The sequence below is a fragment of the Raphanus sativus genome, chromosome 6 (genome assembly GCF_000801105.2).
Source record: "Raphanus sativus cultivar WK10039 chromosome 6, ASM80110v3, whole genome shotgun sequence".
Taxonomy (NCBI): Eukaryota; Viridiplantae; Streptophyta; class Magnoliopsida; order Brassicales; family Brassicaceae; genus Raphanus; species Raphanus sativus.
This window is the reverse complement of record NC_079516.1, coordinates 72,781-142,037: the sequence shown is the minus strand read 5'-3', so window position 1 is coordinate 142,037 and position 69,257 is coordinate 72,781. Positions and strand designations below refer to the sequence as shown.

General features: G+C 34.4%; 12 protein-coding genes, 2 non-coding genes and 1 pseudogene across 16 annotated transcripts; 9 read left to right on the top strand and 6 right to left on the bottom strand.

The window, feature by feature from the left end:
* Window positions 1-18,567: 18,567 nt before the first annotated feature.
* On the top strand, window positions 18,568-22,494 carry LOC108813346 (protein indeterminate-domain 11-like). 3 transcript variants are annotated; one of them, XM_018585881.2, is made up of 6 exons: window positions 18,568-18,730; window positions 18,871-18,991; window positions 19,127-19,367; window positions 19,807-20,206; window positions 20,646-21,523; window positions 22,234-22,494. In XM_018585881.2, the coding sequence occupies exons 3-6, from the start codon at window positions 19,136-19,138 to the stop codon at window positions 22,260-22,262; spliced, it is 1,539 nt and encodes a 512-aa protein (XP_018441383.1). In that variant the 5' UTR covers window positions 18,568-18,730; window positions 18,871-18,991; window positions 19,127-19,135; the 3' UTR covers window positions 22,263-22,494. The 3 variants fall into 3 exon arrangements, with proteins under 3 accessions (XP_018441383.1, XP_018441381.1, XP_018441379.1); XM_018585879.2 differs by lacking the exon at window positions 18,871-18,991 and having other exon boundaries at window positions 18,569-18,730; XM_018585877.2 differs by lacking the exons at window positions 18,568-18,730; window positions 18,871-18,991 and having other exon boundaries at window positions 18,998-19,367.
* Window positions 22,495-23,501: 1,007 nt separating this feature from the next.
* Window positions 23,502-23,573, bottom strand: TRNAW-CCA (transfer RNA tryptophan (anticodon CCA)). The gene has a single exon. It is a non-coding gene; the product is annotated as a tRNA-Trp (tRNA).
* A 7,640-nt stretch (window positions 23,574-31,213) lies between these two features.
* Window positions 31,214-32,454, top strand: LOC108807604 (F-box/kelch-repeat protein At3g13680-like). Its single transcript, XM_018579872.2, has one exon. The coding sequence runs from the start codon at window positions 31,332-31,334 to the stop codon at window positions 32,361-32,363; it is 1,032 nt and encodes a 343-aa protein (XP_018435374.2). The 5' UTR covers window positions 31,214-31,331; the 3' UTR covers window positions 32,364-32,454.
* A 4,780-nt stretch (window positions 32,455-37,234) lies between these two features.
* LOC108807605 (F-box/kelch-repeat protein At3g13680-like) lies at window positions 37,235-38,577 on the top strand. The gene has a single exon (XM_018579873.2). The coding sequence runs from the start codon at window positions 37,241-37,243 to the stop codon at window positions 38,423-38,425; it is 1,185 nt and encodes a 394-aa protein (XP_018435375.2). The 5' UTR covers window positions 37,235-37,240; the 3' UTR covers window positions 38,426-38,577.
* Window positions 38,578-38,930: 353 nt separating this feature from the next.
* LOC130496753 (putative F-box protein At3g13624) lies at window positions 38,931-40,017 on the top strand (annotated as a pseudogene).
* A 558-nt stretch (window positions 40,018-40,575) lies between these two features.
* Window positions 40,576-41,650, top strand: LOC108810861 (LOB domain-containing protein 22-like). Its single transcript, XM_018582937.2, has one exon. The coding sequence runs from the start codon at window positions 40,620-40,622 to the stop codon at window positions 41,403-41,405; it is 786 nt and encodes a 261-aa protein (XP_018438439.1). The 5' UTR covers window positions 40,576-40,619; the 3' UTR covers window positions 41,406-41,650.
* A 1,453-nt stretch (window positions 41,651-43,103) lies between these two features.
* LOC108807606 (polyubiquitin-like) lies at window positions 43,104-44,883 on the top strand. The gene is made up of 2 exons (XM_056989774.1): window positions 43,104-43,189; window positions 43,344-44,883. The coding sequence occupies exon 2, from the start codon at window positions 43,344-43,346 to the stop codon at window positions 44,748-44,750; it is 1,407 nt and encodes a 468-aa protein (XP_056845754.1). The 5' UTR covers window positions 43,104-43,189; the 3' UTR covers window positions 44,751-44,883.
* A 667-nt stretch (window positions 44,884-45,550) lies between these two features.
* Window positions 45,551-48,052, top strand: LOC108807061 (pentatricopeptide repeat-containing protein At3g13880). Its single transcript, XM_018579299.2, has one exon. The coding sequence runs from the start codon at window positions 45,791-45,793 to the stop codon at window positions 48,032-48,034; it is 2,244 nt and encodes a 747-aa protein (XP_018434801.1). The 5' UTR covers window positions 45,551-45,790; the 3' UTR covers window positions 48,035-48,052.
* A 392-nt stretch (window positions 48,053-48,444) lies between these two features.
* On the top strand, window positions 48,445-49,506 carry LOC130495941 (uncharacterized). The gene is made up of 2 exons (XM_056987587.1): window positions 48,445-48,805; window positions 49,188-49,506. The coding sequence occupies exons 1-2, from the start codon at window positions 48,585-48,587 to the stop codon at window positions 49,258-49,260; spliced, it is 294 nt and encodes a 97-aa protein (XP_056843567.1). The 5' UTR covers window positions 48,445-48,584; the 3' UTR covers window positions 49,261-49,506.
* Window positions 49,507-49,602: 96 nt separating this feature from the next.
* On the bottom strand, window positions 49,603-51,464 carry LOC108807062 (transcription factor MYB26-like). The gene is made up of 3 exons (XM_018579300.2): window positions 51,273-51,464; window positions 51,048-51,177; window positions 49,603-50,931 (listed from the first exon to the last, which is right to left on the bottom strand). Exons 1-3 carry the CDS (start codon window positions 51,403-51,405, stop codon window positions 50,130-50,132), a joined length of 1,065 nt encoding a protein of 354 aa, XP_018434802.1. The 5' UTR covers window positions 51,406-51,464; the 3' UTR covers window positions 49,603-50,129.
* Window positions 51,465-60,578: 9,114 nt separating this feature from the next.
* On the top strand, window positions 60,579-61,386 carry LOC108810804 (EPIDERMAL PATTERNING FACTOR-like protein 3). Its single transcript, XM_018582883.2, has 2 exons — window positions 60,579-60,710; window positions 61,145-61,386. Exons 1-2 carry the CDS (start codon window positions 60,593-60,595, stop codon window positions 61,384-61,386), a joined length of 360 nt encoding a protein of 119 aa, XP_018438385.1. The 5' UTR covers window positions 60,579-60,592.
* On the bottom strand, window positions 61,266-62,231 carry LOC108807610 (uncharacterized). Its single transcript, XM_056987919.1, has 2 exons — window positions 61,912-62,231; window positions 61,266-61,403 (listed from the first exon to the last, which is right to left on the bottom strand). Exons 1-2 carry the CDS (start codon window positions 62,225-62,227, stop codon window positions 61,387-61,389), a joined length of 333 nt encoding a protein of 110 aa, XP_056843899.1. The 5' UTR covers window positions 62,228-62,231; the 3' UTR covers window positions 61,266-61,386.
* Window positions 62,232-62,994: 763 nt separating this feature from the next.
* Window positions 62,995-65,562, bottom strand: LOC108812978 (eukaryotic initiation factor 4A-1). The gene is given in 6 exon segments (XM_018585388.2): window positions 62,995-63,773; window positions 63,776-63,812; window positions 64,175-64,605; window positions 64,692-64,795; window positions 64,883-64,952; window positions 65,364-65,562. Coding segments are annotated over 5 exon segments (1,236 nt in total). The 5' UTR covers window positions 64,951-64,952; window positions 65,364-65,562; the 3' UTR covers window positions 62,995-63,177.
* Window positions 65,029-65,140, bottom strand: LOC130497276 (small nucleolar RNA snoR98). The gene has a single exon (XR_008936279.1). It is a non-coding gene; the product is annotated as a small nucleolar RNA snoR98 (small nucleolar RNA).
* Window positions 65,563-66,277: 715 nt separating the features above from the next.
* LOC130496303 (DNA-directed RNA polymerase I subunit rpa49-like) lies at window positions 66,278-68,368 on the bottom strand. The gene is made up of 4 exons (XM_056988280.1): window positions 67,844-68,368; window positions 67,640-67,765; window positions 66,922-67,245; window positions 66,278-66,850 (listed from the first exon to the last, which is right to left on the bottom strand). Exons 1-4 carry the CDS (start codon window positions 68,282-68,284, stop codon window positions 66,431-66,433), a joined length of 1,311 nt encoding a protein of 436 aa, XP_056844260.1. The 5' UTR covers window positions 68,285-68,368; the 3' UTR covers window positions 66,278-66,430.
* Window positions 68,369-69,257: the final 889 nt, after the last annotated feature.

Genomic DNA, 69,257 nt, shown 5'->3' with positions numbered 1-69,257 from the left:
GAAAACCCAATCTAACCCTTGATTTATCACTTCCCAATTTAAATCATTTTTATATATCAAAAACATTAATTAAAAACAAAAATAATTAAAACAAAATCAAAAGAAAGAGATTGATTTCATTTTTATTGTAGATAAAATCGCATAAACACGTTTAGGGAATTTAAAAAATATTTTCAAATATTTTTAGAATAAATCGTAACTGAACTTGCCATATTTTCAAAAATATGGTTATTCTTATATTTAAAAACTCATTTTATAAAAAAATAGAAATTAAAAATAAACTAATTAAATCAAAATCTAAAGAACAAGAGATTAGTTTTATTTCTTTTTGTAAAAAAAAATCGCAAACACGTTTACATGAATTAAGATTTCCAAATATTTATATTGAACTTGCCATATTTTAGAAAATATAGTTATTCTTATCTGTAGAATGTAGTTTCTATCTTATGTAGACTTTTGAGTTGTCTTTAGATTTTGTATTCACAGAATTTTAGATTTACGTATAAAAGTAGAAAATGCTTTCAGAAGAAATGTAGCTATCTTTAAATTAAGTATATTTTGAATTCCCTAGTATTTAGATTTCTATATAAAGTTAAATTATTTATTCAACTTAAAGTACAATAACTTTTTAAACCTGAAATTCATTTTTCACCATGTCATTTTTCGTAGAAAATGATATATTTTTCCGTAGAACATAATTAGAAATTTTACAACCCCAAAAATTCGGTATGTGTATATGAGTATTTCTTCAATTGTTTATAGTTCTTATAATTCTTTTGATTCATAAAATATTTATTTGATTAAGTTTGATAAATGAAATAGGGGTAATTAAAATAAAATAGGTCAAAATGGTTTTATACTAAGGGGAAATATGCTGATGTTAATTTTTGAAAACTTCTCTTTTTTCTTTTATTAACATTTCTATTTATCAAAATTAATAAAATAATAGTATTAAGACTAAATTTATGAAAATAGAAATTAATACAAGAAATACTCATATCAATATTATCAATGTATTGGTATTTTTTTGTTGTAAAACTTGTTAAATAAAAAATTTAATTTTTGCTACATTTAGTAGATTTTATATTATACAAAAATGGCGTAGTGGAAATTGAATTTCATGTTTCGTTAGGAATCTACTTAATTTAGAATAATAAGTCTACATATTTCAAAGTTTTTGTTTTGAATTCATATTTTATCTATTTCCTTCCGGTCTAGAATTATGAATAAAAATGTACAAACAACTCATTGTTCTAAGATTTGTAAAACTTGATTTGGAACACCACCTTGTCTTATCCCCTAAACATTATTTGACAAGTGAATTTTTCAAATTTGTTTAGGTGTCTTCACCATATTAATTTGAAAGAAAAAATGACATTGCTTGGTTAATTAGATGGCATGGCTTGGTGAAAAAGATGACATGTACACTTTTAATGGTAAATATTATTTTATGGTAAAATTCCTAAAATAAGATATAGCTTAAGTTGGAGGCTCTGGACGGAGGCACAAATATAACCTACACCGGTGAAAAATCGACAAGATCTGACTCCACCGTCCATTCCGGGACGCTGGTGTTTTCTAAATGGATCTTGGAACAATAATGAGATGTTTTCAAAACAAGGATGGTATAGTACCCTCAAAGGTATTCCATGTCTATTGGAGCAAGGAATTTAAGGGTTTTTCTATCCTTTCTTCACTCTCAGGTGGAAACATTACTTTGAGCAATGGAATGTATGAAAAATTTACGCTACTTTCAGGTCACGTTTGCAACAGATTGTCCTCAATCGGTTAAGATGGTGTCACAACCAAAAGAATGGTATGCTTTTGCAACTTATTTAGCAGAGATAAAGAACTTGAAATAAAAATTTTACAGCTCAGAGATCGTTCATATCCCTCGCACGCAGAATTTGAAGGCCGATAGCTTAGCACACTGTGATAGGAAAAAAACGTCATTTGTTGCACATGGATGCAGAGCTTCCGGTCTGGTTTACATTGTCTACATGAGTCTTTACAAGTCGATGACAAAAAGAGATATAGCTTAATTTGGTTACATAACAAAATTCAAATCAAAATATAGATTACTATTAAAATACTAATATGGTTACCCGTATTAAAAATTCCATTTTAACTTACGATAAAAATTAACAAATTTCTATAGTTATATATATATATATATATATATATATATATATATATATATTCAAAATAATTATAAGTGTATTTTTTAAAACAAATTAATATATAATATAAGAAAATATACTTAAAAATATTATAAGAATCTACCTATAAATTTTTATGTATTATAATTTGAAATATAGATAAATACATTTTAACTAAAGAAAGGGTAAAAAGATGGATCAACGCATATCAAAATAGTTACCCTCAACTAAAATAATATTTTAAGATATAAAATTTCAGGGTTAATTAAATATTTTAACTACCAAATTAATACATGACAATACACTTAACAAATATTATAAGTATTTAAATATAAATTTTTGTGAATTATAATTTGAGATACAGATGAATACATATTAACTAAAGAAAAGGCAAAAATGGCTCAAAAGTCACCAGTAACACCATAGCAAAATGGTTACTTTCAACTAACGGAAGTAACACCATAGAAAATGCATATTTATAACCCATCCAATAACAAAAAAGAAAAATACATATTTAGATATATATTAGAATATCCACTATTAAGATTCTTTTAAAATTTATAATAGATTTTATTATTTGTATACATATTCATAAATCATCGTAGATACACAACTATTGAAATTTATAAATTTCAATTTATATGAATTTAAAAGCGATGCAGTACATTAGTTTTTGATTATCAACTGGTTTATTGGATTAAATAAATTGTAAATTTAATATATTTTGACCAAAATAAAATTATAAAAGAAGGTGTATTTATTAAATATATATTAAGTAAATCAATTCATTAAATATAAATAAGAATATAAGCTACATAAAATATTTATTTATATCTTGATTTTTTATAAAGTTAAGTAATCAGAAAGTAAGCTAAATTTTATTCACCAAACATGAATAAATTAAATAGTTAATGATTATATGGTAATATTAGATTAATTTTTTAACCTGTGAATCAAAATTTAAAATATTTCTTTTTATTGATATATATTTAAAATATTTATTTTCATTTATAAATAATTCAATTTAAAAACTTTATTTGTGCGCGTGCGCAAGAAACCACTTAGTTTCTACATAGTGTAGAAATATAATCTACTGATAATCAAGACCAAATTTTTTAAAAATGGAAAATACAATTATGAAAATATAACATAATTATATTCTGAGATGAATGGGATCAATGAGACTATCATTCCTAAGCAGACATAACAGTTGGAGAACTTGAAGCAAATGATGTAACACAAGCTTTTGAAGATGAAACAATTACACTCAAAGACAGTTTCTAGTTTTTAATAACAAGTTGAGGCAGTTTATGATAATAAGGTAGTTTTTCTTAACTAAACTCATTTTTCATCTAAAAATCTAACTAAATGAAGTTACAACTAAAAAAGCAAAACTATATATATAATATAAAAATCTTTTTTTTGGTGGGATTTAACCACAACCATTCATTTTTCAGATTTAATGGCCAAAATTCAGAAGAGATAAGGTGGGTCCCTCTATCTTCTTCTTCTTCGTTTTCTTCTTCCCAAATTCTCCATTTTCTAAAAAATTCAAATCTGTCTTTTTAGTTATTTTTTTCACAGAAACTTTTATCAAATCATTATCTATGTTTCTCTATCTATCTTTCAAGATATGTCAAGATATATTTCTGATGATGGTGTAATATTCACATATATATAACGACATCAACAACAGATACATCGTCAACTTTGGCGTAACAAAGACGGAGACATAGACCACATTGGAGCAGTTTCCCCGGCATTCAGAAGATCCATCACCCACCATAGACTAGACTATGAAAATCTAGAAGTTCGTCCACCAGGAACACCACTGCGCCTTCACATGAGCACCGTCAAGAGATTAGATTTCCTACAATATTATGTACACGCTTGCAGCCCCGAGAAAATGTCCATGTGTACATAAAAATATTGTACACCATCAGTATATGTTTCCTACAACATTATGTACACTAAACTATTTTCACTATTCATTACAACATTATGTACACTAAACTGCATGTAGAGCAACATTATATACATAAAAATATTGTACACCATCAGTATATGTTTCCTACAATATTATGTACACTAAACTCCATGTAGAGCAAGATCGTGTACATGTGCACAGTCAAATCATGTACACATAAATGTTAATAAATGTTACTATTTATTCCAACTCCAAAACATTACTCACCTTTGTTTGTACACTAGTTCTTAGTGTCAATCTTTAACATTTATGTACACCAAAACCTATTATTGTCCATTCGATAAAATGGAAGTCTTTTGACACAAAAAAATCATTAATGTCCATTCTTTAAATGATTTTTGAGCCACCAAATATGTGAGTTTTCATGAAACATTGTACATGTGGACAACAAATATATGTGTACACATTGACGATATAGATCGTACAAATATTTAATCTTGCAAATGTATGTAAAAATGTATGCAGGATACATCGAATAAGTGTACATGTGAATCATTTTCCATGTCGAACTTATTCTAGTCTTCAGCTAGACATATATGTACGTAATCATAAAATATGTTTTACTAATATATTGATGTACACAAGTGAAAATGTGCACATATGCACATATAAACATGTACACATGTACGCATACAAGATGTAAAACATTATGTACACATGTACACATACTAGGTGTACACATGTACACATATAAGATGTACAACCTTATGTACGAGTTAATCAATGTACATGTATTTTTCTGTAAAACATTGTACATGTGGACAGTGAAATTTGTTGTGTCCACGTTGACGATATTTTACCGTTCAAATGTTAAAACTTGCAAACGTGTTAACACATATCGTTCAAATATTGAAACTTGCCACATATGTAACACATCTATCAGGTATACATGTGAATCATTGTACATTTACATTGTTTTAGTAATACACATATGTACATATGTGAACATGTACACATGTACACAAATAATCATTGTACATATAATTTTAATAAGTGGCATTTTCGTAATTTTATCATCTTCCTCCTAAATTAATTAGGGTTTTCTGCAATTTCTTTCTACAGCCGCCAGCCATTATTGTCACCTTATTCATCCGTTTTTTTTTTTCATTTTCCATGTTTATTATATCTTCAAGGTTGAAGAAGTTTAGTTAAAACCATATTTTAAATTTATAAACTCAGAAAATTTTCTTTTTTTTACTTTCCCGACTCAATTGATGAATTGAACCAAAACACCACAGTCAGCGGACGCCACGAAGGTGAAAACAAGCGCAATGGAGTGATCCGAAGGTGATTTCGTCGATGACAACTGAGGCAGCAACAAGGAAACCTCGAGTTTAATTTCTGGGTCTCAATTTTTTTTTACTATGGCTTCACATGAGACTTTGACCAAGAACATAGAGTGTGATGGTTTGGTGCTTACGGACAGATTCTAATTGACTATTAAAAAAAATGCTAAACAAAATTGAAAAGAAATTATGAGAAGAAAAGAAAGTGAGTCCTCCTAATTGATACTCTAGTTACATTTTGGTTAAAAGAGAACCGAATGAGTTAAAGAAAGTGTCTTAGGAGTACAAACTGTTTTATTATGTAATAAAAACTTGGAAACTGTCCTATAGTGTAAAAAACTCAATTGTTTTTTTATCGAAAGTGACAAGTCAAATATTCTCTTTCCATTCCCGATTTTAAAACTCAAATCTACTTTTCTTTTCCTAAATTCCTAACCCTAATTTCGAATCTCTCTTATTCTTCCTTGAACCCAGATTTTTAAATTAATGTTTTGTTTACGTGATTCCTTCTCTGCTTCCCAATTTCGATTTCAAAATCACTTTTCCAATTTTGTAAACTCTAATTGCGATGATTGACTGTCATCTTCTTTCTTCCGTTGAAGAACAAGAAGAAATCTGAGGCGAAGAACATGATAAAATTAGAGTTGATGGGATAGCTGCTTCTCCCAAAATCAAACTCGAATCCAAATCTCTGTAGTGATTCAAGCTCTGATCCACCTATGCAATCTCAAGGTCGTAGCTTCCGATCCGGCCACGACCTCCTTCCTTGAAATCTCCATAGCCGTCGTGAGTCTTCAAGCTGTGCGCAGCTTTTCCTCATCGTCGAGCTCTCAGCTCGTGGTCGCCGTCTCCGTTGCACTGTAATAAAATTGTGGTTATTGTCTATCTATGGCGATTGAAAGCCCCTGCTCTACGTTGTGACCGTCTTAATTTTTCTCTTTTAATTCCTTGCCACCGTTAAATCCTTCTCTGGTGTCAGTGGATGAGATAAACAGCACAGGTTCAGCTCTTTGTTGCCTCTGTCACGATGTGCCATTCAAGCTCTAGGATCAGCAGCACCGATGGATATGTTACATTGGGGTTTAGTCCGATGACTGCTCAGAGTTTGAAATCATCTTCTTTGATCCCATCAACTTCATTGAGATTTAATGATTTTTCTTTGGATAAAGTTTGATCATTTTGTAATTTAAGTTCATTCGTTTGGTGAAGGTTTGCTGATTTTTTGGGATTGGGAGACACTTTCAGAAGTATCATCTGTGCAGTTTCCATGAATGAAGATGTTCAAATAGCACTTTCAGAAGCTACTTCGTCCTTGTTGATGCTGGTTCTTGCAAGGTAATATATGTTTATACTGCATCAGTTGCAAAACCTTTAGCTTGTTTTGTTTCTAAATTCAAAAACTCTAGATTGAAAAGGTAGTGCCTTTATAAGTGTGTGAAGCACATAGTTTTGTTTAGATGTGGAATTTGAGAAATCTGTGTATGTTTTTTCAGTGTGAATGTGGAAGCCCTGAAGATGGATAGTTTACATTGACTTTGTTTTCCTTTGGAATTTGTTTTTCATGGAATGGTAAACCTTTGAAAGTGTTTTGTTGACATGTCTTTATTGGTTGTGGTGTCTACTTAACGTATTGAGCCTCTTTTATCAAACAGATTATGCAACTTTAACTCATGTTATTGCAAATGAACAAATATATAGACCAAACTTCTAAACACATGCTAAAATCATGAGATATCATTATGTTGTCCACATCTATCTTATCCACATTTTCTAATCCGAAAATATTTATCTAGAATTTTCGATGTCCACATAACTTTTTATAAATGTTAAAATTGACTATATTTATATTAATATAGATCCTAAAACATATACAATACAAAATTGTGAGTTATAATTAAAAAAATTGAAGGTTTTATAGGTTTTATCCAATTCTTAAGTTCTAAAAAAATTGAAGCTTTTATAGGTTTTATAGACAATTTTTGCATCCACATTTACTCTGTCCGTGTCCACGTCCACGAAACACAATTTCAGTAATTTAAAATTTTAAAATTTTAATAAAATATTTAACTATATCTATATGGATACCAAAATGAAAAGGAAAAAAATATATGCATTTATATATATATATATATATATATTATATACGAATTTACATATCAGAAAACAAGAAAAATAATGTAACTCAGATAGTGTGTCCACGACCATAATCTCACCATGTCCACATCCATAACTTGATCACCTAACTCGTCCACATAGTGCATTCCTCACCATATCCACATCCATAACTTGATCACCTAATTCGTCCACATACTGCATTCGTATCAATCAAACACAAACAATTAACGCTTTCACATAGCTTTGGAACATAAAAAAGGTCCAGAAAAAAAAACACCAAGATCTGCTTTCAAAACTCTGTTTCTCCAACTACGCTTCTTACGATGAAAGATTAAAAGCCACATAAATGCACGTCACACTGTGTTCTTAAACCCATGCTTGCTCTGAACAAACCAAAACCGTTAGATCTTCTTTTAAAATTTTAATCATATGGCCACAGTTAATTCCCACTTTCCCATATATCAATAAATATTAGTTACATAAACTATACATGTCTTTAGATAGTTACACGGCTGAAGGGTATATTGGTCCAAAAATTGCCTCGATTTCTGAAAATGTGCCTCTGAGGCAAGAAGTGTCCTAACATGTTAAAAAAGACTCAAAAGTGTCTTAAACTGTAACTCACTCCTCTTTTAACCACTGATACGTTTGTCTGACAGCTTTAGCCATGCATATTAGCAATTCACTTCAATGCATATACAGTTATACAGATATTCTGATTATAAATATATTACAGCGAGTTTAACTAGTTTGTTAGCAATAATAAAAGTTCAAAATAAATCACGATTTTTAAAATATTTGGAATATTTGACTGTTAACTAATATATCTCGAATTGGAAAATAAAAGTAACATTTGTGATAAGTCTTTTGTTTGTTAACCATGGATTTGATTATATCGCTTGTCCGTCGTCGTTGCCTGATGCAATAAAACTCTTCCTTCGAAAACATCTGTTGCTCTAAGTCTATGGTGAAAACCATGCGAAAAATATAATTAGGCCCAAAGTAGCTGATAACTTATGTTGGTATACGAGTTAAATATGCAAAAGATATTGTAGGTGGCACCGTGGCAGAATAGACTTGATGCTACAATCCACTTTTATTCAACAATTTATTAAGACAAATGGTTTTTATACCATATAACTACCGAGTATAAACTAGACGTTCAAAGGATATTCATCTCAATCTGTTTTTTCAATGTAAAATTTTTGTAAAACCTGTAGAGTTTTCATTTTTGTTTCGGTTGTTTAGCCCAACAAAAATGCATTTCAAAGAAAATAAATAGTTGGTAACTCGATCGTATCATCTTTATTTTAGACTAGGATCGGCCCGCCCTACGGGCAGGATGTGTTACATATATATTTTTCATTATGACTATATGATTGTTAATATGTAAATCCAATGGTAGGGGTTGGTTTGGAATTTGATGTTGTAGTTGGTTTGTTTGTGTATAGTTTAATCAATGGATGGATGATTGAAAATGAAAACCATGTTCTTTAAATTATTTTTGAGTTTTTGTAGTTGGGCTATATTATTTTATCTAATGTGGTTGTCTGCTGTATATAATAGAGTGCAATTTTGATTGAGCGAGTGCATTGGTAGAAATAACATTAGTTTTATAGGTTGGCAATCGCTGGGATGTCTTATTTATATGAATAACTCTAGTAATAGTACTTCTTTGTGAGGGCTAGTGCGATTCTTATTGTTTTAGCAAAAGTATTAGCCAATATAAGTTGTTTTCTACATTGTTTTAAGATCACCTAATGAAAAAATTGGCGGTTCTACATTGTTTTAGCGAAAATAGTGGCGTAGACTGTGATGAAGTCACAGTAGATTACTCTGGAAATTTAAAGTGTATATGCATATATGATACGAACCGGAACTGGAATCACCCGTAGCATTTGGAACATTTGTATTATCAGCATCAGAGCCTAATTTTGTTTCAGTGATGGATCTCAACTATGTGGAACCAGTTTTATGAATTCTCACAGCCGTCTTTTTCACCATCACGCGGCAGTTCTCACAGATCACATAGCATTGGAAAGGAAGATTTTTTCTGCGATGTGTATGATGAGAAAAATAACAGTGATTGTTGATGTTTCTTAACTAACAGTTACAGAATTATCACCAAGAAAATGAAAAGTCATATTTAATTATTTGTTTAGAACACCAAGCATAATCGTCTGACCCTATTAACAACAATAAAACTGTTTCACATGCGTAAAAACGAATTATCTTTGTATTCCATAAACTCCTTATTAAGATTTTCTTGTACCATCTTTTTATTTAATTCAAACAATATTAAAAAGTTGCATAATTAATAAACATTAAAATTAAAATTTATACTTATTCAACACTTCAAATTAGTTATGTAATTATAATTTTTTTTATGTATATTCTTAACGACAAATTCTCAAACTCCTAGGAAAAGTGTAACTTGAGTTTCCCCGATCCTTATTCAACTTGAGCTGATCATATTTTTCTTATTTACACCCCCTGCCCAAATCTCATAGACTACATATTTTTTTTGTTAAACCGTACCAAACAATTAATACAACTAAAAAAACAAAAACAGAGTAAATCTGTTGGAATGTTTCATTAGGTGATTACTCGAATAATCTCCGATAGTTGCATAATCACTAAAACAATCTTTGAGAGGTGATCTTAAAGTAGCTAACATTGATTTCGGAAAGCTCATCTTAAAGCAGCTAACATTGTTTTATCTAGCTCTTCATGCTTGACCTGAAAAGGTGAAAGAAGTAAATCAAGCATATGGGCTTATCTCAACATCATTCAAATCCAAATGTTTAAGAGAGACTGTTTTTCATCATAAAAAACCTCTGTTTCCACTTAGAGGATAAAGACACCATTTTAATCAAAGCACAGACTTATAGGTTCACAGAAGCTTTCGGACCATAAGAACTGGAACAACGGCCATGTCGGATTGTTTTGGCGTACATTACTTCAAAACTGAACCAATGAACTATTGCAAAAACTCTGACACATTGTAGAACCGTGTTTCTTCGTGAAACATGTAAACTTTGTGTTTCATTTAGGGTTCCAAAGAACAAAAAAAAAAGAGAAACGAAGCTCAGAAGAACAAAACGCAGTAAACCCTAAAAACAAAATACAGAAGAACAGAGGAGGAATAAGAAGCCGATTTGAAGAAAAAAAGATAAAAAAATAATGAAAGTAATGGTGTTGAGATTCTTTTGCTTGTCAAATCTCCACTCCAAGGTTCTTTCCTGATAATCAAAATTAAAAGAAAACATTAAACCAAACTAAAACGGACATGGCTACTCACTCTCATCGAATCTCCTAACGGATACACTATCCCAATCCAGACAATGAGAAGCATTTAGATTAATGTGCATTGCATAGAAAGTAACAGATGTCAAACAAAAGAGAACACACATGTATAGCGTCAGGTCCTTTCTAAGATCCATCAAGATGAAGTGCCTTTTCTTGTATCATTCTCAGTCTAGCAGCTTCTCTTTCTCTCTCTCTCTCTCTCTCTCTCTCTCACACACACACACTGCAGCCTGACGCTCTGATCTCTCCCGGGTCTCTTGTTCTTATTCTTCTATGAGGTCCCTCTTTGTCTCAGTAGACTCCCTCTTTAAACGCTTCAACTCTTCCTGTTTCTGTTCTCCCTCTCATTGTCTCCGTTTTTCATACTCTGATTCCAGTTCTATTTCTTCTATAACTCAGGCTCTTTCACAACCATCTTATCCTCAAGAGCCTAAGCTTTATCATCCTCCTGAGTCAAAACGTACACAACAATCATCAAAATCTGGAAAAGCATCTAACCGGTGATACTACTCCGATGGTGAAAATTTACGAACATCAAAAACGTACACAACAATCATCAAAATCTGGAAAATGACTCGGTGAAAAACTGTAACAGAAAAAAAAAAACAAAGTGACGATTATAAAGGATTCATGACAACAAAGATGTGTTAAAAAACTAACTGGTGAAACAAATCTGAATATGAACAAAAGGCGGAGTTAAATTGATAACCTGAGAATCAAGTAGGAGCATGTCGGCTCCCTGAGATCTCCACCACGGCGTATATTGCCTCCCAGAAACGGAGCAAACGAACTTCGACGGTGGAGGAGCGGCCAGTGTGCAAATTGGAGAGGAAGACAGAAACTTTAGCTATAGAACACCAATGTCTTTATTGGGTTGTTTAGAACTAATGAGAGGCTGATTCTCAAAGGAGTAAAGCATACATTTTTATAGCAGAACTCCATCGCCTTGCATAACAAAAACTCGCATTGAATAGATCGTGGATGATGATCGATTAATGGAAGGTTTAAAGTGGATAAATCGGTTACTTGCGATTAATAAGAAAGAAGATGAAAGATCATCTTTAAAATCCTAATCGCCATTACACTGGAGACGGGAAGAGAAAAACACGTGATAACCTAATAGAAAGAGAGGCTTGATGAAAAGCTAGTGGGCTCAACAGAGAGGTGAAATGGCCCAGCAAATGTAAAGTCCATACGGATGAAGGAAATGATTAAATGAAACGGTGCATTTAGCACACAGCGGACACGTGTCGCACCTATATGAATCAAATTTCTGACGTGGACGCTTACGTGTCGCCTGGAGAGAAAAAATCATGTTTTATAGTAATAGATGTTATTTTATTCGCCTTAAAGCTTACCCCAACAATCATATACTATTTTTTATAATTGACGTGCTACATGTGGACGTGCTCGTTTATTATTGGCAGAGAAGATCGCAAAAATATTGCGCCCTTTTTGATATTATATAAAAATAAAACTGCATATGGCTATGAAATTATTTGAATATGAGCATTGTTTTCTGGAGAAAAAATGATATTTTATTAACAAGGATCTTCTGTTTAAATCTCCTATACTATTTTATAGATTATATTTTTACCCAATTATCAGGGCATCAAAGTTGACTACATGTCTATACCATTTCTAGGAAAAATATACAAAAGTAAAGATGTAAAGGTGTTTGAAATAGTTTAACTAGTATACTTCATTTCAAGTATCTAAATAAGATATGAGAATCATAACATTAATTAATGATATACTCCTTTTCAGCGACAACAGTCAGCAAAAGATTTTGAGAAAAAAACACGTCTCTGAATGAAAAGTCTTGACGAGATCACATATTCTATCTACACCATTCATATGTTTTCTACTCTTACTTATTTGTCTTTAATTTCATATTTTCAAAAACCTAAATCCAAAATTTGCTTTTTGCTTTCTCTCCAGAATTCAGATTTTCCTAACATTTTGTGCCGTCAACGATTTGCTAACATCCATGTACATATATATCCATAACTAGACATCATCAATAACTTATATATATACAAATACAATGAATATAAAAATGGTCAATAGTCGACCATTTTCATCATCCGGATTTTGATGCAGTAATGGGATAATCTTCATATCCTTACACGGTATTATAGAAAATAAAATGGTAGTCTTTATTAATTACTATCTTAAGAAATAACGTCTCATTCAACTCTTTATGATGATAATTCTCTTATACGTATATGAACGAAGCAGTTGAGATTTGGTTTGACTTTTTTTGGTTGGCTCCAAATCTATCATTCTTCCGTAGGAGGGCCAACACAAGAAATGTAGAGTATCCCCTCCACCGTCAATGTCTTAAAAGTACCATTTTTATCAAAGGCTTGCATTTGTGGCGATGGATGATCGAGTATCGGGTTTAGCTCGGTCCAGAGAGAGTAAACCGATGATACAAGCTTTGGTAAGGCAAACGATTAAGCACACAGATCCAAGTTAATAAGCTGTGTTTAACATTTGTCATGATCTTTTGAGCAACCTCTTTAACTATTTAGCATGTGTGTTGTTCACTTGTTTGAATATCAATTCGTTCTTTGTTTTAAGGAAAACATATTTAACTAAAATAAATTTTAATCCGCACCATATTAACACTAGTTGATACTAAAATGCTTTGAAATTGATTGCAAACTTGCTAATATGCTGTGTAGATGAATTAGAGAATGTCTCACACCGTTTTGTTTTGCTAGGTTTGCTGGTTGGTTTAAATGGTTTACGAGTTTTGTCTTGGTTATCATGTGATTTAGGGTTTTAAGTGTTTGGGCCAGGCCGGCCCTGAATAAGCATGGGCAAAGCAAAATTTATGGACCCCACTACATGTGACAAAAAAAGAAAAATGGTAAATGAATTGGCTAACTTTCACATCATGAATTAAAAAGAGCTACTGATCCAACGATACTTCAAGCATATGATTGCTTTGCTCTGCTTCTTCTCAGGGACGCCATACCGCTTTATGAAATGGATTATAAACATTAGCTGCAAAAGATGATACCCAAAAATCCTCTGGTCCTCGTTGGTAGAACAGTTAAAAAACCTTGTTAATGAATATTGTTTTGTAGTAGTTAAGTTTACAAGTTCTAAAACAAGAACCTTAGAAATGGTAAAAAGTTTCTTGTTATCGAACTTGGGATCCAGTTACCTTATATACGTTTTGCACAAGTAAATCGACAGTAACATATGATCTAGTTACAATGACTCAATCAGAGATTTTGGTATGGGCTAAGGCCCAATATATAATGGTCACCTTCAGATGACAAAAGTAAAGAGTTGATACTGAACTGGTGTTTGGCAGTTCAAGAAAAAAAAAACTGGTAGTTGATGTTGTTGTTCTCTACCTTTTCAATACACTAGAAGAACGCGGGAGATATTCTATTTTGGCCATTAATCTCGCAGACCATCATTTTCGAATCTTAAACACAAGCTGTAGTTAGGTCTACTAGTTCTAGCATGTTCAAAATCTTAGTAGTGATAAAGGTTTCTTGTGTATCAAACTTGGGATACTGTTCTTTTATACGTTGTGTGCAATCGACACTTAGATATGACCTAGTTACAATGATCCAATCGGAGATTCGGTATAGGCTAAGGCCCAATACATAATGTTACCTTCAAATGACAAGAGTAAAGACTTGCGTAATATATACAAGGAACACATTCTCTCTTCTTCTTTTTTTTTTTGGGTAAAATAACATATTTTCTTTTCTTGCTCTTATTTAGAGATTTTGATATTTGTTTTCTTCGAAGGAATGATGAATTTGTTGGATCACGAAAAGGTGAGCGACGAGGACCTCGATGTTCAACTAAGCTAGGTCTTCGCGTAGCAATCTCAATTTAACTCTGTTTATCCTTTTTTACCCTGTATAACCAGTTAATATTCATTTGTTGTAGTGTTTTGTATGCTGTTCACAAAAGTTACCCCAACCCGGTTTGGTTATATAGCTGGTTTATAGTTGGTTCGTAGCGGGGACCAGCAAAACGGAGACGTTTCCTAGTGACAATGGCAAAAGGAAGACCAGAAACGGAAAACACGGGAACGGATGTATTCTTCTTAAGGGGGTCTCCTACGCCGGCGACCAGATTGCATGGCTCGGTTCTGTTCTTAATCCAATGATATCCTGACACGTGTCCTTGTTGGTCCAGTATGGTTCACTGAACCTGTCGTTTTCACGCGTGTCTATTACGGAAGGTGACATGAGAGAGGGTTCCTAGAAATTTAAGTGTATCCTTCTAAAATAATTGAGCTTTATGTGTGTTTGAAAATTCAAAACTATAAACGATAACTGTTATAGTTTCACTGTATAACTATTTTTTTCTGGAAAATAAGTAAAAGACAATAATTAAGGTTGTGTGCATGTTACTAATATTAGTGCCTAGTGAGTGGTATTGAATACGACGCTGGCAAAAATAGAGTTATATGAAAGTTAGGTGTGAATGTTAACGAAATTTAATTACTCTTATGGGGCTAATCATTAACTAAACATTGTAATTAGTTGATTGTAAAACATAAGTAGATGGGGTCCATGTGTTAGCTCAATCATTTTCATAAACAAAGGTTCCTACTGTTTTCCTGATAGATGCTCCGCTCGTGAACTAGCCCTGTGAGTAATTGACTCTATACGCTGTAACCCGCATACTTTCCATTTTTCACTATAAAAATGACTTAACATTACCTTTCGATTTTTTTCTTTTTAATTATTAACATTGCAGATATGTCCGTCTCACGTTTTGAAAAAAATTACTTACCAAGACCTTCACTTCGTAAGCAATTAATAAATCAATTAGACCTTTGTTTGTTGAATCAGATCTGTTGTCACATGGATCATTGAAATCAGTCATTAGAATCATTCGGACTTGTTTACACATGCTTTTTTCTAGTGATCTAGAAAATGTTTATTAATGTGGCGTCAGAATATTATGTTTTGTTATAATCTAATTCATGCGTGTTACAAAAAAAAGTTATAATCTAGTTCATGCATAGCTGACATGGAGATAGGGACGTATAATCTTTAATAGACCCATAATTTCAGGACATTTTAATAAAATAACATATACATGCCTATCCAAGTTCTTTCATCTAAACTAATATTTTATTTTCATGTCAGCCTTACTGCTTTATTTCTGGTTTACCGAAAATGGACGATGAGTTAAAAAAGATTGTTCTATATGACTATATCACGAGTTTATTTTTCAAAACATTCTTTTTTGAAAATTCTACCTATGAGTGGATTATGAAGATGCTTATGTTTGAGAAGTTTTAGTTACTTTAAACTATATAAGACATCGAGATTGTGTGATATACGAGGTCCATTAGTCTTTTCTTATCAAATAATTAGGTTATATTCAAATTCCAAATAAAAACTAGCTAGTTTACACTACTTTGATAACACATTTTAGATAGTTAATGTGTTTCTTGTAAAGTTAATTTAATGTGTGTGTGGGTGAGCTGGTGTTTCATATTGGGAAGAGGATCGGACAAATCACATTGATAAAAGCTAAATAATTGTGGAATAAAACAAGAACAAGACAAAAGACGAAACATTTTTATATTTACATTTGTTTTAAAACACTTTTAAGACAATCCATTCGATCTGGTGATGCAATTTATGTGGCTATTCAGATTACCTTTTGAATATAAGATTGTTTAGCAAAATCAATTAATTGTATGAGGGCCGACGTATAGTATTCTTTTTACCGTGTAGTAAATTTTCAAGCTCCTCATAAGAAAAATAAACAAATGAACAAGGGGCATATGGTTATTAAAGTTATATGCTACTAGCATCATTTTAATTTTTTATATAAGAATATAACTTTTGAATTCTAATTTTTTATTTATCTCATACATAAATATATTTAATCATTTTTAATCTATTGAAAAAAATGAAGTGATATTTTTGTAAAATCAAAGAAGTACTCCCTCCATTTTTGAAAGTAAAATTTTCTAGAGTTTCACGTTTATTAAGAATATAATAAATATTTGCATTGTAGTTTACTATTTATCTTTTTATATACTTTCCAATAACTATCCACCAATAAAATTTAATCAATTCAAATATTCACAATTAATGTTCTTCAAAAATATACAAAGTACCTTAAAAAATATAAAAAATCTATCTTTGTGGAATAAGAATAAAACCCAAAAAATCCTACTTTTAAGAGAGGAGAGAGTAATATTTACTTTTATTGCCAAGTTATTAGTCCATTTTCACACTAAAGGTAATATATGCATGGGTGTCAGCAAAATGAATGACAATATGTGACCCGAGTAAACATTTAATTATTAATTTTCCTTTTAGTTTTTTATTTTTGCTATCCACACTATGCTAGATGTAAAACAGTTTCAGCTAACTTCATTTCCCAATATGGTACAAAATATGGAAGACCTATTCTGTGTGTTTACATGGATTCTCTGTATTTTACGTGGATATTACGCATTTCCCCTAACCTATTTTATTCCACCCCATGTATGATTAGCAGTATGAAATAAGATGAATTATATGCAAAAAGGCATGTGACATGTATTTCTAATTTCAACAATTGACATATTTCATCTTCTAAATTTTTTTAAAAAATTCTACAGTTACTTGAAAGTGAATCACAAAAGCTGGAAGTGCAATACAATATAATTGGATTCAGATGGTTATATAGGTAACTAGATAATATGTTTTTAGTTATTTATTCACCACCTTCACTTATCATTTCAAATTATTAACACTATTTATTATTATTTTTGCATATATTGCATGACTTTTATTGGCTCGACGGCCCTTTAGACGTTGAAAATTTCCCACTTCCCTATCATATGTTTTCCGATTCATTTTTATTTTCAACGTTTGTATCATATACACACCGTGTAAATGTATACTATATATATATTGAAATCTTGATATGTGAATAATCTCCATTATTGTATATTTGATTATAAAGTAGGTTAGGGCATGCGGCACTCACATGACTATTCCATTTAATTCTTTTCAGCAATCTGTTTAATGTGAACTCTCTCATTTTTTTCTTAACATGAAAAGCATCAAATCGAAAAAAAGAAGAAGATGCAATAGAAAGTTAACCTTTTTAGCCAAAAACCTCAAATATTAATCAATGACTCAATCATAGCTTAGTTCTGTAAAGGACAGGGTAAAGCTGTAAAAGTAATTAAACTCAGTTCAAAAATTAATTATAATTAAATAAATAGGAAATAATACTCATACTCTAATTCACTAATTTGGTCGGCAATTATTAAAGTGGGCCATGAATAAGTATTTTTGTCTCACACTTTTTTCTCTCGTGACATAAAGTAGTAACTCTGATTCAAAAGAGTAAGAAAAATAGTGAAATTTATAACTCCAAAGAAAAATAATGTACTACATGAGTAATTCTACTGCTTCTCGAGAGACGTAGAAGAATACTAGTATTGCAATTTGCAAATGACTCTTTCTTCAAGCTTTTCACAGAGCAAAGCTTTGTATCTTTTTAGTCACCGTGCCTTTAACAAGATTTAAAGAAAAATATATTTTTCAATTATTCGGAACTTGTGGAAAAAGATAAAACAAAAAAATACGGAAAACAAATTTGCAGGTAATGATAAAGAAAGGACAGATTGCTCTTGGCTTGGCTTGTAAGAGAAAAATATATAAAAAGAGCAGAAAATGCCATTTTTCTTTAGCGGTAGGGTTCTTCTTCATTTTCTCTGTATTTGTTTTATTTATACCTTTTTGAATATCTGAGTTTCAAATACATAGAGAAACGAAGATAATAGAGTTTCTCTTGTCCACAATCTCTCCCACTATTCTCTCACCAAAAAAAAATCTCTCTCTCACTCTTCTCGATCTTTCTACTTCTAGGTATTTTGGACTTTCTTCCTTCTTCTGTGCCCTCTACAAAAATAATTTGTCAAGTTGTTGATATGTTTCTGTGTAGTAATTTGTTGCTACTTCTATTTTGTTTCATTTACACTGATTTGTTGATTGCAAATATGAACCAGAAAAGTGGATAGAGGTTGTCTCTTGGGTTGAAGACAAAGAAGGAAGTGATACATATATTTATACATACACAAGTATTAAAAGAAGGAAGTTAGGATTATATATTATAGGGGCTCATTTCTTGTATGTATCTGTTAAATCTTCTCTTTGTCTCCGTTTTGTCATCAGTATATGTCTATATTTATTTATATAGATCTGAAATTTTGTTTTGTTTGTTCTTATATATTTTTGCTTGTTCCTTTTTTTTTCTCTCTTAAGGCTTTAGTGATGATGAACGAAGACATCTTACTTCATCAGCAAGTACACCAACAACAAGAGGAGAATATGTCGAATCTAACATCAGCTTCTGGGGATCAAGCAAGTGTCTCTTCCGGAAACAGAACTGAAGTAAGTGGTTCTAATTACTTCCCTCATCATCATCAACAAGAAGAGCAACAACAGTTCATTGTTCCTGAATCTCAGCCTCAAAAGAAGAGGAGAAACCAACCAGGGAATCCAGGTTCGTGTGAAGAGAATGGTTTAAAACAAAATAGACAAGTTTTTCTTTATTAGTTTTTAACTGATTCTTTATTCCAATTATTTGATAGTGTCATCTTTTTAGAAAATTATGGGTCTTCTCTCAAAAAGAATATTCTTTTTACCCTTTTGTTCTCTTTATCATCTCTATTCTAAACAAAGGAAAGAAACAAAAATTTAGATCAAAAAGAAAAAAACCAGAACTTTATTAGTATTTTCTTTGAAATTTCTAATTTTAAGGACGTGTATTGTTGGATTTTTTCTTGTGCGTGCTAATTATAATTTCCCTGAATATATTTACTAAATTAGTTAAAACACCAATTGCAGCTTTGTTAATCTTAGTTTACCCATTATCAGAAAATTAAAATTAGTATTTTTCAGTTTACTGACTATAGTTTCAACTTTCAATATTTTTTTTTCAGACCCGGAATCAGAAGTGATTGCTCTGTCACCAAAAACACTAATGGCAACAAACAGATTCGTGTGTGAGATCTGTAACAAGGGATTCCAACGAGACCAAAATCTACAGCTTCACAGGAGAGGTCACAATCTGCCATGGAAGCTGAAACAACGATCCAACAAAGAAGTGATAAGAAAGAAAGTGTATGTTTGTCCAGAAGAAAGCTGTGTCCACAATGACCCATCTCGAGCTCTCGGTGACTTGACCGGGATCAAGAAGCATTTCTGTAGAAAGCATGGTGAGAAGAAGTGGAAATGTGACAAATGTTCAAAGAAATATGCTGTTCAATCAGATTGCAAGGCTCATTCTAAGACCTGTGGCACCAAAGAATACAGATGTGACTGTGGCACTCTCTTTTCTAGGTAAATAAACCCATTTTTTAATATATTAAATGATTTGGAATATAGAGTAATTACAATAATCAGTACTGGTTTTGAATTGGGGATGTTGTGGTGTTGTAAGAACTGGAGGGACACATGGTACAAAGTATTCTGTTTTGATATGAGTAATTTCATTTAATTTGAAAGAGGACAAGAATGGTAGCTCAAAAGAATCTTCATTTATAATGTATGAAACTAGTTCAGGGTACTTTTCTTACTTTTTTTTCTATTTAGAAAGCTATTATGGGCCTTTTTTATTTCTCCTTTTTCTTGCATTAATCATTCATCTTATAAAATACATATATGTGATTGCTACACGCTTTAGATTGGACCACATAGCTTCTCTCAACGCGACATTTCTGAATATTAATTAACATTGTCATTGATCACATTATGGTTTTGTTGTTTGCTAAATAAACAGGAGGGATAGTTTCATAACTCATAGAGCATTTTGTGAAGCATTGGCCGAAGAGACTGCAAGGGAAGTAGTAATACCACAAAACCAGAATCATCAACCGAACCCTCTTATGATTCAACAATCTTCTTCTTCTTCTTCTCATCATCATCAAGCACAACCAACCGTGAACATCTCGTCCTGTTCTTCCTCTTCCCACAACATCATCAACAGCCTTCACTTCGAGACCAACCATAATGGTACTAATAATAGCAACACTAACAGCAACCACCTCCATACTTTTCCAATGAAGATAGAGCAACAACAAAGCAATGATCATATCATCAGTTACCACCAGCACATCATCCCTCCTTGGCTCACATCTCCAAACCCTAACCCTAGTAATGGTGGAGGAGGTTTGTTCTCTCTTGCAGCTTCTCCGGCTATGTCAGCCACCGCATTGCTCCAGAAAGCAGCTCAAATGGGTTCCACAAAGTCACCCCCATTACCACCAAACACAGACTCCGAGAGGCCAGCTCATCATAATAATAACCTCACCACAAAAATGGCGTCAATGATGACATCACCATCTGGCTTCATCAGCTCCAACAACAGCAACAACCAAGTTCTCTTTCAAGACTACAATGCCTCTGAGTTTGATCATCACGGTGGAGAAGAAGCCTTCGACGATACATTCGGCGGGTTCTTGAGGACAAACGTTGATACTACAACCACGTCAGGATCAGACAAGAATAAAAGCGGTGGCGGAGGAGGAGAGGGTTTGACGAGAGATTTCTTGGGGCTAAGACCGTTAATGTCTCATAATGAGATTCTAAGTTTTGCCGGTCTAGGGAACTGCATCAATGGCTCTGCTTCCGATCAGCTTCATCCAAAGCCTTGGCAGGGTTAGTTAGATTTTTGCTCATCTATATAATGAATCTATCTAAGTTATTATATTAATATATGGGTATATATATGCATATCCAGTTTCTTATTTATTCATAATCCGTTTTTTCCTTTTCTTATTTTGTTCTGCGTTTTATAAAATTTGTATGTTGAATGTTCGCCAAAGGAGAATCAAAACGGTGCAAGTTTATATATAAATTTTTGATTAATTTTCCTATGTATTCGTCTATTTTCCTTCTGATTTTCTTTTGGATTCAGAAAAAGACCAATGATTATTGGTCAACTAACAGTTTGTTTTGTTGTATTTTCTTTATGACGAATATGGAACCATCAGTCTAATAATAAAAGTATTTATAATCATTTACAAAATTATTAGGCAGCTGAAACGTAAAAGAAAAGAGGAGAGAATGAAATATATAAGAAACTAATAATTAAATGTGGCACATGAAAATCATAAAGTAAAGAGGAGGAGGATTTTTTTTTTTTTGATCAAATAAAGAGGAGGAGGATATGCATTGGATTCTATCGTTTCATCAGGGTGACTTTTGCTTATAAACCTAATTCATACTTGATAAGAAAAAACAACCTTATTCATAAATTTGAAATGCAAAAATATAAATGTATCAATCTCTACATATATGTACTGTATTATAAATTTTATTTACCGTAATCTCTTTTTTTCTTTCTTATAAGATCCAATCTGATGCAGGCACGCAAGTGGGATCCAACAAAAGATAGAGACGCATCACGCTCTGCTTGGTGGCATGCATTAAAAATATGAATATCACACATGGCCACAACTTTATAAAATGCTACTGTTGATTAGACATTAACACGTTTTTTAAAGTGATGATTAGTTTAGTTACAGCTCTTGATCGGTTAAGTTACTATCTGCAATTTGAAAATTTTAAACTTGTTATAATTTATTTACCGAGATTGTCATTATAAAAAAGCTCTAGTTGACCATATATATGACCTGGCTACAAGTTGAACAACTATTTGAATGTTTTTTGTGGTTTTTAGCTAAAGTATGATATTTTCACATGCAATAAAGTGCGGAAAATGATTGAAATAGATAAAGATGTCCTGTTTTTCGACGAGGCGGATGTGACATATATTTTCAACACATTTCTTATAGCTAAATAAGACTATTAAGGGAAAAAGTTATAACTTGATCTTCATTTTAATGGAAGAATCTACAACAAGACAAGATCTTTGTTTGGGTTCAAACTTACAGTAAAGTAAAAATAAGGGACGTATGGATGTAAAAGATGTCAAATAAAGAGGGCCCATAATGTGTTAAAAAAAAGAAAAAAAAGGAACCATTAATATGTCAGTGTCAATATTTTTTTTTGGGTCGAAATATGTCGGTGTCAATATAAGTGTGGCATTTGTAAGGTTTGCTTTTTGTCTGATTTTATTGAAGTGATCCCACACAATCAGTATTTTACTATTTTTACTTAGTTCTTTTTTTTTGTTTGCTTGTCAAAAACAACAACTTTTACAAAACCTTATGTTATACAATAATGCTTGACAAAAAGTTCTACAACTTTGTAAGTTGAAACCAATCAGTTAATGTTTTACATACAAAAAAGACCATAATTTTCAGGAGTTCTCGCAGCAGCGACGCTGTGGAGACCCTTATCTGCCACATGAGGTCTTTCTGTCCCACCGGATAATCTTCTATGTGGCTCCTCTGCTGAGTCTAATGCTAATATATTTTTCAACTGTTCTTACTCGACTGAGGTTTGGTCAACCTTCTTCACTCACCACCCACTTTCCCCACCTTAGAGAAATGAGTTAAAAGGGAATTGTATTGGTCAAATACAAAGTAAAGGTAGGTTAGATTAAAAGAAAAACCGAATCAAACGGTGTCTGAATTCCTCGGTTAAGCGAATTCCGTATAATCAGACGTATGCAGCAAAAAGGCAAAACTTGAATTAGAGCAAAAAGTATTTCCGGAAATGTTCGGGATTTTGAACCCGACGTAAATCGAACACGCAACCTTCTGATCTGGAGTCAGACGCGCTACCATTGCGCCACGGATCCGGATACTATAACTACTAACTTAATTATATATAAACCAACTTAAATTACATTTAAACAGTCTGTTAAATGTTTGTTGTCTTTTCAAATTTGATCCAATGTAATTGACTTGATCGATGGGGGAAAATATTTAATTCATTGGATCGGGTCACTGAAATACTTTGTGCCTTTGTGGTCTCCAAACAGACTAGAACAGAGCTCTACGTCGTAAAAATGCAATCATGCAATTTTTTCTACTTAATTTATCTCTATATGAAATTTACAAGGGCTTGTTTTCTCAAAAGAATCTGTGATAAGACGTGTCCAATATTATCTTTTACAAAAACCAGCAAGTTCTGTTTGTCATGTTCTGTGGGTGATTGGTTCTTTCTTCTTTGTCCTCTCATCTCGGTGATCGAAAATATTCGATAAGAACTAATTAGAGTCTGAACCTGATGTTGTTTCACAACAGAAGAACAAGATCTGCCCCTGATATACGTCAATAGCAAGATGATCCAACTTACTCCCTCGCAATTATATAGATTTGTAGGGGCATAAATAAAAGACACCACTCCATGATATCGATGGGAAGCTCAAAATCCTAAGAACGCACCCTAAACTATTTTTGTTAAATTGGCTTTCGATTTTTTTTTCCAGATTTAAAATTACTTCCATACTAGGTGACTCACTATGCGCGGGAATGAATATTTACGTAAAAATTAAATTGTAATAGTCATTAATATTTATTTTGTTTAGTTTAGTGTTATATTTTAAATTATTTTAGTTAAACATTTTATTTTATGAGTTATTGAATTGTGATGTTTTAGTATACTTTATTTTGTAGAATGTTTAATTTTGCTATGATATTTGTTTCTAAAGTTCTAGTTTGATTTTAATCTGAAGTAGTTAGTTTTTATTATTATTTTTTACTAAAAAGTTAGTTTTTATTGTTTGTATGGTTATTTCAGTTATAATTTTGTATTTGGTTTATTTTGTTTTATTATCGCAAATCATTTAGACAGTTTATAAACAAAAAATCAGTTTAAATTTTAATTATGTAAAATATAACTTTACATTTAAAAATTACACATAAACATAAATTCAATTAAAACTACCTAATGTTTTAGAAAACTTTCTTGTAAATAACATTTTGGTTTTATTTTGTGAAGGCAACATTAGATATAAATTTTATGTACCGCGTTATAAACTGAAATATTGATGTGAAGTAACAAAAAATACAATTACTAAAGATTTAGCTGACTCTATTACATATATAAATGTTTTTTCGATAAAATATTTAGTTAACTAACTTAGTTAAAATATTCTTTCAATATATAGTTTATTTTATGATATTCACTTTGATATTTCATTTATTCAAAGATGAATGAATTTTTATACCAAAAAATGGGTATGTATTTTTACAAAGAAAAAACATAATTTTCGTGAATAAATAGAATATTAGATATTAAACTATTTAAATTGATGGTTCAAACTTCACAAAATTAATTATTTATTTATGTAAAGATATGAAAATCTATATATCATTAGGCTGAGAATTTTAATTATAGAAAAAAATATTGACTTTAATTTAAAAAGTGATTAAATAAAGTTAAATAGTAATTATGATGTTTAAGTAATGTGATCAATTTTATAAATAAGATTTTTTTAAATTATACCCTACACAAAATGTTTCTAGTAAACGTGACCAAATTTCTAAATAAGAAAAAAGTTTTAATATCTTACAAATATATTTCTCACTAATTTGACGTATTTATTTTACTAACGATATATTAAAAATGATCATGTCATAAAAAAACTGATTTAACTAAACATGATTTTGGGAAATAATTATAATTTTGTGAATTGGATATTTTAAAGGGAATTATTATCATTTAATTAGAACATGCTATAAATATAAAATAAACTGTTATATATTTATATATTAAATATATTCTCTTTTTTATATTACATTCTTTTGATATATATAAAATTATTTTTTTCTTAAATTATAGTTTTAGATATATTTATATTATATTTTTTTCTGGTTTATATATTTTTATTAAATTACAAGCTTTATATATATAATTTATATTGATATATTGATATTAAATATAGTTTTTAATATCAAATTCCTTTTTGAGTTATATAGAAGGAAATTTGTTTTTATTAAATTACAGGTTTTTAAAATGTTAGATATTTATTATATATATTTTATTTTTGATAAAAAATGTTTTGGAAACAAATATTTAAAAATCAATTAAAATATCAGTAATGATATTTTAACAATAAATTTATTTATCAATGTTATCATTGTAATTAATCATTCTAAAAATTAACATCAGCATAACACGTAAGAAACTGACTTGTTTTAGAAACAAATATTTTAAAATAATTAAAATATCAATTATAGTATTTTAACAATAAATTTATTTATCAAAGTTATCATTGTAATTAATCATTATAAGAATTAATATGAGCAAGACATGAAACTGAATTCTTAATATAGATTATAGAGATGTTAATAGTCTGTGGTTATTTAATAATTGATTTTAATTTTTTTATTAAAATCTAGTGTCATTAATTTTTTTTTGTATTTAAGTTATTTCTATTAAATATATGGGTTATGCAACAATGAATCTTGATCAACTGTAGATTACATTCTGCTTAATAATTGTTTAATGAGATCATTAGATTGTTAACTTTTTAATTTTTTTATCCCAGTTTTAGCAGCAACAAGTAATGAAAAAAGGTAAGGTGACACATAAAACGATCGTACCATAACTTTGATTATTTATCTATAAAAACAGCGTGGGCAAGCGTTGAAAGTTAAAAAAAAAAAACTACTTTGCAACTTCGGAGAAAAAAATGACAAGAATGTCCGATCTACCAGAAGAGTTGACAAAGGATATATTCTCTAGGAGAAGACACAATAAGAGGGAAACTTGTAAAAACACCACGCGCCTCACGCGCTGTGCGAAAAACCTCTCAAACTAAAGACGTCTTCGTTTCACCTCCTCCGTCGCCGGCTTCGGCGCCGGTCGCCGCCTCCCGGAATGGGAAAGAAGAAATCATCAAACGGCAAGGGAGCTAACAAAACCAAAGCTCGCCCTAGCTTGTCCTCTCCGAGTACGAAATCTGTCTACGTCCCGAAGCAGAGCACCGGCTCTGATTCATCCTCTGGAAAAGTTGTTGTCGACTTCCCTCCAGCAATTGATGCCCAGACTGCTACTCCCATAGTGGATCTGGCCATGGAGATTGAAACCCCCAATCTCGAAACCCTAACTACAGTCGCTACGGTACCTGGATCTACAGTCCCCGATATCACTGCTGAAATCAACACTGCTACTGAGGTGGTGACTGAAACGATAACATCTCAGGATAGTCAGGATCCTCAGGGCCCCTCTCCTGCCTTGCCTACGGCTTCACCTGCAACCCCTAATCCAACGGAGCTCTGGAAAGGATTTGTAAAGAAAGCTACTATAAAACTTCACCCAACGGAGAAGCCGTTTCTTCTCGACTCAGGGGAGCAGTGTGTTACCATCCCTAATGCTGTCGTGGAGAAGAACAAGAAGGCTTGGGAATGCTTCATCCTAGGTCAATTCTATGATGAATCCCCTGCTCGAGGAGCTGTACACGCGATTGTAAATGGTATATGGAGTAAACATCGCAGAGATATCACGGTATCAAAGATGGACAATCATGCTTTCCTCTTCCGGGTTCCCTGCCCTAATGCCCGTAGGCGCATCTTGAGCCAAAGTCTATGGCAGATTGATGGTCTCACGATGTTTGTAGCCAAGTGGTCTCCGGGTATCCAACAGGTCAAACCTGAACTAGAGATGGTGCCTGTTTGGCTAGAGTTCAGAGGTGTCCCGCTGCAGTTCTTCAATGGAGATGCACTGAAAGAGATAGCAGGAATTGTTGGGCATCCGGTCTGCCTGCATCCGTCTACAGAACAGCTTACAGATATTGAAGTGGCAAAGGTGTATACAGTTATTGATCCAAGAAAGCCTCTCCCGGAGTTCGTTAATGCTCGGTTTGAAAGCGGGGACACACGTCGCATCACTGTCTCCAGCCCTTTCCTCCCGTCTCTGTGTTCCTTTTGCAAGAAGGTTGGCCACTCCATCACACGATGTAAGGCAGCACCAAAGACGTGTACTTTATGCAACTCAGTAAAGCACTTAACGGTTGAATGCTCCAGATACAATCGTGACAAAGCCAGGGGCAAGGCTCCTATCAAAAGCTTGCTTCCGATAGTGCCACAAACAAAAACCGTCTACAGACCAGTGGGTTCAAAGAGTACTGATGCGCTGAGCTATGGAGAGACTGCAGCCCTTGCAACACGCTCTCCCCCGCCTCAACATAAGTCACCTCCTCCCCCACGTCGGGCAAAGGTGGTGGAAGACAGACAAAGATCTCTATCTCCTGCTACAAATCAGTCTAACCGGGCAAAGAGTCCACTCCAGTCTGTTCCTGTTCAGTCCATGAATTTGGGGGAAGGCGGTCTCGTGGTGGATTTTACTCCTTATGCAGTGCCTCAGAATTCAGATGGCTCTCTCTCTTCTGGTCACTCTTCGGGTCATGTATCTGATGGGAGCAACGTTTCTGGAGATGAGGATAACCCGGATGATGGAAATGACAAATACATTGAGGTTATTTCCCGAAGAATGAAGAAACAGCTGAAAGGAAAGTCTAGGGGTGGAGGCCCTTTAATCCTCTAACTTTTTACTTCTTATATGGATCTTTTTTGCTGGAATATAAGAGGAATAAATGATTCTGTAAAGCGGCGGGGTTTTAGGAAATGGATGCGGAAGAATAAACCCATTTTTGGTGGTCTCGTGGAGACACATGTACAGTTCCCTAAATCGGCTAATATTATGAACTCTATTTTACCGGGCTGGTATTTTCATGGAAACTATGACCACTCGGTGCTCGGAAGGATATGGGTGGTTTGGCACCCTTCGGTTAAAGTAAGGATTATCTCAAGTTCGCACCAACTTACTTCTTGCTACGTGAAGCTACCGCATATAAATCAAGAGCTTCTAGTTTCTTTTTGACCAAATCGAAGACATAAAGAAGCATGCTGTTGATTACTACTCATCCTTACTAGGTGGTTCTTCGTCATCAGCGGCGCCTCCTCCGTCAATTATTGCCTCGTTCTTACCCCTGCGTTGCTCTGCGGAAGCTGTGAGTCTTCTTGCTGCTGGGTTCACAGATATGGACATTCAAGAAACATTTCTTGCTCTTCCTATGTCCAAAGCGCCTGGCCCAGATGGATACCCTGCAGAGTTTTTCAAGGCAAATTGGAGTGTAGTGGGTAAAGATATGATTGCAGCAGTCAAGGAATTCCTGTCAACGGGATGTCTGCTCCAACAATGGAACTCAACAATTATCTCCCTAATACCAAAGAAGGCAAATGCAAACCAGATGAGCGAATTTAGACCCATCTCCTGCTGCAATACTGTCTACAAAGTAGCCTCGAAGCTTCTGGCCAACAGGATCAAATCCGCCCTGCCTATGCTCATTTCCTCTGCCCAGTCGGCTTTCGTCCCGGGTCGCCTCCTGGTGGAAAATGTTCTATTGGCGACAGAGCTGGTTGCTGGGTATAAATGGAAAGATATTTCAAAACGATGTATGCTGAAAGTGGATCTTCAAAAAGCGTTTGATTCGGTCAACTGGGACTTCATCTTGAATACTCTCGAAGCTCTCGGATTCCCAAGCCACTTTCGGAAGCTAATTGCTCAGTGTATAACCACCACCAGATTCTCCATCTCGGTTAATGGAGAGTTATGCGGGTATTTTAAAGGCTCCAAGGGACTCAGACAGGGTGACCCCCTCTCCCCCTACCTCTTTGTAATTGCGCTAGAAGTGTTCTCCCAAATGCTTAATGCGAAGTTTAGAGGTGGGGATATTGGCTATCACCCAAAGACATCAGCCCTTGAGGTAACCCATCTTGCATTCGCTGATGATCTTATGATATTCTTTGATGGTGAGAAGAGCTCTCTTGCTAATATTGTTGATACTATGGAGTTATTTGCCACTTGGTCTGGTCTGAGAATGAATAAGGACAAGACAGACCTCTTCGTGGGAGGTTTGAACCAGCATGAAGCTACAGATTTGACAAGTCTTGGGTTCACTCTAGGTTCATTACCAATCCGCTATTTGGGTCTCCCTCTTATGCACCGCAAGCTGCGCATTGCTGAATACAGACCCCTGCTGGTGAAAATATCGAGTCACTTCACTGCTTGGTCTTCAAAGAAGCTGTCTTATGCTGGACGTGCTCAGCTGATTAACTCAGTTATCTATGGTACTATCAACTTCTGGACTTCAGCCTTTGTCTTGCCTAAAGGATGCTTGAAACAAATTCAGAGTTTCTGCTCTCGCTTCTTATGGACTGGAAATGTTATTGATCGTGGTGTGGCGAAGATTGCGTGGAGTACAGTATGTCTACCTAAGCGTGAAGGGGGTCTCGGTTTTAGGAATCTGGAAATCTGGAATAAGACACTCTGTCTAAAGCTGCTATGGAGATTATATATTCCCAATCCTTCTCTATGGGCTTCCTGGATTAGGAAATACAAGATAGGAGACGAGAACCTATGGAGTTTAGATGCTGAGAAGGCGGGTTCAGGAACATGGAGATCTCTCTTGAACCTACGACACTTAGCTACAAACTTCATACGAGCAGAGGTTGGAAATGGTGAACATACAAGCTTTTGGTGGGATATTTGGACCCCCCTCGGACGCCTAATTGATATATTTGGTGACACGGGTCCCCGAGAGCTCTCCATTCCTCTATTTGCTACGGTTGCTGATTGCTGTGATGGAAATGGCTGGCGATTGAGAGGTGCTCGCTCGCCGGCTGCAGAGAATCTCCAAATTCATCTCACTAGTATTCAGCTCCCCTCCACCTCCCGTACTGATGATGTGTTTTACTGGCTTATCGATGGCGAGTATTTACCAACATACTCTGCCTCACACACTTGGGAGGTGATTAGAAACAGAGCTCCTTCCACCACGTGGGCAAGCAGTGTCTGGTTCAAAATGGCAACTCCGCGACATGCCTTCCTCATGTGGATAGCACAGAACGATAGAATGCCAACTCGGGTAAGGCTCACAAGCTGGGGCCTTGGGTTATCACCAAACTGCTGTCTTTGTGACTCCGCACCGGAGACTCGTGACCATTTGCTCTTACGTTGTGAAGTAAGTGAACAGGTTTGGGTGCTGGTTTTGAGAAGGCTAGGGTATACTCACTCTGGCTTTATCACTTGGACTTCTTTTATTGAGTGGTTATCTATTAAGGATTCCACTGCACCGCTGATACTCAAAAGACTTGTGTCACACGCAACTATTTACAGTATCTGGGCGGAACGGAATAAGCGTCTGCATGACGGAATCTCGACATCTCCTCCAACGATTTATAGGCTCATTGATCGCCACATCAGAGACACAATCTTGGGGAAACATAACAGCAAGAAGAGCTTCAAAAACCTTATGCTATCATGGCTAAGGAATGACTAGCAATTCTTCATCTCTATGGCTCCACTTTGTTTTTATTCTTTTTGCCAAAGTGCTTCCCATGTAGCTTAGTTTCCATTTTGTAAAGTTTTACAAACTCTTCTCATATTTATATGAAATTCAACTTCTTGGCAAAAAAAGGATATATTCTCTAGGGTTCCATTGACATCCCTAAGCGCAGTGCGATCCACTTGCAAAAAGTGGAACTCTATCTCTAAATCTCAGGTTTTGTGTGAATCAGCAGCAAGAAGGAAGCAGTTTCTAGGGTTCATGATGAAGGATTTTAGAGTTTGCTCTATGAAGTTTGATCTCCAAGGAATCCAAAACGAAGCAGACTTCGTTGATCCATCTATAAAGCAAGTAAGTGTATTTGACCAAGTAGAGATATCTCAAATCTTTCAGTGTGAAGGCTTATTGCTATGCGTCACTAGAGACAAGTCAAGGCTCTTGGTATGGAATCCTTATTTGGGGCAAATGAATTGGACCCAACAAGGAAATAATTTCAGCAATATAGACAAGTATGCTCTCGGATATGACAAGAACCGTAACCACAAAATCTTGAGGATTTTCAGTGAGCGTGGAAGCTACGGCGAGAAAATTGTTCTTGGGTATGAAATCTTCGATTTGAGCTCTAATACATTGAAGGTTCGTAATGTCAATGCCGACTGGAATATAGATTATTATCAACGTGGCGTGTATTTGAAGGGACATGCTTATTTTTTGGCTAAAAAGGAGGACACAGGAATAGGAGAATATGATAATGGCTATATAATCTCTTTCAATTTTACAACAGAGAGATTTGGTAAACTGCTGCCTCTGCCGTTTGAGACTAAAATTTCAGATGAACTTGTTTTATCATGTGTGAGAGAAGAGCAACTCGCGGCATTACATCAAAGCTCTGCGGTTGGTCAAGCATTGGAGATTTGGGTCACGAATAAGATTGATCCATGTGAGGTTTCGTGGAGCAAGTTCTTAAGGATCACCTACGGTTTTAGGGATGGTAATCTAGCTGGGAGTTTCTTCGTTGACGAAGAGAGGAGAGTTGCTGTGGTTGTCGATCAAGAGGATTATAAAGGACCTAACGTGAACCGTCACAACCAAAAAGTCCACATAATTGGACAAGATGGATGCTTCAAATCTGTATATATAGGAGAGGTTCGGTATCTTGGAAAACGTGGCAGGTTTGGATATATGACATATGACATATGTCGCCCACTTGTGTGCTCTTCTTTTGTTCCAAGCTCAGTGTCACTACAAACCAAACAACCGCGCGGAAAGTTAGAAGAAAGTGAAACTAATTAGTTCTATGTACACTACTTTGTGTTTGTTGCGTCATATTCATCTTCTAAAAATTACTAGTTTGTGTTTTGCTATTTAATCATATAATAAAGAATTTGGCTATAGAATGTTATAGCCTCGTATTCCATTGTTCATGTCACTTGGATATGTAATAAACTCTGATATAATTAACTTAAATCAAACTAGTTGTTAGATGTCAATGCAAGAGATCCTGTTGAAGTAGGAGAAATGACTTAAAGAATCAAAAAGTGTGTTGTTTGTAGAAGAAGCTTCATGATCTGATTTGGTCAGAATGGTTTAAAGTCTTCCTCTTTCCACAGAACCCTTCAAAAGTTAGTCAATCATAATGTTTTCTTTTTCTTTTTTCACTAGTGTGCTAAAGGAAGAATTAGTTACATCAATTATCAACTTCTTATTTAGAAACGAAAGATTTATAGATCGAGTATCTCTTTTTGAACAAGGTTTTGTTTCGGATAAGAGTTTTCTTGATTGGGAGTAGCAAGTTTTTTTTTTTCTGAAAAAGGGCATTCAATTTATATACTAGCAAATATTACATAGTAATGGTTAGTTCAAAGAGAGAGTAAATGGAGATAAACATCAACGAAGAAAAAACAGTAGAGTCAACATTCTCATGTTGATGAAACTAGTGCAGAGGTCCTCGGCCACCTTGTTGACCACGACCTCTTTTTCCTTTACCCGTCACTGTGATCCATTCTTTTTCCTTTAGCTTTTGAGTTGGCTTCAAGTTTCTACCACTACGAGACCTTTGGGCCGTTTCGTTATATGCTTTAGGAGGAAGGAAGACTCCATTGCAGAAGTCTAAAAGATGGGTCAGAGGACTGTATGAGAGTCGTCTCATTTGAGACGGTAGACTTGAACTGAAATGGATTCGATGAAGCAACATATTCTTTAGCTGGCATGGAGCTTTGAAACATCATCACTTACTAATCAAACTGAGGAGTTTGAACATCAGAATCTTCTTTCTCGTGTTTTGTAACTGTCGAAAGAGATGCTAGTGGTGAAGAGAATGTAGTAGAGTCAAAAGTTTCTTCAGTTGGTGCTAAGCAGTCTTTTTCTTCTGAGACATGGTTGAAAGCTGTTGACGCATCCACTGGAGATGCGTTACATGGTTTAAACACATGCTCTACAACTTCAGAACTGTTAGCAAAAATACTAACCAGAATATCTGTAGCAAGAGCCGAAGAGCTTCATTGGTGTTTGTTTGCAGGAGAGGTAAGAGAGGGGACAAAGTTATTATTTTCCAGCTCAAGAAGAATGCAACCTTGAGAGTCAAAAGTAGCATTTGGACCAGACACTTGAGACTGAGGTTGAAACAACTGGGGGCAATCAAGGTCGGGAGTTTTCAGTTCCTAGTTGAGAAACAGAAACGTGTGTAGTCTTCAACGGGATAGGAGGGGAGGGAGTCCAAGACATCTATCGAATAATGTGACTGGTTTACTTGTAAATAAAGTGACGTATCAGTTTTGTTTTTGTTTTAATTTTTTTTTTTAAATAATAAAAAGAAAAAATAGAAAATGAATGATATTAGAAAAAACAAAAATTAAAAAATTAAAAAAAATATTATGTGTCAGTGTTTTTCTTTTATTTGTTTTATTATTTAATAAAAGTAATTAACAATAAATAAAAATAGGAAAAAGTAAGGAATAATTAAAAACTAAAAAATAGATTTTATAAAAAAGAAATATTTTCTTAAAAACTGAAAAGGGTTTTGAACTTTTAAAAATTCAAATTTTAAACAAAATATAAGAATTTTTTAAATAAAGATAAATTCTGAAATTTAATGAAATATTCTTTCTCAAAAATATCGTTATTAATAATAAAATTTTTGGTCGTATTGCCAATAAAAATAACATTTTTTTTATATTGCCAACGAAGGTGCAGTTTCTGACATATTGATAATAATAAATTTTGATGCAGTTATCATTGGCTATATGATGAAAAATGTTAAGGTTAATGGCGATATGTACAAAATTATATTGTTGGTGATAGTATATCTAAAATTTTCATTTTATCATCGGTGTCTCAAACCTGTTATCGTAAACAAAGATAGAGAATTTTAAATGTAATATACTTTTAGAAGTTTTAGAATTTTTATTTGATTTTCAAAGAAAACTAAGATTTTTCTCATTAATTTTTTTTATTTTTTAGAGAAGTTTGAATTTTGATTTAGTATTTTCTATTTTTTTATTTCTATTATTGTTAATTTTTATTTATTAAATTATTAAAAAGAAATATTTACAAGGAAAATTAACACATCATCTTATTTAATAAACAAGTAAGCAAAGTTGAATTTTTTTCTGATACAAAAACTAATTTGATGGTTTAATATGCTAGTTAAATGACAGTTTGAATATAAGCAAATATCGCGATTTTCCCCAAATGAAACATTATTCGATATCCGACCAAACCAAGTTGCATCTAAAAATTGGACTTTTTTTTAGTTGCGGATCTAAGAACGTCTCCAATGAAGTTTTTTCCATTGAAACTCTTAAGAATGTATTATGTATATATTTATGTATGTATATATTATATAAGTATAAATATTTGTGGGGTCTACAATTTTGTGTGGAACTTCATAGGCAAAGGTTTTTAAAATAATGTTTAAGAATTTTTACCTATAGGATTTCACAAAGATTATGGATCTCACAAATACTTATATTTATATAATATATACATAATACATTTTTAAGAGCTTGAATGGGAAAAACTCCCCCTTAGAAATGGTCTAATTTGCTGGAAACTGAAACTTTTCTACAGGCTCACAATTAAATCTAGGAAACTCTAGACAAATATAGAAGAGATATGTCGTCTATAAGAAAATAGAAAAAGAAAAAGAGAAGGATATCTCAAATTTAAACATCTAGATATGCATTAGATATTTTAATGACACATGTTAATTTCTAAATGCTTTAATTTTATTTAAAAATATTCTATATTTTTTCATCAAACGGTTTATTTAAAATATTTAAAATTAAATTATTCTAAATATTAATATTAATATTAATTTGTCTAGAATCCTATTGTAGAAATATTCAATCAAGATTTACGAAACAACTAGGTGTTTTGCCCGCACCTGCGGGCTTAATAGTTTAAAAAAAATTATAAACAAATCTACTATAAATTAAAAACCTTATTGAAAAATTATTCTCATGCTTTTGAAATATTTAATAATTAACTAAATATTATTTTTATATTCAATATTTTTTTTATTTTAATAAAATATCCATATATACATACATTATATTTATTTTTAAAATATATGATGTATAATATTTTAAATAATATAATATATAATCTTTTAGATAATGATGAATACCAAACTAATGAATTTTTTTTATTTATGGGTAAATATATATCAAAAATATAACCTAATTATTTATTAAGAATAATAACAAATTTAACGTTTTAAATTTAAACGTGAGAGCAAACAAATTATTTTGTAAATAATAGTATAAATAATTTTGAATTTTCCGCTAATTTTTTCGGAAATAATAATAGTATTTATTATTATATATAGTAATAAATTATTATTGTATCGATGCTTTTGATATTTGTATTATTATAAGTGATTTTAAACATATAATAATAGTATACATAAGTAATTTTATCTAAGTTTATAATTATTTATGGGTAATTATAAACATATATGTAATACTTTAATATTACTAAATTATATGTATAAGTTTAGCTATGATATTATCTTTAGCATAATTTAATTATTTTTAAGATAATGACAAATTATCGGTTAAATCACTAAAATTATTTATTAATTAATATTAATAATTAAGCAAAAAATATGAGTAAATGTATAATTATGAATAGCATCACAAATAAGCAAATTCACTTCTCAAATAATAGTTTAGATATATAGATTGTTTAATATATTAATTTTTAATTTTTATAATAGAAATAATTATTTTAAGATAACAACACAATATATAAGAATGATTTTATTTTTAAACATAATTAATATTATTAATATAAATTTGTTTTAACTATATAATAAATTCAGATATAATAGTAAAGATATAAATAAATTGTTATATATCTTATTTTTTAACTTTTATAACAAAAATAATAATTTCAAGATAACAACACAATATATAAGTTATCTTATTTTATTAATAATTAATCTGATTAATATAAATTCATTTTTAATTGTATAGAAATATCTTAGAAAATATATTTATACAAAATGGTTTTAGTTGGTTAATATTTAATTATAAATAGTTTATATGTTATTTTATATCTTTTATAATTGAAAAAATAAATTTAAGATAACAACACAATATATAAGAATCATCATATTTAAAAAATTCTAATATTATTAATAAAAATCATTTTTAATTATATAATCAATTATATATAAAATTCATTAAAGGTAATATTGACTTTAACCACTTAATTATTATAAATTGTTTTATATCTTATTTTAACTTTTATGATTGAAAAATATTTTAGTATAACAAGAAAATTCATAAGAATTATCTTATTTAAAAATTAATATTGATTTTAACCACTTAATTATTATAAATTGTTTTATACCTAATTTTTAAATTTTATAATTGAAAAATATTTTAAGATAACAACACAATATATGAGAATTATTTTATTTTTTTTTAAATAAACAATATTATTAATAAATTTCGTTTTGGTTATATAATTAATTATATATATAAAATTCATTAAGGGTAGTATAGATATTAACCACTCTAACTTTTAATGTGGGAGCTTCGTTGCGAAAAATTACTTCGCAAATAATAGTATAGATAGACAAGCAATAAAGATACCAACACCGCCGTTATATAAATAGGCGACACGTAAAAAGATCTTGCCCTAGTTTGCAACTTCGGAAAAAAATGACAACGATGTCCGATCTTCCAGAAGATTTGACAAAAGAGATATTCTCTATGGTTCCATTGACATCCCTAAACGCAGTGCGATCCACTTGTAAAAATTGGAACTCTATCTCTAAGTCTGAGGTTTTATGCGAATCAGCAGCAAGAAGGAAGCATTTTCTAGGGTTCATGATGAAGGATTTTAGGGTTTGCTCGATGAAGTTTGATCTCCAAGGAATCCAAAACGAAGCAGACTTCGTTGATCCATCTATAAAGCAAGTAAGTGTACTTGACCAAGTAGAGATCTCTCAAATCTTTCAGTGTGAAGGCTTATTGCTATGCGTCACCAGAGACCAGTCAAGGCTCTTGGTGTGGAATCCTTATTTGGGTCAAACAAGGTGGATTCAACCAAGAAACACTTTCCTAGGTGGAGAAAAATACGCTATTGGATATGACAAGAACCATAACCACAAAATCTTGGGGATTTTAGGTGACTATAAAAGCGGTTACATGGTTCTTGGGTATGAAATCTTCGATTTGAGCTCTAATACATGGAAGGTTTCTAATGTCAATCACAACTGGCATATAGATTATTATCAACGTGGTGTGTCTTTGAAGGGACATACTTATTTTTTGGTTGAAGAGAAAATAAGAATAGGTGAAACAAACAATAATACTGATTGTATACTCTCTTTTGATTTTACGACAGAGAGATTTCGGAAACTGCTGCCTATGCCGTTTAAATCTCATTATTCGGATAAAGTTGTCTTATCTTGTGTCAGAGAAGAGCAGCTAGCTGTAATATTACATTACAGCAGGGTGATTGGTCAAGCATTGGAGATTTGGGTCACAATAAAAATTGATCATGGTGAGGTTTCGTGGAGAAAGTTCTTGAGAGTCACCTCTAGCTGTATTCGTGATATTAAACCTGGGAGTTTCTTCGTTGATGAAGAAAAGAAAGTTGTTTTGGTTGTCGATCTATTGTATAAAAGATGGATCGTGACTGGTCTCAACCAAAGTGCCCACATACTTGGACCAGATAGATACTTCAAATCTGTGAATATTGGAAAGACTCGGTATATTGGAAAACGAAGCAAGCATGGATATATGATCAATGAATTATGTCGCACACATGCATGCTCTTCTTATGTTCCAAGCTCAGTGCAACTACAAACCAAACCAACCGGTAAAATCAGAAGAAAGTGAAAATTAATTAGTTCTATGTACAATACTTAATTTGCATCAAATATCTTCGGAAAACTATTAATTTCTGTGTTTGCTATATATCATCTAATAAAGAATTCGGCTTTTGAATGTTTTAGCCTCTTCGTTCATGTCACTTGGATATGTAATCAAACTTGGCCATTAACTTAAATTATACTAGTTTGTTTGGTGTGATCAGTGCAAGAGTTCATGTGGAAGTAGGAGATATCCATGATCTGATTTGGTCAGACTGGTTTTCTTCACCTGGATAGAAATTATAGTCATCCTTTTCTCCGGGAACATAACTCTTCAAAAATTAGCCATTCATGATGTTTTTTTTATTGGTGTGGTAATTGAAGAATTAGTTATACATCAATTATCAACTTTTTATTTTGAAATGAAAGATTTATAGATTGCGTAACTCTCTAAGCAATATTTTGTTACCCTTAATCTATACGCTGTAGCCTCTATACTTTCCATCAGCCTAGTATTGAAGAATATAACGTTCATGTTAGAGCAGTAATACGTTTTAATTTGAAGTATAGAATTTTTGTTTTCTCTTATCTAGACCTACTTTGTTTCCTCATATATCAGTTTGAGTGGGATATAGAGTTATCTCCACTCTTGCATAAAAGCGGAGTATTGGTGCTTGTTCTGTTTCATTATAATACATAAGTTCTATACATTTGGTCATTTTCTTTATTCTCTAGTATTAGTAGAAGCAAGGGATTCACCATCATACAAATTTCAAACATATTATTCGATACTCGACCAGATTTCTCTAACCAAGCCAATCAAAACTGGTCTATCGATTATTCTCAACGTGTTGTGTCTTTGAAGGGATATATTTATTTTTTGGCTGGAGAGAAAATACGGATAAGAGGAAACAATATTGAGTATATACTCTCTTTTGATTTTACAACAGAGAGATTTGGAAAGCGGTTGCCTCTGCCGTTTAAATCTCATGGTATAGATAAACTTTTCTCTCTATCTTGTGTTAGAGAAGAGCAGCTTGCGGTATTGCATGAAAGCTGGCTGACTCATTAGAGATTTGGGTCACGAATAAGATTGATCCATGTGAGGTTTCATGGAGCAAGTTCTTAAGGATCACCTACGGTTGTATGGATGGTAATCAAGCTGGGAGTTTCTTCATTGACGAAGAGAAGAAAGTTGTTGTGGTTGTCGATCTGGAGAGTTGTAAAGAAGGGATAGTGCTCAACAAAAAAACCAACATAATTGGACAAGATGGATACTTCAAATCTGTGAATATGGGAAAAGCTCATAACTCATAAGTATATTGAAAATTTTGGATTTATGGCCGACCAGTTCTGCCGCCCACGTATGTGCTCTTCTTATGTTCCAAGCTCAGTGCAACTGCAAACCATGCAAACCAACCAACCGGGAAAATTTGTTGCATTTGTTACTGTTTTGACCAACTTGTATCGTTCTTTGCTTTTCTGGTTTCAGACTCTTCTACAACATGGAAGCTTGTCTCACATCCTAAGTCAAAGAAGCCAGAAGAGGAAGAAATAAAATAAACAATTGTATTTTGTTTTCCTTTAGTTTCCATCTCGCACCATTTACAAACTCACATATTTCTTCCCCAACAGGCCAAAATCCTAGGAAGGTTCGGTGTTCGACAAGGTTAGGTTTGTTTTCCATTATGCATGTTAGTTTGTTTTGAATCTAAGCTGTAAATGAAAGTTTAACCCTAAAAATAAACCTTGTTAAGTTTATGGTTATTGCGTTGGATCCAAGAACTTGTTAATGATGCATATGAGCAAGAGAAAAGCGGTTGCAGACGAAGGAAAAAAAAAAGGATTTTAATAGCCGGTAACGCAAACTCATCTAACCATATATACTTTTATCTTCTTATTATTACATCCAAACACATAATATCATAACCTATACATATCCAATTTTTAGTAAATTCCAGTCATATTTTCTATTTTTCACCATTAGAAGAACATGACCATGTTTCACTTTCTATCACTTTTCTAAATATAGACACTAGCCCCATGACTTTGAATAGGTCAAAATCTCTTTCTTTCTCTTTCTCTCTCTCATCTCATTGCCTCTCTCTTATATCATCTTGTCTCTCCTCCCTCATTTTCTCTCCATTCTCCTGTAATTCCTTTCCACCAGGAGAAAACTAAGGAACCGATAACTCGCAAACCCATCAAAACAAAACAAAAAAATGCCATCAGGCAAACCTTCTTCTTCTGTCTTCTCATTACATCCCAAACCAACACCATTAAAACCTTCAAGCAGCACCAGCAACAACAACAACACCACAAACCAAGCATGCGCGGCTTGCAAATACCAACGTAGAAAATGTGCTCCTGATTGTCTTCTCGCTCCTTACTTCCCTCACGACCGTCACCGACAATTCCTCAACGCGCATAAGCTCTTTGGTGTAAGCAACATCACCAAGATCATCAAAGACCTTAGCCCTCCTGATAAAGACGCCGCTATGTATACAATCATGTTTCAATCCGATGCACGTGCCAATGATCCCATCGAAGGATGCTATAGCATCATTAGAAAGCTTCAGTACCAGATCGAATACTCAAAAAACGAGTTGGAGATGGTTGTTCAGCAATTGGCTGTGTTCCGTAATCATCATCAAGAACCGCATATTCAGATTCAAGAACCTGAGGATCTCTCTAGTTTTTCGAGTTCTTGTGATCTAAACAACAACAACAACTCGATTCCTTACAGCTACCCTCTTCACCATGTCCAAGAACCAATTCAGCAGCAACAAGAACAACAACAATATTGTTCCTCTGGAAACTTTAACGGGTTACAAGAAGACATGTGGTGTCTTCAACTTCAAGATTCATCAACGACGGTGAATATGAAAGGTGGCTTCATTGATGAATGTGAGGACATTAAGCCTGTGGAAGAGGTTTCTAGTGAAACACACGAGTTCGAGCATCATCATGATGGTTTGGTTGAAGAACCATACATCATTTCTTCTTAGCTTTTCCTTTTTCTTTTGGTCTGTTGGACTTTTATTATTTTCTTGATTTTAGAATCATTTTTCTAGGGCTAACAAAATCTCCTTTCGCTGATCGATCTTAATAGTTATTTTTTAACCAAATTTATTTTCTTCTGGATTTTTTTTTGTATTTCATTTGGTAAAATTTGTATTAGATGTGAAAGAAACATGGAATCTTCAAGATAAATGTTAAACAAGAATTTGATGGAATAAAACACATTTTAATGGCTTATGTATGAAATAAGATTGTTGCTTATATAATCCTTTTAGACACCTTTATGGTACGAGAGAACACCAATGCAGGGATTAGATAGTTTGATAAAGATTAAGCCACTTGAAGCTACTTATTCCAGAGCTAGAAGATCTTCTTCTACAGCATTTGAACCCGTTGAAAACAGAGATTTTTTGCAAATTCAGAAGCTATAAACCTTTTAATGCAAAATCCTAATTGGCACCTTTTCTAGCAGCTTAAACAGGAATGCACAATAACGATCAAAAAGCCTGGAACTTCCAGTCAAAGCTCTGTTTCTGCAGTTCCAACGATTAGGTCTTTAGGTCTTTAGTACTTCCACTAGCTTAACCTGATTGATTGTATGTAGCAGGAAAAAAAAAATAGTGTTTACACTCATGCTGATAAGAAGATGCAAGACACTTAACTTACCTGGAACACAGTCTTCAAAAAAGCTTTGTTTGCTGCTTGTTCCCGACCAATATCATGACACCACCTGCATTATAAATCCGAGAGCCAGCACGCTATAAGACAAAGACAGAAAAGAACGTCCTATTGAAGAAAGTAGAGTGCAGAGGACAACTTATATGTTTACGAGAACTATGTCTGAGACAGCAAGTGCAAAGAGAGAACTCTGTTTCTCGAAAGCAGTATCATCCTAACAGCCAAATACAAGAATAAGGTAAAGCCATTCTGCACTCAACATTCTTTGTGTGGGCTTATTAAGCTAAGACTCCGATCAATAGAAGTCATTCACAAGCAGTGGTAAGGCTCACAGTTATATGATAAAAAAGTATTAAAAGAACCAAATGTGACAAGGACTGAGAGGCAACATATTTCTCCACGCTCTCTTCCATCGGTACCCTCCAAATCCATCGCAACGGTGTAAGGTTCAATACCAGCGCATCTAGCAATCCAGATTCCCTTACTCGTCTGAGACCTGTAACCCAAGGAACCAAGTATTCTTCCAACAAAGTAAACAATGGGCAGGAACATGCCTTCCTCTAAATGCATCCATCCATCTCTCTAAAGTTTGTTCCAAACAAATGATTCAAAAGCGTACTCTTCCCTGCAAATTCAAGATCAGCCCAAAATAAAGAAGCAAAATCTTTTGGATTCAATAAGCAAAATCTTCGCGACATCTTGCATTTTGCAATACAATAAGGAAGAATTCAAATAAGCCACTCTGTACAAGTAAGCAACTGAATCTGAAAGTTTAGAGTCTTTGCTATATAATAACAACAACTTCATAAGAGTATGAATTTAGGGTTTAACTATTGGGACGTTTAATTATTAGTTAACGTGTACAAATCATATACGTACACAGTATAGGAATATGAATTATTTAGTGAAAAGATTTCAACAATTAATTCTAAACTTTATCTAACTAAGATTTATATTTTATTAACTCTTGATAAGGATACTATAAGGCTAAGCCACAATATAAAAAGACTATCGTCTAGTTGTAAATCATCTCTTTTTATTTTACAAACACAAACACAAAACCTAAAGCTGTGCAAAACTTTCTTAAACTCAGGTATGTTGTCTCTTCAAACTTCTGAACCATTATGTGTTGCTTGTTTTCCCCCTTAAATTCGTTTTTTATTGTTAGATAAGCTTCATTAGGATCTGTGGGAAATTCTTTATGAGTTATGAGTGCTAACGAGAATTAAACTTACTTTTTTTTTCAGATGGGGATGCAAATCTTTGTTAACTATTATATGAGACGCCGGGTCATAACCCTTGAGGTGGAAAGCTCAAACACCATTGAAAACATCAAGACAATGATACAGGATAAGGAAGGAGTCCCTATCGACCAGCAGAGGTTTATCTTTGCCAGACATGAGATGGAAGATCACCGTACCTTGGCTGATTACAATGTCCAAAAAGATTCAACTATCCGCTTGTTTCTCAGGTTGAGAGGAAGTATGCGAATCTTCCTACTTGTAGACAAGACCATAACTCTTTACGTCCGAAGGTCAGACACCATTGGCAACGTCAAGGCAATGATACAAGAGGAGAGAGGAATCCTTAGCGACAAGCAGATGCTTTCCTTTTTCGGAATTATGATGGAGGATAACCGTACCTTGGGTGATTACTATATCGAAAGAGATTCAATTCTACACTTGGTTATTAGACCGGGAGGAGTTATGCGAATCTTCGTCTTCGTAAAGACTCTTATAGGCGTTGGCGTGACCACAACTCTTCATGTCCGAAGCTCAGACACCATTGGCGACGTCAAGGCAATGATACAACGTATGGAAGGAATCCCTAGCGACCAGCAGAGACTTGTCTTTGTCGGATATCATGATATGGAGGATCACCTTACCGTGTCTGATTGCAATATCCAAGAATATTCAACTCTACACTTGGTTCTTAGGTTGGGAGGATTTATGCGAATCTTTGTTAAGTTCCTTACAGGCAAGACCATATTCCTTGTGGTCCAAGGCTCAAGCACCATTGACTTTGTTAAGACAATTATACAACGTAAGGAAGGGTTTCCAACGGACCAGCAGAGGCTTATCTTTGCCGGATATCAGATGGAAGGTGACAGTACCTTGGCTGATTACAATATCCAAAAAGACTCATCTGTCCACTGTGTTCTCAGGGTGACCGAAAGTATACGTATCTTCATAAAGACTCTTACGTGCAAGACTATAGCCCTTGAGGTCAAAAACTCAGACAGCGTTAAAAACGTCAAGGACAGGATCAAAGATATAGAGGGAATCTATCCGCACCACCAGATTTTGATCTTTGCCGGTCAACAGCTAGAGGATGACCGTCGCTTGTCGGATTACAAGATCTGGAAGGAGTCGTTCCTTTTCGTCCGTTTTTTACGCCCTGGAATTCAAATATTTGTGAAAACATTCACCGGTGAGACCATTACCGTAGAAGTTGACAGCTTAGACATTGTTGAGTATTTAAAGGAGAAGATTCAAGACAAGGTAGGGATCCCACCAAATCTACAGAGAATCACGTTTGGTGGTAGACCACTCGACGATAGTCTCACGCTTGCATATTATAACATCCAAAAGGAGTCAACACTTTTCCTTCACATGAAACTATTTTCCTGCACCATGTGCAAAAATAAAAATTAAAAATTTTAAATTTTATTTTAAGATAAAAGTTTTATTAATTTTGGATTTTCTTATTTGCTTACAATATATAATCTTAATTTAATCATATGTAAGATTAAATAAATATCTTTATCTATTCGTTTTTTTTTTGTTTTTTCTCTTCTTGTTTTGAGTTTATATTAGCCTTTTTTTTATGGACATGAAACTAGATCGGATATTTGAACTCTAATATGTCTTCACTGATCTGATGATGATCAATTTCTGGACCCTGCCTTTGCTGTTACTAACGGTGGTGGTTCAAATGTGTTCTTCAAAGACAGATTCTTTCTTGTCTTCTATGCCTTTACCGTTTTGTTCTTTGTACAGAATTTTAGTCAATTCTCCACCAACATATCGCTCACACATACTACCTGGAGATTGTACTTTTTGCAAGATGACATGTATTTATTTATTCAAAACCAAAATTTTATGATTAATTGGGCCATAAACCATGTTTTTAATTAAAGACGTTGGCTCTTCAGTCCATATTTTCTACAATATTATATACTTATCAGTCACAAAGATTACAATTTATAGGAACCATGTTATCCAAATCAATGTTTAGAATCAGGAAATATATTATTTGTTACACTATTGAAGTGTGACAAATAATTTGTGACTTAGAGTGCACGTTATGTAACTTGTATACCAATTAACACACAAGTTCATTTCTGTAAGGGTAGCTCAGGATTCAACGAGAGTAATACGTTTATGTCTGTCAAGGCGTTGGTTCCGCTTGCAGTTGCCAAACCTGTCTTGGTGTCTTGTAACTAAAGATTCTGATGCAGATAAAAAAGTACTCATGATTTGTCTGCGAGCTTTGTATCCAGTGAAAGTGAAAAAAACGGTTTTGCTGGTTATGCAAAATTCAGTTATGGGCTATTGCAAATGCAAAATGGGCCTAAGCTAATGGAAGTACTAACGACCACTTTCGACAAAGACAAAACGACGTCGACTCGTAGAGAGAACCCCACAGAGACAGTTGTGCTGCAGAGAGACAAGAAAGCCGTTAAGTTTCCGTTATGCGATGGGAAAACATGTTACATCTCCGAGCAAAGACATCGTTCAATACTCAGACGCCTCTCTTCACTCTTCCCACCAAGCAATCTGGATTCAGTTACAGTTTCTTGTCTTCGTTATGCCACCACTCAACGAACATGGTTCTGGACTCCAAAACCTACACAAAACTCGTTCAAAAATCCGCCAACTCAGGCTCCGCTCTTCTGGGAAAGCTCGCACACTCCCACATGATCAAATCCTCCTTCAAACCCTGCCTTTACTTACTCAACAACCTCCTCAACATGTACTGCAAATGCCGAGATTTGAATCACGCACGCAAGCTGTTCGACAAAATGCCTGAACGAAACATCATCACTTTCAACTCCTTGATTTCCGGGTACAGCCAAATTGGGTTTCACGAACAATCCATGAAGCTGTTTCTCGAAGCTATAGATTCCAATTTGAAGCTTGATAAGTTCACTTACGCTGGCGCTTTGGCGTTTTGTGGAGAAAAGTGTGATCTTGGGCTAGGGAAGCTCTTGCACGGTTTGGTTATTGTAAACGGTTTGGCTCAGGAAGTCTTTGTGGTTAACGTTTTGATTAACATGTATTGTAAGTGTGGGGAGGTTGATCAAGCAACGTCCTTGTTTGATCGAACGGATGAGAAGGATAAGGAGACATGGAACTCTTTGATTTCAGGGTATGTTCGTGTCGGTGCTGCGGGGGAGACGCTTAGTTTGTTGGCTAAGATGCATAGAGAGGGTCTGAAGCCGACCACTTATGCTCTTGGGAGTGTGTTGAAGGCTTGTTGTATAAACCCGAAGGAAGAAAACGGTATGGTTATACACTGTTATGTAGCGAAGTTAGGTATGGAGTGTGATATAGTCGTCGGTACTGCGTTGCTTGACATGTACGCAAAGCATGGGAGTTTGAAAGAGGCGGTAAAGCTTTTTAGTTTGATGCCTGTCAAGAATGTTGTTATGTATAACGCCATGATATCTGGGTTTCACCATACGGATGGTGAGGGTTGTTGTGAGGCTTTAAAGCTCTTCATGGATATGCAGAGACAGGGACTGAGACTCTCGCCGACGACGTTTTCAGCTGTGCTCAAAGCTTGTTGTGTCGGAAAAGAGTTGGAATGTGGAAAGCAGATCCACGCTCTGGTATCTAAGAATAGCTTTCAGTCTGATGAGTTCATTGGCAGCGCTCTCATTGAGCTCTATGCGTTGATGGGTTCACCTCAAGACGGGATGCGATGCTTTGCTTCAACGTCGAAGCGAGATATCGCCTCGTGGACGTCCGTGATTGATTGTTATGTTCAAAACGAGGAGCTTGTGAGCGCGTTTGATCTGTTCCGACAGCTTTTTTTGTCCTGTTTAAGGCCGGAAGAGTATACAGTCTCGCTTATGATGAGTGCTTGTGCTGATTTCGCTGCGTTGAGCTCAGGAGAGCAGGTTCAAGGGTATGCTATAAAGAGTGGAATCGATGCTTTCACCAGCGTCAAGACCTCGAGCATCTCTATGTACGCAAAGTCAGGTAACATGCCGCTCGCGAGTAATATATTCACCGAGGTAGAACATCCAGACATTGCAACATACTCGGCTATGATCTCGTGTCTTGCGCAGCACGGTTTCGCTGGAGACGCCCTGAACCTCTTCGAGACGATGAAAACCTGCGGGTTCAGACCGAACCAGCAGGTGCTTCTCGCTGTTCTAATAGCTTGCTGCCACGGAGGGTTAGTCGCACAAGGACTAAACTACTTCCAAACCATGTGGGACGAGTACAGGATTAGCCCTAACGAGAAGCATTTCACTTGCCTCGTCGACCTCTTAGGTAGAACAGGGAGGTTATCAGAGGCCGAGAGGCTGATTCTGAGCTCAGGGTTTCAAGACCATCCGGCGATGTGGAAAGCGTTGCTGAGCTCTTGCAGGGTTTACAAGGACAGCGTGTTGGGGAGACGCGTCGCGGAGAGGTTGATGGAGCTCGAACCAGAAGCCTCTGGCTCGTATGTTCTGCTGCACAACATCTACAACGAGTCCGGAGTTAATTTTTGTGGTGAAGAGGTGAGAGAGCTGATGAGAGATCGTGGGGTTAAGAAAGAACCGGCGTTGAGCTGTATTGTGATTGGTAGACAAGCTCATTGGTTTGCGGTTGCTGATTCTTCTCACTCCTCGAGTCAGATGATTTATGCGATGCTGCAACTGCAGTTGGATACTATGAACAGTGTAAACCATGAGACTCTTGTTAATGTTTGTTCTGTTACATGAAAAGAAAATTAATGCCAAGTTTTTCGCATTAACTGCAGATAAACACGTCAGAAGACTAATTTTGAATCCAAACCAATTAAGATTCAGCTAATAATAATTTGGATTTGAGTATATACAATGTATTAAAATAATTATGAAATTGAATATTAGAAGTGTTTATTGTTTATTAAGATTTTATTTTTCGTTGTAAATAGATTTTTTTAGATTTTTGAGTAAAAATGTTCTAAACCTATTGTATTTTGCATTCTATCATAAAGTTAAAAAATGATTTTACTCTGTAATTTTTAAGTAATTCATTTATTTTATTTACTCATCAATCTATTTTTTATTCCAAAATAAAATATCGTTAAAATAGAATTCAATTCCATTATATAAATTAATCTATTTTGAAAAAAAAAATATTGGAGATGGTCTTAATTAGCTTGTTATAGTGCATTTGCTCTTACTGTTAGTAAAAGTACTGTAATATGGTGGGATGTTATGGGTTTTTGAATCATGATCATGGCGAGTTAGAAAGTGCTTGTAGCTTGAGTTTGCATATAGTGAAAGAATGTTAATGTATGCCAGCTTTGTGTCTTGTTTGTTGGGCTTTAGTCTCTATAACAAAGTTGCTAGCTTTGCTGCTCTGCGAGGGAGGTGCTTGCTTGATATCATCTTTGCACTTGGTGATGTAGTCAATCCTTCAAAAGTGAGCCATTGCTTTTATTTCCCAAGAGGACATTTCCAACCTAGCACTATCAGGCGCAAACGAAACCATGGCTTCTTTGCTCGGTATGTATATCTTCGTGTTGAACCTTTCTTTTGAGTTTTAGAGGAGTAGAGTTTTCATAAAATGTCAAACTTCTTAATAAAATAAATCTGGAAGGAAACGAGTTTATAATTTTCAAAAAGTTAAATGCGTTAGGATCAAAAAGTTAACTAAAGCAGAAGTAAAATATAACGATCCAGAAGAAAACGAGTTTATATTTACTCTTCCTCAGTAAAAATGTAGTAAATCAACTTTTCAACACTTCAAACTCACTGCTCTTCCTCATTCACCTTAGACGAATTCGTTGTTTAGTACTAATAGAAAGTTGTACATTTGTACATTGTGTTTTGAGTGATCAAATTAAACTGTTTACTTACTCGACTAGTAAATGTCTGATTACGACAGCAAAGCAACCAAAGGTGGACGAAGAGTTATAGCTCGGAGAATAGCAAAAGGTCGTCACAGAGTCACGGTCTAGAAACACTGATCTCATAAATTACTATGTATTAATATTCATGTTTTGATGTGCTGTTGAATCTCGGAGTCGAAGTGAAGTTATATATACTTTCAAAAAGTCTAGGCTTTTTCATTTGTCAACATTACAATGTAGCTCCTTTTTAATGAATATTTTGTCAAGGAATCTCTTGTCTATGATGATGCTGACAAATTATCATTGCTTTAAATCTTTAGTAACAGACAAAAAATATTAAAGTTAAAGGGTAAGAATTATTTTTTTCACCAGAATCATTTAAAAATGATCAAAAGAGAATTTCAAAGTTGACCAATGGTAATTGTACATGAAAACTTGCATTGAATTAGACAGTCCAAAGGTTGACCCCACATAATATCATAGATAGAGAGATGCAATAACCGACAAGAACAAAGATGAAGACAGCATTTTCCAACACAGAGGCTTAAAACAAACTGACCATATACAAACACATGTGTACGTAGGTGACGAGAGAGAGACGGTACATACATGTGTTTATATGTGTTCACTAATAATGTATAAGGACGAACTTTATATGTAATAGTAACCTTTTTTCCACAAACTCACGACTACAACCTGAAGAAGAACTAGCAACGTTTATGTTTTCCTCGATTAAACAAAGACGATGCCATATTTCTAAAACGTATTAAATGTAACATATCACAAACTCCTATACTATATAGTGTAGAATATATATGATATGGAAAAGAGTTATCAACACATGTGAGTGATTATTTATGTCCTCTCCTTCCTCCTTATATATAGATATAAAAACGTATATAAATTCTATATATTTATATGTTTATTACGTACTCATGTCTGGGAATCCCATGTTGATAGAGATGACTAGGGTTTGCTTAAGTGATGACGTACTGTCCACAAGAGATTGGCGATGAAGAGGATGATGATGAGGGAATGATCATGTGATTAATGTATGAGTCCACTCGTCGATGATCACCAGGCATTTCCAAGTTGTACGTTGTTGGGAGAAGAAAGCTGCCGTGGTCTTGTGAAATTGCTTTGCCTTCAAGAACTTGTCCACATATTAACTTTGTGGCCACCAAAGGAAAGCTCCGAGGATCACCATTATCATTGTATGGTGTTACAAACACGTTGAGTTTATCACCATCATCATAATCTTGAAGGTTATCGTGAAAAGTGGAAATGGTACTCGCTGGGAGATCTGGTAGCGATGGCCACTGGGGGTCATTATCATGATGGTGATGATGGTTGTTGATGAATGGCGTGGCTGACAAAATGTCGAGGTTGGTGTAAAGGTTATTATCTTGATGAGACTGGTTTGTGTTGGTAGCGGTTAAATACTTGATATCTCCTTCTCTAGAGGTTGAGAACATCAATGGAGACATAACATGATGAGAAGGAAGAGGGAGATGGGTTGGAGTGATGAAATTAGGGTTAGTGTTTGTGATGATACTGGACATGAATCTTGAACCTTCATCGTCGCCAGCAGTAGCGTTGAACACGTTGTGATAAGGAAGGTTAGTGAGCAAACTCGCCATTGAAGAGGTATGATGATGATGATGACCATGATGATGGTGATAGTGGTGAGACATGAGCTTCTTTTTAATGCTTGAGTTCCAGAAATTCTTGACCTCGTTATCTGTTCTTCCAGGTAGATGTTTAGCAATTTGTGCCCACCTATCAAGAATCCATAACAAAAAAAAATGAGTATAAAGGTAGTTCAGTTTCTTCATGAAAATTTAGTTTTATATTATCACATATAAACCAACATGTAATGATAATTAAGTAACAACCTGTTACCAAGAATGCTATGAAGCTCAATGATAAGAGCAGCTTCTTGAGGTGAGAAGCTTCCACGTTTAAGATCAGGTCTTAGATAATTTATCCATCTTAATCGACAACTCTTTCCACATCTCTGCAGACCTAATTAAATAAACGGAAAACAACACATAGATTAAAACCAACGACATAGACTTTTTATCAGTAGATAATTCAACAAACAAAGCCAATATATATGCCTGCATGTTTGGGAACAGAGCTCCAGCATCCATGGCCATATGTATTGATGTAGTTGATGAGCTTTTCGTCTTCTTCCGGTGACCAAAGCCCTCTCTTCACCTTTTGCTTGTTGCAGCACGAGTGATGGCCCATCTCTCTTTCTCTCACTAGTTAATCTCTCTCTTTTCTCTCTATTTCTCTCACTAAGAATGTTTGCAACAATGTTGAAGGGTCGTACAAACTTATATAATATTGTAAACTGGGGAGATTAATACACATTTTACACACAATTAAAATGAGAAAGAAATGAAACCTCCTCCTATTAATTGATTACCAAACTAATGGATGATAATATACCACCTAATTTTGTGGACCCATCTGAATTCCAAAACATCATATATATAAGTTAAATTTAACAATAATTGGAACTTTTGTAGCGACTAAAAAGAAATGAGTTGGCACATTAAATATATAACAAAGTAATAATATTATAAATTTTATTTAGGTGGGCACTTTAGCACACTGAAGACGAGAGTGGCCAGTGTATCTTTTTAGGGTTTTGTGTTTATAAAAGGTTAGAAGGCTAAAAGCAGAAGTTTCTCCCAGTGATAGCCTGTGTGGCTTATTACAGAATCATGACCATTGAGGCATTGACTTCTTCTAGACAGACACGTGCTGCTCATGCAGAGAGTGCAGATCATATGCCTCTGTTATTAATTTAGTTGTTAATGTAATTTTTTTCTTTTGAACTTTATTTTATTTTCTTAATTAAACTTAGATTAATGTAGAGAATCGGGTATTCATATCATTTTAAACATTCATATTAATCATTGATGATAAAAATTAACCCTCCTTAAAATTTTGAGGTGATTTTAGAATGTTTGGATGGAGTTTCTTAGTTAAAAAAAATTAAAACTCAAATCTCATTGTTTTAGGTGATATTCTAGAATAGTTTAATAAAAATCAACTAAATCTCTGTAACTTATAAAAATCATCTAAAACTCCATTAAAAATCAAATCACTTCAACTGTTAAATTGAATACATCTTCCTAGTTGTAGTTAAAAGATTCTCACTATGGGTCGTCCCTCTAACTTTATCCTACGGTGAAATATGCAAGTTATTTCAATCAATAATTAAGTCGAAAGACTTTTTTTTTGTTAAAGCTAAAAGACATTTATATAAACGGATTGCCTCTAACTAAAATAATGCTTATACAGTATATGATTGCCATCAAGGGAAGCAAAGTTTAAAGTTTGACATAAAGGGCTTCATTGCTTTATATATTAGATTCTTAATTTGACTTAGGAGTTGATGTCACTACATGTGAATAGTTTTACCAACGTGGTATATTTTAAACACGCGAAACCGTTTCTCTTATTTTATTTACTTCAAAGAAAATATTCACCGGTCTCTATACGATAAATAAATAAAAAGTGAAATCATCATTATGTCAAGTTTATAGTGCTGCTCATAACAATAACAACGTCATTTCTTGAGAGGGGGAAACAAGCTCAATGTGCTACATGAGAAAAACTACAATTTCGAATCAAAGAGTTAATCATCATATGTGATATATCGCTATCATAAATTAGAGTACAACCACTTTACTTACTTACGCGTAATCTATAATATTTATTGTGCGTGTAAATATCGTATTTTTTTTCCATGAGCTTTCTACATAAGAGACCCAAAGGACCTCAGATATGCTTACGAGTCCGTGAAATCTCGCGAGTAAGGAATATCGTCTGTCGTTAGCGGAACAACTGAACTAAAAAACACATATGCCAGTCGCAAGTGAAAACTGCAGCTTTATTTAGCAAAAAAAAAAAACTGCAGCTTAACATTTAGACCAAAAAAAAAAGGTGAAAACTGCAGTTCTCAATTATTATGGTTTTTAGTCGATTTTTTTTTATCATGGTTTCCTATTCCTTAACCTTTTTGTCAACGTTTCTTATTCATCAACTAGTTAAGAACTTTTGTAGTGCCAAAAAAATATATAAAAACTTTGAATTGTCCTACGAATGATGTCTATGTAAGGGAAAGCAAAAGAGAAAAGCAATATAATTAAATTTAATAGAAAGACTATAAATAGAAAAAACCCAAAACGCATCAACATATCATATATGATAGATTCATAATCTATATCATGTCATGTCCTGCATATATATAGCATGATCCATATATTCCATTTAATATATCTAAATGTATGTATATTCTAAGCCAAATAATGTAAATTATTCTAAAAATAAGATTTGATGCTAAACAAACTATTTGCATAATTATATTTAATTATAATATTATATATAAATTTATTTAAACAAGATAAGATACATAAACTACTAGTTTTGTTAACACAAAATTTTTCTTACAAATAGTTAATTTAACTATTCACAAAAGATATTAATAAAAGGATGATAAAATATGAAATCGTCTAACACACACCAACAAAAATACTATGGTAATAAATCAACACCAAAACAATTGTTAAAAGTACATATTTGATAATCGTTGTTTTTTCTAGCAATAAGTAGCACACATTACATCATTATATAATTCTATTATATGATGATCAACTACATATAACATATAAAATATTGATAAATTGTTCCATGTATAAAAATTCCATGATGAACTTCTCTCAAAATCACTTGGATCGATGGACAGTTATGCATGTACGATATCTTCGATAAGTAGGTTATATTCGTAGCAAATGATCACAACAAATAACTATGTCTAAAATCCTATGAAATGTACATCCTATAATATGCAAAAAATTACATATTCTGAAGTTCAAAACCTGATTTGGATGTAGAAATCTTTAGATTTTAACCAATATATTAAAATGCTTCCACGATAGTCCTATGTTTATTCATTGGTATAAGAATCTCTCAATTACTCTTTAATTATCTTGTGTAATGTATATAGAAATTTATGGATAAATCTACCAAAATCACACTACTTTGTTACATAGAACATACTTCTTATGCTTACTTCAGTAGCCTAACATTGCCGAACTGACATTAAAATTGTCAGGACATAGGAATAAAGCCATTTTGTTAGTAAACTTTTAATTTATTTCTAAGGGATGAAATTAATGCTTGTGAGCGAAGCAATAGGCCCAAACATAAGATTCTTTTCATTTTGCCTTCGATGATGCCACATGCAACTATTAAAGAGCTTTCACACTTTTATTTCTATTTTTGATGAGCCATCAAAGGACAATAACTTTCTATACATCTTGGCTTTTTGCTTCTAGAAGAACATATTTTTTTGAAGAATGTAAATCAAATTTCAGAGCATATCCTCTCCAAATATGAAGGCTTACTAATTACTGTCACATGCAAACAAATAAATTCCAAATAGAAATACCATGTGTGTATTACTGTATAGATCATTGCTTAATAGAAAAGCACCTTACATTCCATGCCATCAAATTCATATACAGTACATATATGACATTTCCATGGAATTGTAATGACCAGAAAGGATTTGTAAAGTAATTATAAATTTTACTGTGATGTTATTCAACAGCAAAAACGGATGTTTAAAAAAAATAAATCGAATTTTTTTTCAATTAACTATTTAGTATCACTATTCCCGTGTCCATTTTGATTTCAAAAGGAATCTTATGCGACCCTTTTTACAGCAGAAGAGGCCAAATAATATAGAGTTAAATTAAAATGTAGTGTTTGTAATAATAATAACTAGAACTTGACCGCACTTACGATAAAAAAAATTTACTAATAATTTAACAAATATTTTGTTAATTTAAAAGAATTTATATATATATATATATATATATATTTAAATCAGTGCTTTTAAATTTGATTCAAATCTCTGATTTTACCGGTTAATCCGGTGATCTGATAATTCAATTTAGGATCTCTTAAAAATATCCATATTTAAGAAAATCACGAAAACCCGAAATTAACCGATTAAACAGATGGATGACCGATATATAATCTAACGATCCTCATGTATTGTCTCTTTGAAAATATATAAGAGAATAGGTTATATATTTTCAAGACTGGTATATCTGTGAGTGGTAACAATAGGAAAAAAGTGAACAGAGTATAGTAAAAAATTACCCTGCTAGCTTAAAGCTCTGTGGTTCACTCCTTTTTTTCTTTTACTTAGCTGTTCTCGTTTCTAGCGAGCAATTAGCTAACAAATTTCATTATTAAACGAACGTTAGTAAAATAATTAAATGAACGTTAGTACAATAATTAAACGAACGCTAGTACACTTGTTAAGAGATTTAAATAATTAAATGTTAGAAGTTTAAAAGTTGTTAGACTATTAATTACTAGATTGTCAAAATTTTGATTGTGAAAAAGTTTTTACTGATAAATCTGCCAACATTTTACTGTACCAAGCAATTCAGTGATCATTCTGTTGTGTAGTTATAATTCAAGATGTTCGGTAAGTAAAACACCTAGTTCTCAAGGAAAGAAACTCGAGAACCCAGTTGTTTTGGCATTGGTGTGAAGCACACTTGAAGATAACAAAACCCTAAAATTGCAATAAGTTCAACTCTTTCGAAGTAAAATTTGGTTATATGCTGTTTAAGGAAGTCAAAGCTCAACGGACACGAGATCCTGTCGGAAACTTCCCTTGTTTTCTCAATTTGACATATATCTTTTTGGTGGTTCTGAAACTGACCTCTTAACCAATTTCTTTGATCCCATCCGATTTCCTCCATTGATGGACTCTTTGCATTAGAAAAAGCCATACATTTAGTTTTGATATTTATCTTCTTCTTGACAATTCAGAAACATGATTGAAATAAAGCAAGATGGTTAATGTGATTCTGCAATATACCTCTGAAAAAAAGAGTCGATATAGTTTTGTGATGTTTGTCAGGTTTCAGTAGCCCTTCTTATAGGACTTTGTGCAACAAATTACACACTCGGATTATGATTTAAATTAGTTGAATAGTTGAGCATCAGTAAATTAGTATAGGTTGAACATCACTTAACTATCATCATATGTGAGCTACGGTTTAATTATGTATGGATTATATAATCCGTTCATCTCGAATAATGGGTATGTTCATTTATCATTTATATGTTCACACGTATACATTATGGGAAAATACATTGTATAAGAAGATGAAAGTTCCTTGGACATAATATAAAAGCTTTACAGAGATCACAAGAAGAAAGCTCTCGTCATATTTTCACCATAATTTGGTTCAACGTTCATTTTCATAGTTCCCATGGGGATAAAGATAGCAACTGCATGACTCTTCAGAATATCAAACGATCCTCATATCCATATCCAATATGATCCACTATTTCAAGAGCTTTTTTGCAGACGAACTTTAAATCAAAATCATTTGCGGTGACGTGATTTAGTGGGAATTGGGTCCTAACATATGTGAAAAAGATTAAAACATAAAGGAGATATAAACAGTTAAAAAATCCTGTAAAGTTTTTGGTATATCCGGTCGTTATAACGAAAAGTATGATCGCTGTCAGAAAAAAAAACTAAAAGTATGACCTTGTGGATTAACGGAACAAAAATCTGAATATATAATTAAAAAAACAAAATCAGCTGAGACTTGAGACCTCGAGACACCACATTAAAAATGTGAATATATTGAGTATGTTAGTTTTACAAATCCGTAGAGAAAAACTATATTAAGGTCGAAAGATGTATTTGAGGTTGCACCAAATTTTAACCAAAAAGAAAAATTTAGCCAAAAAAAGAAGTATCGAGGACTGAAGTTACTCGGATAATCAACACTCCACGAGAGATGTCATATGATATGATTATATATAGACTATAGTTAATAAAAGACAGTAAATGTTGACCCATATGCTTAAACCATAATTTATTCATCTTGTTCTGATATTATGTTATTTTATTAAGAATGTAACATTATTATTTTTTTCTATCTAGTATGATATTTTATTAAAGAAACTTGGTCTAACCGGACCAAGCCCAACCCGAGAACACAAGACCCTGAGGGCCCGATTATAACATTGGCCCAACATAAAGAGCACAATAAAATGGGCCTGAAGCCCATATCCGAAACCCACGCAGCAAGAGAAAGCCACGCGTCCAAGACTAACCCAAGCCCGCCCACGTGTTGCCAACCACCGAATACTCAGAACACGTGTCAGCTAACATGTCTTCGTGATCCGACGGTCGAAGTTTTCTCCGGAAAAGACGAAACGATCTAATTTCGTCTGAGCTCCGTCGACAAACCACCGCACCCATCGATGTCGCCAATCCATTTTCCCCCGAAGAGATTCATCAAGTCTGTCTTGAGATCTCAACCGGTTCATGCTATCTCCGCTTGCGACAATAACCCACTCCCTTACTCTTGTTCCTTCTTCGCCGTGCTCCATCGCCGGAGAGCTTCACCGAACACCATGTCGAAATCTCCTCCGCCGAGTAAAAAACAAGCCGGACACCAGAACACATAGCACCAAAACCAAGTTACCACGACGATGATCTCCTCGACCATCATCAAACCCCAAATCGTTCCCGAAAGTCGGCGAGGTTGGCTGAGGAAGCCTCTACCCCCCGAAATCAAAAGCCGGCGATCACCGCCTGAAAAAGACGTCGCAGCCCCAGAGTCAAGTATTGATATCGGAAAAAGGCTCGATTATAGAGCCGCCGATAAAACAAAGCTAGAAAAAAAACTAGACAGGGGTGGTAACCGGCGGCGAAAACCCACCGGCCACCGGAACGCAACCACGCTTGAACCGCTTTTAGTGAAAAGAGAGAGCTTTTCTAGAGAGCTACACAGAATGTAACATTTCCTCCCAAACCAAGACATCAAAACAAAAACAAAAGAATAATAAAAGTAGAAAATGACCAATCACATAACAATGACATTAACACAGCTATCTCCAGGTGTCAGTACAATGCACTCATAGCCAATCAGTTTTTTGTCACATAATCAATAATACTCGTAAAATAAAAAGTATTAATCTGAGTCAAATGTAAATAATTTGCTTTATTAAAGTCAAATGTGGAGTACTTTTAAACAGTTTTCTTTATTCATTTACTTCTTGGACGATATTCAAATCTGGTAGATGCCTAATAAATTCATTTTTACGTTGGTAAACGAATTTGTAGAAAGTAGGAAAAAGGGTATGAGGAATATATAAATATATTTTACTTGATGTAAAGAAATTGCTAAAACAGTGAAATAAAAACTGGACTGTTACGATTCCTTTTTAGAGAAATTGCTAAAACAGTGAAATAAAAACGGGACTGTTACGATTCCTTTTTAGAGGAACGTTTTAGACTTCGTGTGAGCTTGGCTTTAACCAAAACTAGAAACTAATTGATTAGTCAATTTTATGAAAATTCTACGGACCATATTCTAAAAATAGTAATATGATCTGTCCATTTACATTCATTTATTCGAGCTGACACCATCAAGCCTTCTGCCTACGCTCAATGCATGGATATATATAGGATACTCTTTTTTTTTTGTTAAAGGGTTTTCAATATTTTTTTTTGATCAAACACGCACATTTATAAAAAATATGTTGAGTTTATAAAGAATTATATATCATAAATGACACATAGATAATGCAGTAACACGTACTAATTAAATCAAACTTTGTTAACAAGATTAAATTTGTTTAGTATAACCAAGAGTAATTTTGAAAAAAAAGGACGGTCCAGACTCAAAGCTGACTTTCTTCCAAATGAAGTATGTATCATGATTCGATACGGAAAGAATCGGCATCACCAAAAAAGAATCAAATTTCTCAATGTAGACGACATGCATGTACATGTACTACCGTCTAGGTAACGTGAAGTATTTGTGGATATTTATCACACAAAAATTATATGTAGACCTTTTTCATAGATGAGAGTCATGAGACCTACTTTTTTTTTCAGAAATTGATATTCAAAAGGCCCAAAGCCCAATATTACAATAAGCCAATAATACATCAAAGCCCGACTGCCCACAAACCGAGCACGGCCCCAAAAACAACCAAGTCCAAAGCAAGGCCTAAAATCCGCATCGAAGAACCAACCAGATCCCACCGACAGTCTTCCACGTGTTTTCATCCTCTGCGCCAAGGATCCACGCGTCATGCCCACGAAAAACGATCCTCACCGCTCTGCATCACGCCGGCAGCCACGGCCGGGAACTTCGTTTCGTCGGAACCGACGAATCTTCAAACCAAGACACGCCGGAATCTGTCCCGCTACCTCTTAATCTTTGTCTGGCTCTACAAGCGGAGAGCTTCATCGGGTAAAACCCAAGATCTCATCCCAGCCATCGACAACCATCACTTCATCTTTTTCACCACCGCTTTCTTCCACAGAAAGCTTTACTCGGGAATCGAGAATTTCTCTTGAAGTAAAGCCCCAACGAACGCTTACCCTTGTCGGAAGGATACGACGCCGGCGGTCAGAACCGAACGCCCACCGCGAGAGGAGCGACGCCGGGAGCAGAAAGGTACTTACTTTATACAAACTCGGAACCAAAACAATGGGTTACAACAGTTTAGTACCGGACCGACTGTGGCTGTGGAAGTCCGCGCCATCGGCCGGCAGCGATAATTTCACCGGGTTTTCTTTCTCTCTTTAACTTCTTTCTCTTCGACTTGAAGGAAGTCATGACACCTACTTCTACTAGTTTATTTCTTATATTGCTATTAATGAAAATTTACCATAGAGCTGAGGAAGGGCTCTGCAGTCTATGCAAATAAAAAGAAAGAGGAAAGAAAGATGATCAATTATTTGTAATGTCCTTTGTTTATCGTTCGCTAATTACAAAGTTACAACTTACCAGTACTATTAATCATTTTAAGCTACTTTTTTGTCTATGCAAATCAAAAGAAAGAAGATGAAATTAAATAATTTTATTATTTGTAAATGTAATATTCTTTGTTTATCATCTGCCAATTAAAAAGTTACAGGTATATGTATTTTCCTCTTTAAAGCGACAATTACATAATGGCGTTGTTCTGATGAATGGACCATCTCGTACACAAGATTCTTCTGTAGCACTCATATCTGTTATCTTCTCATTTCTGATTCGAATATTTACTTCATGTACTGAATCATGTCAGAAAAAAAAATTTAATCAATGAATTGTAAATCCCAAAAAATTAAACAAAAAAAAGAGAAACTCGCTTATAGGTTAATCAAAATAAAGGTAAGAATTGATAGATTGGTAAGAAAATAACTTCACTTGTCCCTTAAGCAACAACCTTACCTATGTTATAGGCATTAGGCCTAAAAGCCTCTAAAACAACGAAGCTTCTTCTTTCTTCTTCCTCTTTCTCCTCTTCAGGCCTCTATATACATCATTGTAGCCATCATTATCATCATTATCATCCATTCATCATCATCATCATGCAAGTGACAGAAATAAAAAAGTTGTTTATGGTTACAGTGGTGATGATACAAATAGTGAGCTCGGTTTGTGCAACAAGTAGGCCCATTGCTTCCAACCACGCTACTTTTTATCCAGGTTCAACTTATTTTCTATACCTTTCTTAGTATACCGATCAAACCATTGCTATGTATGTGTATGTGTATGTTCATGATGATAAGAAGACATGTGGATATGTAGGTGTGAAGGAAATACTTCTCTGAATAGTTTTCTGTTAGCAAGACAATATTAGGTTCAACTTTTAGTTGTTTTAACTTGTTTGAGAAAATTAGTGACTTGTAGTGTAGTAGTAGTAGTAGTGACTAGTTTAGTCTCTAAACTGTGGTCCCAGGTATTTGTATGATTAACGGTAAAATAATAATAATAATAATGATATTAATCTGAACTACAGGTTGGTCAGAATGTATTTTTGGGGTTATCTCCTTGCAGGAAATAGGATCAGTTTTATATTCTTATGAATGTCTGAGTTTTGTTTTTCTTTTCTCCAACAATAGTTACTATTGGCACTGCAGATATACTAAGCCCACATCACAGCTCTAATAGGCCAACTTTGAAGCCCAATGAAAGAAAAGATATAGAGGAGATGGAGAAAAGAAGAAGAATAGGATCAAAGCCACCAACTTGTGAGAAGAAATGCTATGGGTGTGAGCCATGTGAAGCAATCCAAGTCCCTACCATATCTTCAAGCCCCCACCTCTCTCCTCATTATGCTAATTACAAACCTGAGGGTTGGAGATGCCACTGTGCCCCTTAATTAATCTCCTTTGCTTCCTTAATTTAAAGACAATTAACATATTATATATTCTCTTTCAAATTATTATAGTCACTATTGTAAGACTTGTAGAAACTAGTTATTTTATATTATAAAACGTTAAGTTAAAATGAAATGCTTGTATAAGATAATACTTGTAATCTTGAAGTATGGGAGTTGCCCAAAAAAAAAAATCTTGAATTATTCACAAGTCTCACTTTTAAGTTATTATCAATCACTATTGCAAGACTTGTAACAACTTTTGTAGCATTTCTATTATAAAATGTGAAAGTTAAAATGAAATTTCTTGTATACTATAAAACTTGTAATCTTGAAGTATATAATCAGATTTACAGGTAGATATAGATACTGGTCTCATTCAATGAGAATATCTTACGAACGAAAACGTATTTCTTGTTTTTCTTGTATGTATTACAGATATTTAGCAAACTCAACACAAATAGATTCTCCGTTTTACATATATATATATATATATGAGAAAGAAAGTCACAATATTTCAAGAAGTACCTATAATGTTTTTGAACCATTTAAAGCTTTTTCTAATGGATCCCTTCATCTTCTGTTCAACGGAGTAAACCTTATAGCCAGCTACTCTTCTCTTCCTACGTGATTCCGGATCGCTGAAACTCCAGCTCCTAGACGCCGCACCATCCGCGTTGGGAACACTTTTGCTTTTCTTTATCTTTATCTGGTAATCATTTGTCTGAAAAAAAAAAAAAAAAAAAAAAAAAAAAAAAAAAAAATCATTTGTCTGACCAGCGGCTGAATCGTCTCTGAAACCTTTCACCGCAGCTGCGGCTGCCGTTGCAACTGCTGGTTCCATTGGTCTGACGAAAAGGGTTGTCTCTGTTTTTTTTTCTTTTATTACTGTAACGTCTTTAAAAAGTTTGTAAAGGAGATTAACGTAACGATTATTTATTTTTAAAGTAATATAAAAGTAACGTACGGTTTAAAAAAATCAATATACGATTTAGTCAAGAACCCACTTATGTTTCTCTTTTTTTTTCTTTATATATTTTAATTAACGTTAAACAATTAGGTTAATACAGCTTACTAATAGAAAATACTTTTTGAACAAGTAAAGTTGGTATAAGTCATTCATGTTTTGTTTGTTTATTTTTTTTTGAACATTTTGTTTGTATGTTTTGTTTGTTGTGTGTTAGGTTTCTGTGGATTGATGCATATGTGAAGTTTTAGGTTTCTGTTAACTGATGCATATGTGATGTAAGTTTTTCTTGTTTTTAAACTAAAAGTCTTGAGTACTGTATATTCATTTGGCTTTAAAAGCCTGATAGACTATAAATAAAGTTTAGGTTTCTGTTGATTGATGCATATGAGATGTAAGTTTATTTTTAAACTAAAATTCTGAGTATCAATTTGGCTTAGAAGCTTGATAGACTATAAATAAATTGTTTAATCCATTATGCTTCAATACCAAGACATGAAAAAAAAAACATTTTTAAATTAAAATTTGACGAGAAAGCTTTCGGTTTGATACAAAATAAAAGCTTTTGGTTTGATACAAAATAAAAGCTTTTGGTTTGATACAAAATAAAAAGACAAACAAACCAGAGAACTGAAATAAACAAGAAAATAAAATACTCCATATGATATTAAAAATAAAAATGGTCACAAGAGAGAGAGATACGTTCTTAGAAAATTTCAAGAGAAAGTAACAACAATAAATGCTGAAGAAAAGAGAGACGAAGAGTGTATCAAAACCAGATCAAAGAGGTGCCTTGCGAAACAAGAAAGAGACCTTTCTTTCTCTCCTCAAAGCAGATCAGCAACGTTGGAAGGAAGCTCCTCAACAACAACGTTGTAAAACTTCTGGATATCAAACAGCATCCTCTCATCATCCTTGGTCACAAAGTTGATCGCCACACCTTTCCTCCCGAATCTCCCACTCCTTCCAATACGGTGAAGGTAGTTCTCAGGCTGAGTCGGCAAATCATAGTTGATAACCAAGGACACTTGCTGAACATCGATACCACGGGCCAAGAGGTCAGTGGTGATGAGCACACGGGAGGAGCCGGACCTGAACTCCCTCATGATGATGTCTCTCGTGTTCTGGTCCATGTCTCCGTGAGTGGCCGAGACAGTGTGGTCACGTCCCCTCATCTTGTCGGTGAGCCAGTCCACCTTCCTCCTCGTGTTCACGAAGATGACGCTCTGAGTGATGGCGAGAGTCTCGTAGAGGTCGCAGAGCGTCTCGAGCTTCCAGTCTTCCTTCTCAACGTTGACGTAGAACTGCTTGATACCTTCTAGGGTGAGCTCGTCACGCTTCACCAGGATTCTCACTGGCTTGCTCATGAACTTCCTCGTGATCTCGAGAGCTTCTGGTGGCATTGTTGCTGAGAAGACACCACTTGGATCTTGGGTGGGAGAAGCTGGAAGATGTCATAGATCTGGAAAAAAAAAACACAAGAGAAACAAAGTTAGATCAAACTTATTAAAAAAAATCAAATATTTTTATTAAAATTAATCTACATATTATAAAAAGACAAAAAATAAATTATGCTATTTTATTTTAGAAAAAAATTGGTCAAAAGCTATTTTATAAATTTAATAATTAAGATTATATTATATGAATTAGATATTTAGTAAAATAATACTAATAAAAATTAATGTTCGTTAAATTTTTTATAAAACGAAAAATAAAAATTATGATATTTTAAATAAATAAAATTTTGCAAAAGCTATTTTATAGATTTTATAATTAAGATTATATTATAAGAATTAAATAGGGTATGAAACATCATCAACGAACCTGGTCTTTGAAACCACGGGAGAGCATCTCATCAGCTTCATCAAGAACAAACATCTTGATGTTGTCGGCGCGGAGAGACTGCCTCTTGAGCATGTCGAACACGCGACCCGGAGTTCCGACGACGACGTGGACACCGGCCTGGAGAATGCGCTGGTCCTCGCGGACGCTGGTTCCACCGACGCAGGCGTGGACCTTGACGCCGAGGTAGTCGCCGAGGGCCCTCATGACCTTCTCGATCTGCTGGGCGAGCTCTCTGGTCGGGGCCAGGACGAGGGCCTGGCACTGGACGATGCTGAAGTCGAGCTGCTGGAGGACGCCGGAGCAGAAAGTGGCGGTTTTGCCGGTACCGGACTGGGCTTGTTGGATCACGTCGAGGCCTTTGCAGAAAGGGACGATTCCTCTCTGCTGGATTGCAGATGGTTTCTCGAAACCTATGCAAGTAAAAGCACACATGAAGCCAGGTTAGAGAGAAAGAGACAAATCAAAATTAAAAAGAAAGAATGAGCTTGGTTCTTACCATAAGCGTAGATACCCCTAAGGAGATTCTCTTGGAGACCCATGGCGTCGAAGCTGTCGTGAACCTCATCGTAAGAGGTGAAGAACTCATCTTGTCCCTCAAGACTGTATAGACACAATACAATTAGTATATAAACACTCATGTGTCGAGAGAAAAACTAATAGCGATGAAAATAGAGAAAGAAGACTAACACGTCGTTGAGCTTCTGGTCGAACTGACGAGCATCAAACTGTGTGCCTTCTGGTGCGGATCCTGCCATGACTAAAAACACAGAACAACAACAACAACAGTTAGCCGCTATAAAAGAAAGAAACAAACAAAACAAAGAGAAGAAGACTAATGTGACAAGAAAGCCAAACTCGTAGTCCATAGAGATAAGGAAAACAAGCATTAATATCTGTCACCATCAATGTTCGGAGATAATGTTTTTTTTTCAAAAAGGATTGGTCCAATATTTATAGACAAAACCATTCAATCTCCAACTTATGTACTTTCATTCAGAGAAGCAAACAATAGATGCTGTTCAATTAGGTTAAAAATACAGACAAGATCTAAAACCATCATACAAATCGAAGAAAGTTCTAATCTTTCGAATAATATCTATCGATTGAATCAGAATCCAATGAATCTAAAAATAAAAAAACATTAAAAAAGTCGAATCAGATGGGAAACCTGGAGAGAGAGAGATTTGGTAGAGCTGAAGAAGTGAAAGTAAGAGTGCTTTGTTGTTAACTTAGGGAGCCTTGTATCTCCCCCAAAACTCAGATCTAAACGGCGAAGTAGAGAGAGAAACAGAGAGCGAGCGAGAGCGAAGATTGAGGCTTTTTTGAAGAGTCTCTGATAGAAATCGGAAAGAGGCGGAGAGAAGAGTCTTTGATATATTTATATTGATGAGGTCGTGTTAGGGTTTTCTCGGGAGGAAACCTTCTCCTATTCTTTTCTGGATTTCCGGTTTTACCCCTGTTTAGCCTTTTGTTTTACTTCTTTTGGATTCGGACAAAGGATTTTCCCAAGACTCGGTCGTGTCCTAAACTCGCTGGTCTTTTGATAATCTTTATTTAATTTTACTATTTAACTTTAATTAATGATTCTCAAGTCCAATGGGCCTATTTTTATGGAATTATGGGCCTGATCGCTTTTTTAGTAGCCTGTGACTCTATGATCACAGTTGTGGTATTAGTTACTGTGCTCTGCTTGTGGATGAATAGCTAGAGAAAGTCTCTCTTTGTAACCTTCAGCTTGCTCTTATGCACGTCTTCTTCGACCTGAATGAGGATTTGCGTGGAGAAAAGTAATTTTCTGATTTTTATTTTTTTTGCCAGATAATATTTCTTCATAGCGGCCGTAGGATGAAGTTGTTGTCTTGTAGATATATGATTGGCTATGTAGCTGGTTGAAACTTTAAAAGCATTCAAGGGCTACATCAAAACTCCAGACTGTGTCACTTTAATATCCACAAACACACATACACACGTCAAAGCAAAAGCTTATAAGAGTGAAATTAAATTTTTCTCTTTGGCTATCTGAAAAGCTGATAGTTGATCGAACAAAAAGAGAGAGGGGAATGGATATTTGAAACAAGCAAAAACAGCGCTAATAGTCTTTAAGTTCCTTTATGGTGGCAATGGTTAAACACTTATCAGTACGACCGAAGTCATTAAACAAAAGAAACATTTAACTTAAAATCACATCCTCCACAGCAAAAATGACCAAACAGCACAACCCTTCTCTCTCTCCATCTATCGTTGTCTCTTCCTCCTCCGCGTTATCTGCGGGAACTGGAGAGGAACCGGCAACGTCGCAAAACGAATCGAGTTCTCAACCGAGAATTTACACCCAAGGTTCTCAAAATGCCTCCTCACATCCATCGAGCTCATCCTCAGATCCTTTGCAATGTCTTCAAAGTCGGTCTTGAACTTATCCACGTGAAGGCTGAGCACAAGAACGTAGCTTATCAGAAGGTTGACCTTGTCATCAGGTATCCTCCTGCCGCCCGTGTCAGAATCCTTGAACAGCCTATTACATTTATCACGGATCATCCCCGGAAAATGGTGCTTCCTAGCCGAATCAACACCCACCATCGAGTTCACGTCCTTGAACTTTATCAGATGTGTTAGCAACGTCAAGATACCAGCAACCGTCTCCTTCTCAGTCTCATCCTGCAAGACGATACACAAGTGTTAGTTAGTTACCATCTATATGCATAGTTTCAAGATCAATGATGTTTTACCTTGTTGTCACGCAACCTGAACAACCGGTTACGGACAAAAGCGGGGTAAGCGTCGGTCGCCGCCGCTGCTCCAGCTTCTTGTTGAAGAAGCCGGTAAACGTCCTGAAGGGAGCCCCACTCTCCCTTTTCGATGATCTGTTCTATAGGATAAGCGTCTCTCGGGTTTGTCGCGGAGGCGTTGTGAGGTGGAATGTTGCGTGCAACAAGTGCATTGGTGCCTTCGAGAGCACTAATGTTGACATCCAATTTGTCGAGTTTATTTTCAAGCGTCTTCTGTGCCTCGGGGTCATCGTCTCTTAGAACTCTAGCACTCCTCTTCTTATCCTGTATTACAGACAGAACAAATCCTCCTCTCAACAATTGATGCAAAAAAAAAAAACCACGGTTCTTAAAAGTCGGTCTAGACAGTAACTCGGTCCTATACGACTCAAATAAGTTTTAATTGTTCTAAATCGGTTTAATATCAATCTTAATTAGTCTGAATTTTGTTAAATTATGCAATAATGTCACGAATTTAACTAATTTTTTGGTTTTATATATCTAATTTTGATAATTCATCAAAATAATATTATAAATAAACCCAAAAATAAATCTAAGAATTTGTTAAAGCCCCTAATCACTAGTCCTCTCTACAAAGCTGCCTAGCGAACATTGGATTAAACTAATGATGTTACAAGCCAAGACAGATATGTAGCACAAAGAGAAAGAGGTGACGTACATCTAAAATAGCTCGCTTGGTCCAGAAAGTGCGGCGTCTAGGGTCAGCTTCTTCTTCTTCACCAGCCTCCCCACCTTCTGAATCAACTGTCTCTTTAGCTTTAACTCTCGTCTCTAATCTCAACACCTGCACACACACACACACACACACACAATCAATCATAAAATCTTGATTCTTGATTCTCAATCAAAGCAATTAACAAACCTTCTGGTGAGCAATGGGGAGAATCCTCAGAGTCTGAGTCTCTTTATCCAAAACACCCAACGTGTAGACACAAGTCTGCCTAGCGACTTGCCCACCGGCGTGACTCGAACCCACGAACTCCACGTTCGACCCGGGCGGGCTCACAACAACCTCCGTCCTCTTCTTCGAGGCGTTCTTGTAAACCGTAACCTTCGGAGCTTCTCTGGGTTGCGAAGAAGGATCGTACCCCGAGGCGAAGTAGGCAACGATCGGAGAGATTCGATCGGGTTTCTCGGAGATTGTTTTTACGGAGGTGATGTCGATTGATCCTGTTTCGATTGTTGTTGTTGTCTTCTTCGTCGTCGTTGTCTTCTTTCTTTTCTTCTTCTTCTCGAGAGGTTGTGGGGTTTTGAAATCGTCTCCTTCTTCGTCCATGTGGTCGTTTTGGTGTTTGTCCGTCATGGTCTGAAGAAGAGCAGAGTAGCTGCTAAAGAGACCTAACGAAAACTTGGACGGTTGTGTAATGGGGAGGGATGCTGGAACTGATAAACCCTAATTTGGTTCGAGTGTGTTTGGGAAATTTGCAAAACAAGTCCTTTATATTTGAGCCGACTCGATAATCTTGTCATCTAATTTTGATTTTACTGTAAACCCCTCCGTTATAACGACGTCTACGGTATCAAGCTCTGACATTTTTTTCTCTTATGGAAAACAACGCGACGTTTGTTTTGTCCTGTTGTAAAACAAAGTGAATTAGAAACTTCAAAACTACACGCTGTGTGTGAAATTTTCATTATCCTTTTTAGAGCATGTCCATCAGAGGTTTTAAACAGGTTCATGGGCTCGGGTTCATAGGACCGGACTAAAAAAAAAGTTAGAAAATGGCCTATTTTCGGTGACCCGTCTCTTACCCACGATCCGTCCGTCGCCGAGTTCAAGCCACGTGTCGCGGACACATTGGTCGCGTGTTTTCGAGTTGAAGCGGAATAGATAGCAAACCATTCATTTTCTCTTATTCTCAAAAAGTTAGGGTTTCTTTTCTCCTCTAGGCGGTTCAGTGGCGATTCTCGTGCGACGCCGACTCCCGTCTCTTACCCACGATCCGTCCGTCGCCGAGTTCAAGCCACGTGTCGCGGACACATTGGTCGCGTGTTTTTCGAGTTGAAGCGGAATAGATAGCAAACCATTCATTTTCTCTTATTCTCAAAAAGTTAGGGTTTCTTTTCTCCTCTAGGCGGTTCAGTGGCGATTCTCGTGCGACGCGACTCCCAGAGCTTTTCACCATCAAATCGACGACGAACGGTCTCCTCCACAAGCTCAGGTCAGTATCGAGTAGATTGTCCGTTATTTTGAAGCGTTTTGGGCAGGGAAGGGTTGTCGGCGATTCTTAATCGATTTAGGTTTTCGTATTAGGGTTCAAAATCAAGTTGGGGCT

What these genes read in the sequence shown, in the direction of transcription:
- LOC108810804 (XM_018582883.2), top strand. Translation starts at nt 60,593, where the DNA reads ATGCAAGTGACAGAAATAAAAAAGTTGTTTATGGTTACAGTGGTGATG. An exon ending in CCACGCTACTTTTTATCCAG is followed by an intron (nt 60,711 to 61,144) that starts GTTCAACTTATT and finishes TTGGCACTGCAG; the next exon opens with ATATACTAAGCCCACATCAC.
- LOC108807605 (XM_018579873.2), top strand. Translation starts at nt 37,241, where the DNA reads ATGACAACGATGTCCGATCTTCCAGAAGATTTGACAAAAGAGATATTC.
- LOC108807062 (XM_018579300.2), bottom strand. Translation starts at nt 51,405, where the DNA reads ATGGGCCATCACTCGTGCTGCAACAAGCAAAAGGTGAAGAGAGGGCTT. An exon ending in CTCTGTTCCCAAACATGCAG is followed by an intron (nt 51,178 to 51,272) that starts GCATATATATTG and finishes TTATTTAATTAG; the next exon opens with GTCTGCAGAGATGTGGAAAG. An exon ending in CATAGCATTCTTGGTAACAG is followed by an intron (nt 50,932 to 51,047) that starts GTTGTTACTTAA and finishes GATTCTTGATAG; the next exon opens with GTGGGCACAAATTGCTAAAC.
- LOC130495941 (XM_056987587.1), top strand. Translation starts at nt 48,585, where the DNA reads ATGTTAATGTATGCCAGCTTTGTGTCTTGTTTGTTGGGCTTTAGTCTC. An exon ending in AACCATGGCTTCTTTGCTCG is followed by an intron (nt 48,806 to 49,187) that starts GTATGTATATCT and finishes TGATTACGACAG; the next exon opens with CAAAGCAACCAAAGGTGGAC.
- LOC108807604 (XM_018579872.2), top strand. Translation starts at nt 31,332, where the DNA reads ATGATGAAGGATTTTAGAGTTTGCTCTATGAAGTTTGATCTCCAAGGA.
- LOC130496303 (XM_056988280.1), bottom strand. Translation starts at nt 68,284, where the DNA reads ATGACGGACAAACACCAAAACGACCACATGGACGAAGAAGGAGACGAT. An exon ending in CCAAGCGAGCTATTTTAGAT is followed by an intron (nt 67,246 to 67,639) that starts GTACGTCACCTC and finishes TCTGTAATACAG; the next exon opens with GATAAGAAGAGGAGTGCTAG. An exon ending in TCAGGTTGCGTGACAACAAG is followed by an intron (nt 66,851 to 66,921) that starts GTAAAACATCAT and finishes ATCGTCTTGCAG; the next exon opens with GATGAGACTGAGAAGGAGAC.
- LOC108807061 (XM_018579299.2), top strand. Translation starts at nt 45,791, where the DNA reads ATGCGATGGGAAAACATGTTACATCTCCGAGCAAAGACATCGTTCAAT.
- LOC108807610 (XM_056987919.1), bottom strand. Translation starts at nt 62,227, where the DNA reads ATGGAACCAGCAGTTGCAACGGCAGCCGCAGCTGCGGTGAAAGGTTTC.
- LOC108810861 (XM_018582937.2), top strand. Translation starts at nt 40,620, where the DNA reads ATGCCATCAGGCAAACCTTCTTCTTCTGTCTTCTCATTACATCCCAAA.
- LOC108813346 (XM_018585877.2), top strand. Translation starts at nt 19,040, where the DNA reads ATGTCTATATTTATTTATATAGATCTGAAATTTTGTTTTGTTTGTTCT. An exon ending in TGTGGCACTCTCTTTTCTAG is followed by an intron (nt 20,207 to 20,645) that starts GTAAATAAACCC and finishes CTAAATAAACAG; the next exon opens with GAGGGATAGTTTCATAACTC. An exon ending in TCATCCAAAGCCTTGGCAGG is followed by an intron (nt 21,524 to 22,233) that starts GTTAGTTAGATT and finishes AATCTGATGCAG; the next exon opens with GCACGCAAGTGGGATCCAAC.
- LOC108807606 (XM_056989774.1), top strand. Translation starts at nt 43,344, where the DNA reads ATGGGGATGCAAATCTTTGTTAACTATTATATGAGACGCCGGGTCATA.